Below are 72,089 nucleotides of genomic sequence, written 5' to 3'. Positions count from 1 at the left end.
GGGGGTGGGGGTGGTGGGAGACATGGGTGGGGGCCTGGTGGAGGGTGCCCCTGGTGGCGGGGGGTGTGGGGGTGATAGGGGACATGAGTGTGGGCCTGGTGGAGGCTGCCCCTGCACTGCTGGGAGGTGGGGGTGGTGGGTGACATGGGTGGGGGCCTGGTGGAGGATGCCCCTGGTGGCTGGGGGGTGGGGGTGGTGGGAGACATGAGTTGGGCATGAGTGGGGGCCTGGTGGAGGGTGCCCCTGGTGGCGGGGGGGTGGGGGTGATAGGGGACATGAGTGTGGGCCTGGTGGAGGCTGCCCCTGCACTGCTGGGGGGTGGGCGTGGTGGGTGACATGGGTGGGGGCCTGCTGGCAGGTGCCCCACAGTGCGTGGGGGTGGTGGGAGACATGGGTGGGGGCCTGGTGGAGGATGCCCCTGCACTGCTGGGGGGTGGGGGTGGTGGGAGACATGAGTCGGGCATGAGTGGGGGCCTGGTGGAGGGTGCCCCTGGTGGCTGGGGGGTGGGGGTGGTGGGAGACATGAGTGGGGGCCTGGTGGAGGCTGCCCCTGCACCGCTGGGGGGTGGGGGTGGTGGGTGACATGGGTGGGGGCCTGCTGGCAGGTGCCCCACAGTGCTGGGGGGTGGGGGTGGTGGGAGACATGAGTGGGGGCCTGGTGGAGGGTGCCCCTGGTGGCGGGGGGGTGGGGGTGATAGGGGACATGAGTGTGGGCCTGGTGGAGGCTGCCCCTGCACTGCTGGGGGGTGGGGGTGGTGGGAGACATGGGTGGGGGCCTGGTGGAGGATGCCCCTGCACTGCTGGGGGGTGGGGGTGGTGGGAGACATGAGTGGGGGCCTGGTGGAGGCTGCCCCTGGTGGCTGGGGGGTGGGGGTGGTGGGAGACATGAGTGGGGGCCTGGTGGAGGCTGCCACTGCACTGCTGGGGGGTGGGGGTGGTGGGAGACATGGGTGGGGGCCTGGTGGAGGATGCCCCTGCACTGCTGGGGGGTGGGGGTGGTGGGAGACATGGGTGGGGGCCTGGTGGAGGCTGCCCCTGCACTGCTGGGGGGTGGGGGTGGTGGGAGACATGGGTGGGGGCCTGGTGGAGGCTGCCCCTGCACTGCTGGGGGGTGGGGGTGCAGGGGGACATGAGCAGGTGTGCAGGGTAGTCCCCTGTTTTGTGGGCTGCCTGCAGGGGCCGTGGAGGGTGTACAGGGAACACCTGTGAGGACCCACCCAGCCTAATCGCGTGTGTAACTTCCCACGCACCCCTGTAATACACGTACCAAGCCAAATCGCATGTGAGAATTCCCGCGCACCCCTGAAATACACGTACCCTGCTGAAATCGCGTGTAAAACTTCCCGCGCACCCCTGAAATGCATGCACCCAGGCTATTCGCGTGTGGAACTTCCCGCGCACCCCTGAAATACACGCGCCCAGGCTATTCGCGTGTGGAACTTCCCGCAAACCCCTGAAATACACGTAGCACGCTGGGAGACATGGGTGGGGGCCTGGTGGAGGATGCCCCTGCACTGCTGGGGGGTGGGGGTGGTGGGAGACATGAGTGGGGGCCTGGTGGAGGCTGCCCCTGGTGGCTGGGGGGTGGGGGTGGTGGGAGACATGAGTGGGGGCCTGGTGGAGGCTGCCCCTGCACTGCTGGGGGTTGGGGGTGGTGGGTGACATGGGTGGGGGCTCGCTGGCAGGTGCCCCACAGTGCTGGGGGGTGGGGGTGGTGGGAGACATGGGTGGGGGCCTGGTGGAGGCTGCCCCTGGTGGCTGGGGGGTGGTGGTGGTGGGAGACATGAGTGGGGTCCTGGTGGAGGCTGCCCCTGCACTGCTGGGGGGTGGGGGTGGTGGGAGACATGGGTGGGGGCCTGGTGGAGGATGCCCCTGCACTGCTGGGGGGTGGGGGTGGTGGGAGACATGGGTGGGGGCCTGGTGGAGGCTGCCCCTGCACTGCTGGGGGGTGGGGGTGGTGGGAGACATGGGTGGGGGCCTGGTGGAGGCTGCCCCTGCACTGCTGGGGGGTGGGGGTGCAGGGGGACATGAGCAGGTGTGCAGGGTAGTCCCCTGTTTTGTGGGCTGCCTGCAGGGGCCATGGAGGGTGTACAGGGAACACCTGTGAGGACCCACCCAGCCTAATCGCGTGTGTAACTTCCCACGCACCCCTGTAATACACGTACCAAGCCAAATCGCGTGTGAGAATTCCCGCGCACCCCTGAAATACACGTACCCTGCTGAAATCGCGTGTAAAACTTCCCGCGCACCCCTGAAATGCATGCACCCAGGCTATTCGCGTGTGGAACTTCCCGCGCACCCCTGAAATACACGCGCCCAGGCTATTCGCGTGTGGAACTTCCCGCGCACCCCTGAAATACACGTAGCACGCTGGGAGACATGAGTGGGGGCCTGGTGGAGGGTGCCCCTGGTGGTGGGGGGGTGGGGGTGATAGGGGACATGAGTGTGGGCCTCGTGGAGGCTGCCCCTGCACTGCTGGGGGGTGGGGGTGGTGGGAGTCATGAGTGGGGGCCTGGTGGAGGCTACCCCTGCACTGCTGGGGGGTGGGGGTGGTGGGAGACATGGGTGGGGGCCTGGTGGAGGATGCCCCTGCACTGCTGGGGGGTGGGGGTGGTGGGAGACATGAGTGGGGGCCTTGTGGAGGCTGCCCCTGGTGGCTGGGGGGTGGGGGTGGTGGGAGACATGAGTGGGGGCCTGGTGGAGGCTGCCCCTGCACTGCTGGGGGGTGGGGGTGGTGGGTGACATGGGTGGGGGCCTGCTGGCAGGTGCCCCACAGTGCTGGGGGGTGGGGGTGGTGGGAGACATGGGTGGGGGCCTGGTGGAGGCTGCCCCTGGTGGCTGGGGGGTGGTGGTGGTGGGAGACATGAGTGGGGTCCTGGTGGAGGCTGCCCCTGCACTGCTGGGGGGTGGGGTGGTGGGAGACATGGGTGGGGGCCTGGTGGAGGATGCCCCTGCACTGCTGGGGGGTGGGGGTGGTGGGAGACATGGGTGGGGGCCTGGTGGAGGCTGCCCCTGCACTGCTGAGGGGTGGGGGTGGTGGGAGACATGGGTGGGGGCCTGGTGGAGGCTGCCCCTGCACTGCTGGGGGGTGGGGGTGCAGGGGGACATGAGCAGGTGTGCAGGGTAGTCCCCTGTTTTGTGGGCTGCCTGCAGGGGCCGTGGAGGGTGTACAGGGAACACCTGTGAGGACCCACCCAGCCTAATCGCGTGTGTAACTTCCCACGCACCCCTGTAATACACGTACCAAGCCAAATCGCGTGTGAGAATTCCCGCGCACCCCTGAAATACACGTACCCTGCTGAAATCGCGTGTAAAACTTCCCGCGCACCCCTGAAATGCATGCGCCCAGGCTATTCGCGTGTGGAACTTCCCGCGCACCCCTGAAATAAACGCGCCCAGGCTATTCGCGTGTGGAACTTCCCGCGCACCCCTGAAATACACGTAGCACGCTGGGAGACATGAGTGGGGGCCTGGTGGAGGGTGCCCCTGGTGGCGGGGGGGTGGGGGTGGTGGGAGACATGGGTGGGGGCCTGGTGGAGGGTGCCCCTGCACTGCTGGGGGGTGGGGGTGGTGGGAGACATGGGTGGGGGCCTGGTGGAGGATGCCCCTGCACTGCTGGGGGGTGGGGGTGGTGGGAGACATGGGTGGGGGCCTGGTGGAGGATGCCCCTGCACTGCTGGGGGGTGGGGGTGGTGGGAGACATGAGTGGGGGCCTGGTGGAGGCTGCCCCTGCACTGCTGGGGGGTGGGGGTGGTGGGAGACATGGGTGGGGGCCTGGTGGAGGATGCCCCTGCACTGCTGGGGGGTGTGGGTGGTGGGAGACATGGGTGGGGGCCTGGTGGAGGATGCCCCTGCACTGCTGGGGGGTGGGGGTGGTGGGAGACATGAGTGGGGGCCTGGTGGAGGCTGCCCCTGCACTGCTGGGGGGTGGGGGTGGTAGGAGACATGGGTGGGGGCCTGGTGGTGGGTGCCCCTGGTGGCTGGGGGGTGGGGGTGCAGGGGGACATGAGCAGGTGTGCAGGGTAGTCCCCTGTTTTGTGGGCTGCCTGCAGGGGCCGTGGAGGGTGTACAGGGAACACCTGTGAGGACCCACCCAGCCTAATCGCGTGTGATAATTCCCACGCACCCCTGTAATACACGTACCCAGCAAAATGGCGTGTGATAATTCCCACGCACCCCTGTAATTCACGTAACCTGCCAAATCGCGTGTGATAATTCCCGCGTACCCCTGTATTACACGTGCCCTGGCTAATCGCATGTAAGACTTCCCGCGTACCCCTGTAATACACGTTCCCTGGACAATCGCGTGTTGAACTTCCCGCGTACCCCTGTAATACACGTTCCCTGGACAATCGCATGTTGAACTTCCCGCGTACCCCTGTAATACACGTACCCTGGCTAATCGCGTGTAAAACTTCCCGCGTACTCCTGATATGAAGGTTGCCCGCTTTGCGTTCCTTGTTTGGCAGCCCTGTAAACTGATCCAGGGTTAGCGCAGCCCTTTGCGATGATTTAGCGATGTTGATGGCTTTTCCTTGCGCGAGGGCGTTCTTGGGGGCGTTACTGGCGCTGCTGCAGGGTCGCTGCGATTCTCTGCGCCACGGCTGGTTTGGGAGCATGGAATCCATGAATACGCTGTGCGCGGAAATCGGTTTTAGCGCACGTGCCTGGCGCACACAATCGCACGCGGACACTCTGCGCCAGCCGCTTGCGACACTTTTCTGCGAAATTCTATGAATTACCCTGCTAATGTACAAGCAGTTCTGAGAGGAGAACCCACACAATATTCTACTACCAGAGATGCCAGGTTACCCATATCCTACAAGGGCACAAATATGCTTCCGCAAGTGCTGGATAAAGTGTGCCACTTCCATCCCTTAAACAATTTCCTACTTATAAAATTTCCCAGTAGGAATTACACCTGTGTTAAATAACTGACAGAAGATCTCATAATGCACTTTTATTTTTTAAAACCTTTATTTATAGTTGCACACAGATAGGATTCATACACATTATGTATTAATTACGAAACATTTACATTACAATAAGCTGCAGTCCATATTATTCTGGGTCGTCGGCCTCAGTTTTGTCAGACAAGTATTGTTTGTATCTGGCCCATATATTTCTGGGTCTAGAGGTGGCCTGTGATGAGTCTATGTATAGTTCCTCAGTGTTGTTTGTCCATATCATATCTCTATTCCAGTCTCCCTTTGTTGGCGGAGTGTTGCTTTTCCACTTCAGCAGTATCACCCTCTTAGCTATCAGTAAACTCAAGTTTAGTACATGTCCACAGCATATGGAAGATGTCTGCATCTTCGGATTGACATCTTGGGCATGCACTTACTACTGTGGGGTATATGCGTTTCAGTTTGGCAGGAGTGTAATGTGTCCTGTGAACAATTTTATAATGAATTAGTTTATATCTGGCATTACATGATATGTGTTTGGTCAAAGTGCATATCTGTTGCCATTGGTTATCCTCTATTTGATTCCCAAGGTCTTGTTCCCACTTAATTTTGGTGTTATGTGGTTCTGGAGGGTGGATCTGAGTAATGGTCTTGTACAGTGTGGATGCCGAAATTTTCCCCTTCCCCGCAGTGAACATGTACCCCAGACCCAAGTCTATCACTGGCTCTTCTGGAAAGGCGGGCCATAGGTTTGCAATGGATGATTTTATGCGCATATAGTGCATCTTGTGTTTGACCATGTCGCCTACTATGTCTTTGAGGATTTCGCAGGTCACGAAGCATTTGTTTGGGAACAATTGGCCCCACTGGACGATACCCTTGGCGCCCCAATGTTTAGCTGCCTACTTATCCAAAGTAAGTGTATATGGGGGTCACACCAGATCGGCATGCTCGGGTGGTATAGCTTATCTGTGCCATATATATCAGCGATTCTGGCCCAAGCTGTGGCTGTGACCTGTGTGGGGTCGATGGTGTTATGACGTTAGGGGTGTGACATCGTCTTATTGTGAAGTAGTGTGGCGCGTTTTGATAGGTGGTGTTCATTCAATGTGCCCTTGGGATTGAGGAAGTCTGTAGCCCATTGGGCGGCATAGTGTGCTTGTGCGGTTAAGTAATAGAGTTCAAATTTAGGCACCGCTAAGCCTCCCTGTGGGTATGGGTCAGTTAGCACCCTCCAACTCAATCTGGAGTGCCCCCCCCCCCATGTGAATGTGGTACACGCACTTTTTATTTTTTCGAACAGTGCTCAACCTGGCCATACTGGGACTGTGCTAAATAGGTAGAAGAGTTTTAGAAGAATTATCATTTTGATAAGGGTGATTCTCCCCATCATTGAGATAGTAGGGCACTCCAGCGTGCCATTTTTGCATACAGGGTGTCGGCCAGGGTGTTGTAGTTCAGAGCACGGGATAATTGAGCAGTCCTAGCCACATATGCCCCCAGATATTGTATGTGTATCATGCTCCAAATGAGTCAGTGAAGGTCAGTCCATGCAATCGTTGCTTCTGTGATTGGAAACATTTTGGATTTTTTAGCATTGAGTCTTAGGCCGGAGAACTCGCCGAAAATCTTGACCTCTGATAGGACCTTCCTGAGCACGTGTTTAGATGTAATAAAATGTCATCAGCATGTAATGTGATGATTTCCATTTTGACTCCGAGCCACAGTCCATGCGCGCTGTAACGGCCCTAAGTATGTCCAATAGGGGTTCTATCACCAATGCGAATGGGAGGGGTGACAATGGGCAGCCTTGACGGGTGCCTCCTAATAATTCCACTATGTCAGTTAAGGAGCCATTGATAGTTATTCTGGCGTAGGGGCGTGTGTATAATATTTTGACTCATTTAATAAAGTTAGGACCGAACCCATAGTTCTGTAATACCCTGAATAAAAAGGGCCAGCATACTGTGTCAAATGGTTTTTGCATGTCCAGAAAGACCGCCACCCCCTGTGTTTCTTCTGGTATTGCCATTAAAATCTTGTGTTAACGTATAATATTTGTTGCAGTGGACCTACCCATGATGAATCCCGCTTGGTTTTCATGGACCATATAGGGCATTAGTGGGGTTAGCCGGGTGGCCAGTATTTTCACGAAGACTTTAGCGTCAATGTTTATTAATGATAGCGGTCTATAGGAGCCGCATTCTTCCGGCAGTTTTCCCGGCTTAAGCAGTAAGGTGATGACCAATTCTCTGGTGGTTTCGGCATTTCTCCTTTTTCTAAGGCCTCTGTCCATACGGCATATAGCCTGGGTACGAGGAGCTGGCTGAATTCCTTGTAGAATTCTGCCGCAAGGCCATCAGTGCCTGGTGCTTTCCTGTTGGGTAGAGTTTTTATAGCTTCAGATATCTCGGCATCTGTGATTGGGTTTTCAAAGGTTTCTCTGGTGGCATCTGCTAGTAATGTCATTGGTATGCAAAGAGATATTGGTCTATTTCCTCAGCAGCAGCGTTTCTCTGAGGGGAATATAGCTGCTTATAGAAATCATAAAATGCCCCCATAACCTTTTGTCTGTCCGTGGTCACATTATCGTCTATTTGTTTAATGCTTGGGATGGTAGTCGGACACCGTACGCCTCGCACCATTCTGGCCAGCAGTCTCCCAGGGCGATTGTGCTCCCCGTATCATTGTGCTGCTGCAGGCCTGTCAAAGTAGCGGTTCTCGCGATCGGCAGCGTCTTTAAATTCATCAAGTTTAGTTTTAATCTCCAGCCCTAGCTGTGGGGACAGTGATTGTGCATACTGGGTCTGTTTATTAGCAATATTTGTTTCACGGCACGCTAGGTCTCTGCGGATATCTTTGAGGACTCCGAATTCAGTGGACATTGCAGTGCCTCTGATACAGACTTTAAATGCTTGCCATGATACCGCTTGACTGGACACAGAGCCCTCATTAATGTCGAAGTATTCCCGTATATGCTGGTCTAATGTCGTCTTATAGACCAGATCTTGGGGGGCAGCTGGTTTAAACCTCCAGCGTGGTCTGTTTATTTTTATATCGAAGATTTCGTAATGTTAGCTGTATAGGTGAGAGGTCGGAGTATGTCCTGAGGTAAATATGAGCATCAGTAACCTAGCTTAATGATTCATTAGCGATTAGCCTTAAGTCTATTCTGGAATGCATATCATGCATAGAAGAGTAGAATGTGTACGCCCTTTTGGTGGTGTTTAAGGAACGCTATGCATCTCTCAAGTTCAAATCAGTCATATGGGTGAGTATCATTTGGGCAGATTTAGACAGTGCCCTCGGCTGACCCGACGTGCAGTCTAAATGTACGTCCAGGATGATGTTGATATCGCCATCGAATATTAGATGAGCCGTGGAACATTTTTGCAAGTTTCCTGAATCAAGTGGAATAGAAGCCAGGGTCATCTGTATATGGGCCATATATATTAAGTAGTACCGCCTCCCTGCCATGGAGGGTACCATGGACCAATACATATCTGCCCTCAAGATCACATTCTGAGTCAAGACATGCGAATGGTAAAGTTTTGTGTATAAGGATCGCTACCCCCCTCGCCGGCTGGAGTACGATGTATAGTATTGATGTGTTCCCCAACTCGGAGCGAGCTTGTTGGTGTAGTAAATGTGTTTCCTACAAGAAAACTATCTTGGGGCCCAATCTATTGATGTATGCTAAAATGTTCCTTCTCTTGATCTGGGATCCCAGCCCTCAGACATTCCAGCTTAACATTTAAATATCCTCGTTTCCTGGTTTAGCCATCTTCTCGGATATGTATGTAATTGTGGTTAGTATGTTCCATCTTTGGTATGATGGTGTCTGTGTTAGTGCTCAATACCTGTATGCTTTTTGTTATACTACCCTCTTCTCCCGAACTGTACCCCAACAAACTTGTCCCGTTTCCCTCCCCCACCCTCATAGTTCCCCAAACTTTAACTATACCCGCATATCCCTCCCTTTTCCCACCCATTAACACGTAGTGCACCTGCTACAGGGGGACTGTAGCAACATCCCAGGCTGCAGAGGCTTATGTTCTCTTTTGTCGCGGCCAGTTCCGCATGTTGTTGCTCTAACTCATTATGAACAGTAAAAGTTCTTACAACTCTAATATAGGTGGACTAAATTGGGTCTGCAATTTCTATGGAGCTTGCCCAAGGAGGGGAGCCCCGGTTTTCACGTCATTGTTCCTTCATCTTGTTTGTTTGCCGTCATAGGGTTTCATCACTTCAGGAGTCCTCTTCAGTTCTTGGTTGGTGAGTTGGTAATGGGATATGAGTCTCCACAAAGTCTGCCGCCTACTCAGGAAATGTGAAGTAGGTTTTGTTCTGGTACTGTAGCTTTAGCCTGGATGGGTATAGCATTGTATAGGGGACGTGCCGTTCACGCAGTAGTTTCTTGACCCTGGTAAATAGACGTCTTTCTTGTTGTACCACCAATGTGTAGTCTGGAAAAATGCGGATAGTATTGGCCTCCCATCTCACTTCTTGTTTTTTCTCTGGCAGTTTTCAACACTAAGTCTCTGTCTCTGTAGTTCATCATGCGCACTATGATGGGCCTCGGGTATGCTACAGGCTTGGGTCGTGGCGCCAGAGATCTGTGTGCGTGCTCCACAATGAACATAGGTGACCATCCGGGATCTCCCAGAAGATCGCGTAGGATTTTTTCCACCACTGGTTCCATGGGCCCTTTCAGGGCTTCCTCCAGCATACCAATTATACGGATGTTGTTCCATCGGGACCTAGCTTCTAAATCTTCGCACTTGATTTTGGCCGTTCCCATTTCCTTTGCCATTGTTGTCACTAGTTTTTAACGCCTCCAGTGCCTCCTTGGTGTTAGAGATTCGTGTCTCGGCTTCTGTGATTCGGGTTGTGGTCTTGTCCAGTTGCGTTTTAATGGAGGAGACATTGGCAGTTATCCCGTCTAATTTCTCAAGAGAGGTGAATCTTTGCTGCATAGCCAGAAAGACTGCCTGAGAGTCCATCGCTGGAGCAGTTGTAGCTGGCTGTGCTTGCTGTGGTATTTCCGTGGACATCGTGGCTTCCATGTCCCTCTTTGTCATTGTTATATATTTCTCTATAGCTCCTTTCCCTTTCTTGGGACCGAAGCCCTTGGGCATCGTATTTTGCTCCTTCGGGGCTGGTCCCTGTAGATGTTCTGCTTTTGGTTGGTTTGTTGCCCTGCACCAGGGTCGTGCCGCTTACATTAGATCTTGTAGCGTGCTTGTTGAGGAAGGATATTGGGGTAGGGGAGGTGGCTTTCCCCCCCATCCGACGTGTCTTACTATTGTCTGTTACGCTGTGAAGTCTGATGAGGCTGTTCTTCAACACTGTCTTTTTGTTGCCTTCAGCAGAGCTGTTAGTGCTTGCAGTGTATACCGGCCAAAGGGTGGGGGTTTATGGGTCTCGTGCAGATTTTGGTCCTCTTTTGTGTCCAGGATACACCCCCCTTTGGATCCCGGAGGGTGACATATGTCTCGATGATAGCGTGGGTCTGTAAAGACCCCGTGGCTTCAGGTGGAGGTGAACTGCGCCTCAGCGTGCTCTCTCTCTCCTCGGCCGTGATCTGTCCTGAGAATGTAACTATCCGCACCTGGGCGCGGGGCGCCTTAGGTTGGGCCAGCCCAGGGGGGCTTTATGTCCGTTTTGCTGTAGCTGCTTTTCTGTGATTTCCAGGCGGAACAGGCCTGTTCAGGCAATGCTGGTTACATTGTGGCCCAGGATGTCTCCAGAGCTCACATGGGAGCGACCATTTCTCTGCGTGCGCAACAGTGCCCCGATCTCATAATGCACTTGAATCTTCCTGGATTTCGTAGATGAAAATAATCAGAATTTGCTGCAACTCTTCAGGATACTACACAAAGTGTATTCAAGTGTTGCTAACATACTCAGTGAGTTGCTAATCGGATATGTAATGTGCCAATTGCCTTGGGTGCTGCTTAAATACACAAGAGTACTCCCAAATGTGTACACTTAATATGACAGCTTTGCTGTAAAAAGAAATTATATGATAGGCTATTTTTTTTTTTGGCATGCAGCTTTTTACATTGCCAAGCCAGTTTAAGCTTTACCAGTCTAGTGTCACCCTCCCCATTGTCTCTGAAGTTACGCCTCTCCCAACAATTGAATGGTCTGCCCCCCACCCCTCTGAAATTTAAGTTTTGTTGCCCCTGGTCATGGGCCCAAGAATTTGACAGCGACTTCCCAATGAGCCATCCCTATTTTGTGCAGTATGCCCTATGCAAGCAGTGGCGTAATGAGTGGGGGGCACAGGGAGGTCACCTTGCCCTACCACCGTGGCTCTTTTAAGAGCCAGATTGGGACATTTTTGCAGTGGTGCGCATCTCCCGTTCGGCACCTCAATCAGGTTGCCGAACAGGAAAAGTGTCCCGCTGGGAGGACAATGAGGGTGCTGAACATGAATGTTCCTGCTCCGCACCCTCATATTCCTGGCAGCAGGACACCTATCCCATTTGGCACCTTCATTGTCAATGAGGGTGTGGAATGGGAGAGGTGTTCCTCTAACAGGAAAATGTACCAGGTGCTCCAGGCAGAAGAGCGGCTCTCCGCGGACCTGACACATTGCTCTGTATCAACAGAGCATTAGATTGGGAGCCATTAGGCACTGATTGGAGGGACAGGGAAGGGCTTGTTCAAGTTCTGTCTGTCAACGTCTTTATTGGTATCCCATGGTTTTGGCAATGCTTGTTCCAATTTTCCTCAAATTGACTTTTCATATAAGGAGATTTGTACAATTTTAGCCTTCTAACTTCTTCAATAGTGTTTCTTGGCTTCTGGCAATACCTTTTCCAAGTTTCCCCAAATTGACATCTCATGTAAGGAGATTTCTATCACTTTTTCACTTTAATTCTACTTGGTCGACATTCAAAATAATTACCCAAGTGTTCATAAGATTGTTGGCACATCCCAGGGCCCCAACTTCTCTGGGTTGACTCACCAGTGTAATGTGCAGCTGCAGCAAAGGTTTATCGTTGGGCAGGCTTCCCCTGTCAGGCAGACTCTTGTTTGGTTCCCGCATCAAATTTCCATCTTTTCAGCGATGGAACCAAGGCAACCCCACTTCGGTATTGCGGTGGCTGTCTTTCTTCCAGTGGTTTGTCTAGGGCACCTGCTGTGGGTTTACCAGACTCCCGCTCCTCCGGCAAGGTACGCCTCCAGGCGGTTGCCTGTAAGCCTTTTGTCTCTTCCAACGCGGCTCATCTCAGTACATCTACTTCTGCCATTGGCACCGCTACCATCTTCATTTTCTCTGCAGCTCTCCTCTGCTATCACCCTTTGCAAGTGATCTTCAGGGTTAAATGTCCTGCACAGCTGATTGTGAACCTGACAACTAGACCACACTTTGAACTTGATGTCACTTTCCACATTGGCTCCTTACTCCACTTCTTCATCTCAGTACTTTAGGCTTTCTGGGACTTGGAGTTCAAAAAATAACAACCGTCATAAACAGTAGATATTATATGTGTATTCAGGGTGTTATGTACACATGTACACATGCAGAGTTAATGGTTTTCTGCCTGGAATGTTTCACAAAAGGGGGTTTCAGGGTTTTACCATTGAACGGTTCTGAATAATGACAACATGCCATCAGAAACATTGAAAAGAGGGTCTTCTTCACAGGACAGAGAAGAATACTCCGTCCCTCCTGTTGGAGTCACCACTTCTTCCTGACAGCTATCTCCTCCCACGTGATTCATCCTTAGAATAGCATCCCCAGGGTCCGGATCAGGTAGCGGCTGCCTTTCCCTGGACACATAGGAGGATACTTTAGGCTGAGGATCAGTGATGACTCCACAGGATTCATCACACTTCCCTCAGCCCATTTCTTCAAAGAGTCTCTCCTCCTCAATGCCTAGGCCATCAACTCACCCCAGCACCACCTGACTTGCTAGACACCATATGCCGCTCTCTTCCCTCCCACCCTGTACAGCTGTGCCCCTCTGTATCCTACCCCCACTATATATCTGTTCTGTCGTTTCCTCTGAAATGCACTCCCTTATGAATATGTACTGTTGTATACCCCTGAAAAGCGCTCTGTTGTGTATTTACATTGTTGAATACCTTTGCAGAGCGCTCCATTGCTTCTCGAAGCTTGGTCGGCGCAATAATAAATACCATAATAATAATTAACACAGAAGGTGATGGAGGCATATTTCTTAACTGTGCCTGTTTTACCTTTATGATTGCATTGGCTCTTGGTTTGTAGAAGCATGAGGGCTGAGAGGGCATTTTAGCCTCTACTCATCGCTGTACTCCTGCAGGGCAGAAGTCAATTTGTCACAGATAGGATATGTGTCCTCTGTCTGTGATGTCTTTCCTTTGCTCTCTCAGTGGTTCATGTTAGGTTAAGCCTTCATTCTAGTTTTGATAGTTCACCAAACAAGAGAAATTTGAGTTTTGTTATATAAAGATGCATTTGTTCATCTTGTGAGGTCAGTAATTCCATCGTATGATGAAAGCGCACCTGTGTAAATGCTGGGCTTTACCTTGATAGCAATTCAGTGTTTGTTGAAGTGCTAGCATGACGCCTCATGATGCAGATGTTCTGTTTACCACCAAATAGTCAAATGTTGGAGAAATACATCTCAGTGAAGTGTACAGATTGCATCACCCCACTGAGTAATCATAATGTTAATCTCTACATGGAACCATTATTGTTCACTTTGCTTGTGGTTTCATTTTACCTTTCAGACAGTGATTTAGTGGAAGTAAATGGAAATATGAGGAAAGCAATTATCTGCAAGGTAATTAGCCAATGGATGCATTTCCGTAAGATTCATCAGTGATATTTTAAAAAAGGTCTAACACTGTAACTGTATCCCAAGAGTGGACGCGAAAGGACTCCCAGAAGGGACTGAAACACATTTGAACGATCAATACGATAGTTACAATTTATTTATTTGTTTATTTTTTTATTTATATGGCGCACCGGACCAGAAGGTATGAGGGCGCAAGCATTACAAGTATATTCTCAACATAGTTACATTGCTGTGCATTATTTACATTACATTACATTACTACATTATTTACATTTCATTGCATTACATTATTATTTACATTATGCAAGGATGCAGTGAGGAAATGCAGTTACACAGGGACAGTGGAGTACAATTACGATAGAGTTATAGGTTGAAAAAAGAAAATTTGCAGTAGTTACAGAGGTGTCGGTTATTGGTCTTTGTTCTTTAGCCACTGGATGTAGTTACACCTAAATTGGTGCTAGGTTTGCAGTGCTCTAACTGAGGGTGGTAGTGTGTTCCAGTGTTGGGCTGCTTTCACCTGGAAGCTATTGCCGCCCATTTTCGTTCGCTTGAATCTGGGAACAGCGAGTAGGCTAGCATTGCTATTTCTGGTGTGTCTGTTGGGCATGTATTTAGTTATTCTGTCAGTTAAATAACAGGGAGCTGCATTGTTAAGGCATTTGTGAGTGAGGGATGATACCTTAAGCAGGATATTGTCAGATGTGGTGAGCCAGTTGTGAGTTCTCCTAATATTCGAGATGTGTTCTCTTTTAGGGAAGCTAAGCGCTGCTCTGAGAGCATTGTTCTGTAGGATCTGGATTTTGTTGGTAACCTGTTTGTTAGCACCTACCTAGAGGGAGTTACAATAGTCCAGTTTTGATAGCATGAGGGCTCTGGCTAGGGTAATGTAGCTTTGGGTGGAGAGGAAGGGTTTGGCCGAGCATATAAGCTTGCATGTGTAGGCTGTGGTGGATGCCAAGGAGCTGACCTGTTTATGGAAGGAGAGGGTTGAATCAAGGTAGATGCCGAGGGTTTTCACTTACTTGGCTACCTTTATAGAGTTGCCGTCTATGGTGAAGCTGGAGTAGTTGAGGTCCAGTTTGTTTAGGTTTGTGGCTGATCCCAAGATGATGAGTTTGGTCTTGTCATCATTCAGGCATAGACTATGGGAGGCCATCCATGCCTGGATGATGAGGTACACCTTGTTCACCAAGGCCAAATCCGTGTTGTAATCTCCCGTTAGCGGGATGAGGATCTGGGTATCATCAGCATAATTAGTGTAGATGATACCCAGACCATCAAGATCATCAAACAAGGGCTTAGTGAACATGTTGTACAGTGTGGGGGAGACCCATGACCCCGGAGGGACCCCACATGTGATGGAGATGGGGTCAGCGGAGGCCGAGGTCGAAAAGACGCGCATGGATCTATTGCTCAGGAATGATTTGATCCAGCCAATAGCTTTGTGGGAAAAGTGGGCGGCCGAGTCTAAGAGGCTACATAGGATTTTATGATCAACAAGATCAAAAGCTGCCGAGAGGTCTAGGAGGAGCAATAAGGCAGCATTCCCATTATCTCTGAGAGTGTCGGCCTTGAGGTCGATGAGTGCGGTTTCCGTGCCATGTTGGGGTCTAAATCCTGATTGCTGGACTCCTAGGAGGTGGTTTTGTTCAAGAAATTTTTGAATTTGTAAATAGGCTGTCTTGTCGAGGATTTTTAGTAGGAAGGGGATGGTGGTGATGGGTCTGTAGTTTGTGGGTATGGCTGGGTCGAGTGAGGGTTTTTTTAGTAGGGGGAGGACCCAGGATTCTTTGAGGTTGTTGGGGATAGTACCTGAAGTGAAGGAGGCGTTGATGAGTTTGGTAATGAATGGGGATAGGTCTCTGGCTGCGTCTTTGATGATTTGAGGTGGGCATAGGTCGCCTTGGCAGTTAGATGGTTTGAGGCTGAGTATGATTTTTTCCACTTCTATCGTGGAAACTTTGGAAAAGCTGAAGCGAGTGAGGGGGTTGGGGGGAGGGTGTTGAAGGCCGGTGCATGGGGTGGTGTTGTCAGGTTTGGAGTTGGATAAAGTCTCTTTCTTGTTGTTTATTTTGATTTGGAGGCCTGCAACTTTATTGGATAGGGCATTTTGGATGCTGGTGCACCATTGTTTGGCTTTCGTACAGGTGTCTGGGGCCGGGATGGGTGTCTCTAGCTCTTTTAATATGGTAAACAATTCTTTAGTGCTGGATTTGGCATTGAGTATTCTCAGGTTGTAAGATTCTTGTTTGGCGCGGAAGATTTTTTTTTTGTAAATTGAAACTATTTTGTTGAGGATCAGCTTGTTGCTATCTGTGGGAGCTTGTCTCCAAATTTGTTCTTTTTTGTGTTTCTCTAATCGAAGGGCTTTTAGGTGGGCCATGAACCAGTTATTCAAATGTTTTATCGGCTTGGGTTTTCTCAGCTTTAGCGGTGCGATGGCATCTAGGGCTAGGCGCATGCTATTGTCGGAGCTTTCAACAAGATGGTGGGGGTTGGAGTTGGCTGGGAGTTGGTTCAGTGTAGTTAGAATGAGGAGGATGAGTTTTTCCACAGTTATGTTTTTCTTGCTTCTAGTCGGGATGGCTGTGGCTAGGGGGTTGTTAGCGGTAGGGCTGGACGCTACTAGTGTGAAGGAGAGGAGGTGGTGGTCTGACCAAGGTTGTGGGGTGATGGCAGTGATGGAAATCACGCAGTTGTGATCTGCTATCCAGTCAAGGGTTCTCCCTTTGTTGTGTGTGGGGGTAGAAACTCTTTGGGTGAAGCCTAGTTCTGACAGTGAGTTATTAATGGCGGACGCTTGGGTGTCTTTAGGGTCATTGTAGCCAAGGTTAAAGTCTCCTAAGAGAAGGCATTGGGAGGTATTTTTTAGGTTGTTAGAGAGGATGGAGTTAAGGTCTTCCTCGAAGGAGCCTAGGGGTCCCGGGGGTCTGTATAGTAGCTGGATGGTGATGGTTTGGGAGATAGAGGTGGGGAGTTTGGCTGTGAGAAATTCAAATGATGAGTAGTGATCAGTGGTGTCAGGTTTAAGGTTGGAATCGGTTCTGTCTGCTCGGAGGATGGAGAAATTCTCAGGGTTGGCTAGCGCAAGGGCTGGGCCAGCTGCTGCATGAAGCCAGGTCTCAGAGATGGCTAAGAAGTCTAGTTCTTCCGTAAGGATGAGGTCTGCTATGTCTGTCGCGTGGGCTACTACAGATCTCGCATTGATTAAAGCACCTCTTATGGGTGTGATGGCCGGTTTACTAGCAGTAGGTGTAAAGGTTGATGATCGAGTCTTGTGTTTGGTCGTAGTATTGGTTTGGCTGGGCTTAGGTAGGTCTGTGCGGTTGTTGGAAGGGGTAGCCACGATATAGGGCTAGGGCCAATTAGCTGATTTGGTATGGGTAGTATCCCTAGCTCTGGGCTCATATATTTATGGGAGTCTGGCACGCAGTTTGTAATTTCTAGCAGAGAGGTTGCACGGTGTAGAAAGGTACATGGTGAATGAGGTGGTGACCATGCTCGTTAGGCTGGGGGGGGGGCTGAGGTGACTAGGTGCGTGAATAAGGTGGAGGATGACTCTCAGCAGTACTGAATATATACCCGGTAGGTACATTTTGGTGGAAGGCAGTGAGAACAGTGGGCGTGTTTAGTATCAGCTGGTTCCTGAGTTGCTAGGTTGCTAGGGGCTGGGCAGTAGACTTCAAAATCACAAGAGCGTCAAGAGTCACCTTCGATAGCATATATTGGTGGGGCAGGCTTCAAGTAAGTATGAGAGTCATAAAGTTTCTAGTGTCACACTAAATTGCATTGACTCAGTGGGGCAAAGATTCACCTAAATTCAAAAATCAAGTAGACAGCTGAAACACACTAAATTGCATTAACTCAGTGGGGCAAAGATTCACCTAAATTCAAAAATAAAGTAGACAGCTGAAACACACTAAATTGCATTGAGTCAGTGGGGCAAAGATTCACCTAAATTCAAAAATAAAGTAGACAGCTGAAACACACTAAATTGCATTGACTAGGTGTGGTAGCGTTTCGCTAGATACGATCCACACATGTGCAGCAAGGATCCAAAATTTTGCCCACTTGGGCATGAATACATCTAGATTTAAAATAACACATGGGCATTAATGCAGCTAGGTTCGAGAAGTGCACTTAAAGTGAAATGTTTAAGCTGAAATACATCTGCCGAATGTATTATAACATTTAAGCAACATTTAAACAACATTTATAACATATAAACATTTAGGCTAAAATTACACATGGGCATATATGCAGCTAGGTTTGAGAAGAGCACTTAAAGTGAAGCGTTTAAGCTGAAATACATCTGTCATAGCATTGAGTCATATGGGCTATGATACAGTAGGGCAGTTCTGCAATCAAGACGGGATAACAGCACCTAGAAGTAAGTAGTACATTAGGGCTAAGGGTTTAATGGGCTACCAGCGTATGACGCCGCTGACGCTAGAGACTTAAGCAGGGGAGAAGTTCAAATTCGTGAGTAGCAAACAACTCACTGGGCATGTAGAAGTCCCTTTGTAGGTATGGGTGATTTGCTGGGCGAGTGGCACTCGAGCCCCTCTTGGATCACCGTAATAGCGGTACTCCGGCCAGGTGGTAGTAGAGAGAATGGGGTAGAGGACTTTGGGCAGTATGGCTGCCGAGGGGCAGGAACAGACATGGACAGGGTAGGACAGGAAACACCGTCCTTTGTGTGTGATCCTTCGTGGGTGGGACGGCGATCGCCTGACGGCGATGGATTGGCCAGTAAAGGTGCTCCGTGGGCCAATCACTGTCAGAGGGCGGTAGGGCCAGGCAGAGTAGGTCAGGCAGGGGCACCTGGGAAGCCGTCAGCCATCTTGGAAGTGGCTTCCTCGTGTGTGTCGTCTACTGGCCGTAAGATAATAGCCAGGTATACTTGTAAGAGGCTTGAATTCTGTGCATGGATGAAGAGGCAGTGCATTCGTTGCATTGATGCAAATAATGGAATCAGAATTCGATGCTCTTGTCGGATGGATGCCGTTTACAGCGCAGCTGGAAAAAAGGATTCCCAAGCCCTAACTTGCAACGGGGCTCAGGGGAAGATGGGCAACTGCTCCTGCAGTGCGGGGCCCTCCAGCTCCTACAGATGGTGCGGCGAATGTGAGGGTAGGACAGGAAACACTATCCTTTGTGTGTGGTCCTTCGTGGGTGGGACGGCGATCGCATGACGGAGATGGATTGGCCAGTAAAGGCGCTCCGTGGGCCAAACACTGGCAGAGGGCGGTAGGGCCAGGCAAAGTAGGTCAGGCAGGGGCACCGGGGAAGCCATCGGCCATCTTGGAAGCGGCTTCCTCGTGTGTGTCGTCTACTGGCCGTAAGATAATACCCAGGTATACTTGTAAGAGGCTTGAATTCTGTGCACGGATGAAGAGGCAGTACATTTGTTGCATTGATGCAAATAATGGAATCAGAATTCGACGCTCTTGTCGGATGGATGCTGTTTGCAGGGCAGCTGGCAAAAAGGATTTCCTAGCCCTACCTTGCAACGGGGCTCAGGGGAAGAGGGGCAACTGCTCCTGCAGTGCGGGGCCCTCCAGCTCCTAGAGATGGTGCAGCGACAATAAAAACTGATCGCAGGAACTTCAAACATTGCCATCACATGTGTCATACTACAGATACGTATATTTACTTAGCACTATTGGACACTTTAAAGTTGCAAGAAAAATGGTTGAACTATTTTACCCAACATTATAAACATTGTACATTTTCAAATTCAAATGGAAAAGAAATCGCTCTACGGGGTCATTCAGTAGGGAACATCTCTTTCAGGGGGGGGCAGGGTTTGGTAAAAAACAGCCGTTACGCAATGCATATGTGAGTGATACGTAAGTCTTGTCATGATTTATCCGACACAATTGTCATCACAACTGATGCATTTTGCCAAGGGAATGGTGGTAGGTATATCTTGTTAGACTGAGTGTTGGTAGGGAATTTGTAGAGGACACTGTTGCCGAAGGCAGGGTTCTGCAACCTTTGGCTCTCCAGATGTTTTCATACTACGACTCTCATCAGGGCTAGCCAGCCTAGTCAATGGTGAGCGATCATGGGAGTCGTAGTCCAAAGACCCCTGGCCTAAGGGCATCAAAGAAAGCTACATGCATGTTTTGCTGATTTCCTTGTATTGCCTGGGTTGCACGCCCTATTTTAATGATATGCAATTTTTTGTTTCATAATATTTCGTGGTTTCTCCACGCGGTACAATGTGCTTTCATCGCCTCCCTGTTCATCCCCAGGCTTTTTAACGTGCACATTCCATCGAATGTGCTCATCAAATTTTTTAGGGGGGTTGGGAAAGGGCAGATAAGGATTCGGGCGGGTGGGCAATAGCAAAAAATTAGTGTCAGAGGAGAGTTTGGGGGGTATCGCCCCAAATAAACCAAAAAAACATGAGCACATTCGATGGAATGTGCACGTTAAAAAGCCTGGGGATCAACAGGCAGGCGATGAAATGACATGGAACCCTCGGCGCACCACCAGGATCCCACAGCATGCTGCAAAGCTGCCACATGAAACTACTTATCTAGCAGCATTTCCACAGAACGAGAGCATCCTAGTGCAGAGCTGGTGCTCTACCTCTTTCTCTCCTTCCTGCCCCCCCACTTCCTATAGCGCAAAGCAATTTAGGTATGATTTCAGATGGCAAAGTCCACTGATTCCAGGAGCAGGGATTGGACACCGAAACAGGCTAGTTGGCAGAATGTCATGCGGAATTAAAGTTCTTCCTGTCCTTGGGCTCTTCGGACATATTCACTACAGCAAAGTTATTTCTAGCACTAAATAGCAATGCATGGTTTTCATCTTCCTCTGGGGAACTAGATTTGTCTTTGTCAACAGCAATAGCATTCTTTTACGTGTGGTTTCGATCTAGCACCAAAACACACAACAAATATTACAGGTAGGGCTTATAGAGACTTTTGCTGCTTACAAGACTCTGTTCTACAAATGACTTGTTCCTATAGTGCTTCTGGATTTCATCTTTTATGCTCCTCAGACCCTGGCTTGCCCTTTGTATTAGGATCTGTAGTCTGGACAGTGTTGGTAATAGTTTGTTTCTGGGTGACTGCTTCGAAGTTATGGACTGACTTTTAGACAGTAAGCATGCCGGTGCTGTAGTTCCCGGACCGGCAAACTACGAGTTCTGCTCACGGGTGCCTTTCTGCCCGCCAGGTCAGACCTGGCGGGCAGAAAGGCACCCGCAATCACAGCATGTCAGATGCACCGCCACCGTTATAAACGGTGCCGGTGCATCCAACCTCCCCATTCCCATTCAGCCCTATGGGGCCAAATGGGAATGGGTAGCATCTTTTTTCCGGCACCTGCAATGAGCAATTACCGAATCCGGCAGGGCTGTAATGACTCAGTAATTGTCCATTCGCGGGTGCCAGAAATTTTTCGGAAGTTTGGTGGCAGCCTGCCGGTTTTACTGGCAAGGCGACTGCCAAACTTCTAACGAGGTCCATTCTCTCCTTGTTTTTCCCCTTCGTGATGTATCTGGTTCTCTTTGGCATATTTTTACCTCTGCCCTTTCTGTTTTGATCCCATGGTAATACTTGCTACTTGGTGCTGACTTCAGTAAAGCTATAGAGGGCTGTGTCTGTGGATTTGGGTATCATTGGATCGAGGGTATCTGACAGCTGTTATTAAGGATAAGTCAAATACCTACTGTGCCATATTAATAACAGGGTTATTTTGATCAGTTCCGTGCTTTGTTTGGGTTGCATGTTCTACTTAAATTTATTATTTAACAATGTTTTCGTTTTTCTTTAAGTTTGTTTACTTTAATTCCGTTTTGGCTTTCATTTCAGTGTATGCTCTTGACAAGAGTTTTCCTAATCTCAATTATTTTTAGTTAAACCTTTGTCTTTGTTAGGGCAGAATTGCCCTGAGGGGGGTTCTGTTGTCCCATTTTATCACATGCCTAAACATTTTGATTGTTTGCACTTTGGAGTATAGAATCTCTGCTTTATTTTTGTGGTCAGAGGGACTTTTACTGGCTCCTTAGACTGGGACTCCATTTTGGTTTAAGGCTGATGGTATCACCCAAAATTCGTTTTAGAGAGTAAGCTGTTTGCTTCCGTTTCATTTTCACTCACCAGGGGTGCAGTGTGTTAAACCACATGAATTGCTCCTGGACAATTTGCTTTGACGCCTTTCCTACAATTGTGGAAACCAAATAAAAACATGGTGAAAGGAGGGTAACTGGGGATTAATTAAACTCCATTTACAGCCTTCCTTCCTCCCTTGAGTTAAGCTGGACTGCTCTGCCATAGTTACCCCATTATAGAGATTAGTCTTTCCATTTGACCAGAAACACTATTTCACCTTTAGTCAAATGGTTTTCCATCCCCAAATAGCAATCTTCAAAACAATTGAACCATCATTCTGGTGATGCTACCATCATTATGCTCCTTCCAGGCCACTGTCTGCTTGGTCACAGGAAGATACATCATGTCTGGGCACTGATGTGTCAAGCACCATTGGGATTTGTAATGGGAACACAATCTGCACGTTTGTTGGTTCACCAATGTCAAGCCAGTCTGTGCTCATCAGTGGCCATGCTGCACTGGCAATGTACTACATAGTTAAGGGATTAAGATACTATAATACCCTGTGCAAAGGAAAACAAGCGAAATGGGGATTTATGCAACTGAATACAAAGATGTAGTTAGATTATTTGCACAGTAAGCACAAAAGTGGAGTCTGTGAATGATTAAGGCTCCCAGCGGAGGGATTAAGGACTTGTAATGTGATGATGTCATAAAGGCATAATGTAATGAGTAATCTCAATATGTGGGGAAATGACGATATGAGAGGAGAAGTCTGGGAAGATATCTGAATACCTGATTTGTCACTCACTTCAGATATGCCTGAGAGTTTATTATTTTTTTCTAGCGGACATTGGGTAGGGAAGTCACCATTTATTGGCTTGCTTGTCCTCGGGGGCTACCTAAAGGGATATGTGCTGTGGGACTGCTGAGGGAGCACTTTTTGAAGCTCTGAGAGTAACTGGGTGAAGGCCACCCAGACACCATCTGCAGACTAGTCCGGCCTGTACCGTTCAATACAGTAGATCCTTATCCTTTGCTGCAACCACCTCAGGAAGTGTGGCCCTTCCTGAGTAGGTGCACACCAGACATCATCGGACCAGAGCAACTGACCCGAAAGCAAATGATCACATGATGATGGGAGACAAAATGGAAACAGAAGACATACTCAGAAAATGTACAAGGCGTGCTATTGTTATGTTTTCGGGATGGGAGAGGCCCAACGGAAGTGAAATGTATTGGAAGGGGTGCGACCATTAGAAAATATAAGGGCAAGGCGAATTGGAGGTGGGTTGGCTTGGTTTGGGTGGTATGCTAAAGAAATGCTTTCAGTTTTTTGGCAAGTCTGAAATAAATGGAACATCCCCAATTTGTCAGTTCTCAATGTGGCTCCTTAGTCCTGTTATTGTGTTTTACTTTGATATATGGTGCTCGCAATTTGGATCTGTTGCGGAATGCTGCGAGCCACCAGATCCCGAGGACCTCCTTACGAGAGCTCAAGAGAATAAGTTAGGAGACCTACATTTAAAATCTCCATGGGGGCTTTCTGGAAGGGGGATATCGGGGCTGCTCAATGTTCATGCAGGGCTTCACAGGGAAACAAGGCTCCCATTTGGGATCAGGAAATGAAGAATTTGGTGTGGGGTGTTTTTAGTGGGTATGCTGAATAGGGTGGGAGATTTTGGGCTCGGTATGTAGCATTGGTTTTAACATTTGCCTGTTTTATAACAGTGATTCTTTTTGTTTTCTCTCTCTTTTACACATAAATTAACCTGACAAAGTATCAAGGTTAGGGACTGAGCTGGGTTACGAGGTGATACTAAATAGAATAAGAGGTCCCAGACAGTATGAACCGCCTTCGTACTGGTTAGAGTAACAATTTGGGAATATGGTGAAGGACAGAATTAAATGGGGAGAGATGAAGGATTGTATGGTGAGAGTTCTTACGTCTGTCATTCCCACTCCACTGTGTTTCTGGTTGTTAAAAGTGAACCCCTGCCCTCTCAAGACCGCAAGGGAGTAGAATCAAAGAACGCGTGGCACAGGGGAATTGTGGTAATGGGGCAAATGACTGATGTAAACATGGAAAGGAAAATGGCCAAACAGTAACCAAAACAGGTGCAGGAACCCCCAAAGGGGTCGCCAGCCCATTATGTGCTTAGGCAGTTCAGTAGTTTGTCTTGTGATTATTTGGATTCCTGCCACTATTTAACTTGATGTAATAGATTGACTCAATTTCGGATTTAGGAGACATTTCATTTGGATAAACTGGGGGCCCTTAGCAGGGCTTTGGAGTCAGAAGGTACAAAGGTAGCGGCAGCCACATGGATGGAAGAGGCGACAGCTCAGAGGTAAGACTGGAAAATTAGAGGACGTAGGGAGATTAATACTGAACTGAGAGTAGCAAAAGGAGGACGGACAGAGCCTGAATGTGCCCCAAATAATTCAAGTGGGGACTATGATCATTGCATATGGATGTGATGATCATAGGTAGTGCCATGCACCCTGCCTTAACCCAGGCATAGCTTTACTTTAAGAGTTTATCCTGTTATCATCATGGGGTACTTATGATCATCATAGTTTTAGTACAGGGGTTGGGACAAATTGCTGGATTCATTCGGAGGGAGCCCTTCTTTTTGAGGCTATAGAGGTGAACCCACTACACACTATTCTCCCATGGGGTGGTGTAAAGCAGAACCTCACAGGGAGAGACTCCCCCCTGTGGGACAAGTACTCCTGTTCTGCAGAGGAACTCCCAAAATCCCTCACTCTTCGACAAACAGTAACATCAAGACTTCCGAAAGACCCAGTACAGCAAGCCAAAGTTTGTTATTGTGCGATAGGATTCAAAATCCAACCTGAAGAAATACTTGGTAAGAATACTGTGATGAAGAAGAGTGAGCAAGTAATACTGATTGCTCCCTGGATGGAAACCAGCAATACTGTGTAAAAGGTGGAATAAGAGAGTGATAAGGGCTATAAATCTCCACTGTGGAGGGACCAGTAATGTATAATAAAAAGGGAAGAAGGACCATTATTAGGGAGAAATGAAACCCAGCAATTTCAAACCAGCGTTGTCGTGGAAGCTGATCGAAACTGGGACAGCCTCCATGTTGGGGAAGCAACCAGCTGGCAGAGGAAGCCATCCCCCAAGAAGAGAGACAGTCATGACTTGTGGCGTGACCCAAAGGAGGTGGACTGTGCATCTGGTAACTATGCCAAGACCACTGCAATGCTGGCACTGCAGAGCTGCGGACAAGAAGGAGAGAGAGTCCAAGAGAAAGTAGAAGGCATCCTGACCGAACAAAGACAAGTCCCTATCCTGCAAGCAGGTCCGGTGATGCCAACCCATGAACATGGAAGTCAGGGGACCCGGGAGGGAATGCAGGTACAATGAGTACCAGAATTGTCACAGTAGCCGTGATCTAAGAAAGGCAAGTGCAGAATATTATTGCCACAATCTTCTGGGAACCAAGAGAGTGAGAATCACCACAGTACTCAACCTGTTTGTCCCAGTGATACAAAAAAGAACCAAGAGAGTTAGAATCATTCTGGAACTTATTATCTTCCTCATCTCAGTAATACCAGAAATAACACAGAGAATGAGAAACATTACTGGAATGATCCAACTTGTCTCAGTAATACATAAAGTGGCCAAGAGAATAAGAATAAGAACAATTATTGGGTCTATCATTCTTGCCCCAGTGAGAGAATCAGTGAAGCAGAAAATTGGAATTCTGAATTGGATATCTTATTCAAGTGAAGTTAAACAACCATAGGAAGACGGAGAATTGGAACAACATAAAGACTGATCCATTTCCCTGGTAATACTAGAGAAAGAGAGACTTCCAGAGACATTTGAGAAAAGCACAATAACAAAAAACAAAGGCCAAGAAGGCCGAAACAAAGGACGTTACAAAGTCAAGAGAAAGGGGAACCAGGATGTTGGAAAACTCCTCAAAAGGAACTGAAAAGGTAGATACAACATTGCGAAAAGTTATCTAATAATTACATATTAAGGATTGGGCAGCCTTATCAGGAGAAGGGAGATTCATTCTCCACAGCTTTAATTGTTTTGCCTTAGTGGCAGGGTGGGTGCAGCTTAGTTTTGGACAGAAGACAGACTGTTTACTATGGGCTTCACAATCCACAATGATCACCGTAGTCAGTTTTGTTAGGCAGACAGATTACGGACAGGGAGGCCTTTTACTTTTTATGTTCAATAAAACCTTTGTATGAATGCAACAAACTGGTTTGTCTCCTCCTTCTGACCTACCACAAGGTGCATATCTTTATTGCAGCTTTGTGCTGCAGAGACTTGGCTGTCACTGCAGCTGTCAAGTGGGCAACTGTGACCTCTGAACTTGCTCTGTGCCACTGGTTTAACAGGTTCTGCAAGGATGCTGATGCAGCAGGACACAGATACACGCTGTGTTTTTGGCATGGAGCTTATGAAAAGGGAATCTGATCATCAGGTTGCCCTTTCAGAAATGAATTACCTGAATCATTTTATTAATTAATACAAATCAAAAAAGCCATGGCGTTCACATTCTTGCCAGATGGCAATTCATCATTCTTGTAATACCCCATGGAAACTCAATTTGTCTCATCCTATTCTTCATTGAGTACCTCAATCGTTTTTTTTCCAACACCTTCTAACCAATATCCTAACCTCCCTTTACCAGCTCCCGGAAGAACACTTACAATGTAATTACTGCAAGTATATGCTATAGGGACCATAATGTCATGCTGAAGTATACTGAATAATTGACATCACAAGGATATTAAAAGTAATTGAGTAGTTATGTGGCATATAACGCCCAACGATACAGGCCGAATACTATATAGAAGCACAGAACACCTTGGCCATTATCAATATACTTTCTATTAACTCTTTGCAGAAATGCTCTTCTTTATAATCCTAAAATAAAGGCACATTTCAGCTGTACTTATTTAAAATAGCAATTTGAAGACATGAAGTGGAATTGAAATTCGATGAAAAGCATTACATGAACATGTTTGGGCCTTTGTGGGTTGCAGGGATTGGCCTGAGGGTGGGGGATAGTTGTTGGATGATGAGTTTGGGTGTGGCTGGGACTCAAGTGCTGATGGACAAGGGAGGGCATGGGCTCAGGGAATTATTAGAGTTGGTCCTGGGGTAAAGTCTGTGGTTAGTAATAGTGAGAGAATTCCACTAACAATGATGTGTGAAACTTTGAGGGAAAACTGATTCAAACATTCAGTGATGTCACAAAGTTGTGGGTCACTTTAAGTGGTGTAAACTACCTCCCTCATTGCTGTGTGGGGTGCAATATCCCCGGGTTTGGAGAAATAAATACCAGGTCTGCATAGAAATTAGGTCCGACATAAGGCCTTGTGACGTCAATTTAGAAGGGAAGAAACTGTGGTAAATGGCAAAATATGGAGCGATGCGAACTGCCTTTCATGAAGGAAGCGAAAGACATGTCAAAATAACAGTTGGACAAATCCATGGAAAGCTGCTCTGATATCTCAAGAAAACTGCAGTGCACAGTATTTTAAATGAAATACCAGAATGGTGTGTTCAAGCAGCTGCAGTGAAACAGAGTTCATTTCATCTGCAAATTAAATAAAATGTAATTTTGTTTTTTCATCTAGATTAATAAATAATGTGTGCAGAAAGATGCTCAACAGACTTTCAAAAAGTAAATAGGGTTTCTGCCGAGCACAAGCTCACAAAATAGACAATGTTAAAGCAACTTGCCTAGTTTTGAAACTGTTTATTTCATAAAATGTCATTTTAAAGGCCTTTAGGTACGAGCTACAGGCTGTTTGTTGCAAGGGCCGGGATGTTGATTTCTTCAAAATGTGAAACCCAGCTCCCCTCCCTGTTGCCTGGGAGAGAGAGGACTGGCTGCTTTAATTGTCAATGCTATTCCTTAAAAATACAAGAAATAAAATGCTCTTAGATGGGAGACATGGAGTGGACCAGATAAGACTGGGTCTGTTCTCCGGCCCTGTTGACCCTAGGTCACAAACCTCAATAAAAAGTGGATTAGCTTAGTCATTAGCCCTTAGAATGGGTAGGCTAATCTAAGCACAGACACCTCTGCATGTGTCATATGCTGGAACAGAATAGTGATACATTAAAAAGGTGGGGGTCTAGGCAAAGGAGTAAGGAGGCTGCACATTGAGTAAAATGGTAGAAATGCTTTTTATCATGTAAAATTGACAATATACATCACAGAGCAGTCATTCTAGGATTTTTGGAAAGATGACAGTATACTCTTTCTGACCATGCCAACGCGATTTTTGTGAGGTAAACACAACTAAAGCTATTCATGACAATGTGATGTGGCCCTCCTTGTGTTTACCAGCGATATGAAAAATTGATGAAGCATGCCAGGTATGATTTATATAATGCCCATAAAGGGCCATGTTTCTCACCAATATAGTTCTGGGTAAATGGAGAAAAACTGTATCTCTGCATAGAAATGATGGGCAGACACCTGACTAGTCTTATGTGATTCATGTCAAATGTAGTTGTACAAAATGTATTCCTATATGTCAGAACATCTAGATTAAATGCATGTATAATGTGATGAGATTGTCAAGCCCCGAAGCAGACCAAGCCCCCTATCGAAGTGAGATGACAAATATCTCTCCTCCCCTAGTGTCACAAAGTGCTCGCACATTCCCTTGTCCTATCAGCACACAGGGGGGAGTGGGGTAGTGAGCATTTAGCAATCCCTTCTGCAGGAATTATGAAAAGTTATTGATGTCATTTGCACTATAACTAAGTCAGCTGGCTACAGAGCTGGACTTTTTCCCACTAATTCCATGAGGTGATCTGCTACAGAAATCCGGCATGAACATCCCAGCAGAGAGAAGCCTAACCATGCACAGGAGCCAGGAGACACACAGACTGGCTGGGACCCTTGGAAGAAAGAGAGGAGACCTTTGACTAACCCCCTTTGTCTGTCCCCAGCAGTGTGCCCTGACACTCTTAAATGCCCAGTCCAGACCTCTCCTGTAAGTAGAAATACCCCAAGCCATAGATTAAATAAGCCCTGTGTTATTTCAGCATTGTCCTTAGATATTTCCCCATTGCAAAATCCCCTGTTTTTCTTTGTATCTTAGTTCTTTCTCCATTGAAAAATCCCCTATTTGCCTGTGTAGAGTCTTAGCCTATTTATCAAAGTAAATCAATTAATTCCCCCATTTAATTCATGGGATCTGTATTGTTGGCTTTCAAAACCTAAAGATTTGCCAATAGAATTAACTTCAAAAAGCCCTGTTTCCGTGTGTGTACCATTGTAAGGTGCAAAATGAAATTGGCCCTATTTTCCCAGTGTAAAGTAAAAAACAAATCCCATTTGCATTTTCTTTCCCACATTGAAATTGTGGCAAACATCATTAACATCAATTTCTTCTTTCTGTTCTGGTAATAACCCTAAAGCCCTTTGTGTTATTCTCAGGTGTAGCAAAACACATTTGTCCCATTGCATTTCTGTCTCCTCTATTGCTTCTGTGATCAAGTCTTCCAAAATCAGATTTTCCCATTGTGTGCTGACTCATCTTCCCCAAAGCTCTGCCTGTCCTTTTACTCGTAAGAAAAACAAATTCCCCATTTCTGTCCATTCCTCCCCATAGCAGTTATGCTAAACCATTCAAACCGATTTTACCGTTGTGCTCAGGAAAACACATGTTCCCATTGTCTTTCTGTTCCCCTGTTAAGGATTTCAATCAGGCAATACACCCGGGTCTCAGCCTAGCATGCAATGCACAAATGAAATACTTCTTTATTGTGTCTATAAGTTCAATATTCTGAGTGATATACCACTCATATCACACACCTTCTCAATATACCCCCAGGTCACAATGGACCAGGAATCAGGCTGGTTGGTAAAGGTAATATTTATTTATTTATTTAAACTTCAAATCAAACATATGTTTTATTATATAGGGCTGCAATCACCAATGTGGTGACAATACAAATAAGAAAGTAGATAATGCAGTTGAATTCCCTTCTAGCAACACATAATCAGGGTAATTCATAGAATTTCGCACAAATGTGGCGCACGCGGCTGGCGCACAGTGGGCCTCATTACGACCCTGGCGGAAAGTGACTGACCGGACCGCAACAGCGTAAATAGCGTTTCCGCCATTGCACGAAGGAGCAAAGTGCGGCTAATCACGACCCATCGGGCACGAGCATTACGCCATGGCGGAATCCGAAAGGCTGCGATGGCGGAAATGACCCCAAAACGGCCCTTACCGCCGCCGTACGCTGCACCAGGTGCAATACCGCCACCCATCTTAGCGGTCACCGTAATGAGCGGTCACCGTAACGAGCGGGCACCGCAAATTACGGCCACCGTAAATATACGGAAACGGAAGTAAAAGCATGTGGCCGGAACGGGAAACAGCACGCCGCACAACTATAAAATCCGAATCCCAACACAACCATTAAAAATCCGACCCTGACACACATCCCAACCCGTTAGCAACCCCAGTTAAAAAAATAAATATGGGAAAGGTAGCCAAGAAAGCGTGTGACCGCAAGCGGCAGGTACACTTCTCCCGAGAGGAACTGACCGTGCTCACCGAGACCCTCCAGGAAAATGCCGCCGTCGTCTTCTCCAGTCAAATGACCAGGACGGCCCTTGCCAACAAGAAGGCCATATGGGCCCTGGTGGCACAGCGCGTAAGTGCGGTGGGGACAACACCCCGCACGCCACAGCAATGTCGCAAGCGGTGGGACGACCTGCGGATCCGCGTACGCAGCATACTTTCTGCGAACAGGAACATCGCCACAGCTACCGGGGGGGGTTCAGAGTCGCCCATCAAGTTGACCCCCTGGGAGGATATCTGCGCCTCCACCATAGGAATGGAGAGCATAGAGGGAGTCGGAGGGATGGAGAAAGGAGTGCCGACATCCGGAGAATCAGGTAGGTTGGCCAAGAGAAACAATGCGAAATCCACAAACCACGAACATGTGCAGTACCATGTGACCCCATAGTGCAATACATACTTTGCCCTGACAGCGCCCTCAAAAAGTCAGAATGAATAAACAAATCAATCAAGATGCCATAAACAACCCCTACATGTGCAGCATGCACCCCCTAACTGCAGGCAGCCAAATGAATGCATCCTCAATCCACACGAAAATGAGACCACCTCCAAGGCCCAGTCCCAAATCAGCCTCATGTACCACCCCAATGCATCTGATACGTTGCCATTCTAAATCCGACAGACCCATAACTAACGCTCGCCCCTCTTTACTCCACCACAGGGTCCGATACCAACGACGAGCTGCAGGACACCCCTACCAGCACGCCTGCAAAGAGGGCCAGGACCAACGTCCCAAGAGCCTCCACCTCAGGTGCAAGGATCAAGACACGGCAGCAGCAGGAATCAAGTGGCAGCACACTGGAGGGGACTGCAACAGGCACCCCAGCAGCCAGCAAGTCCACAACCCCAGCACCACAGGTCCCCCCAAAGAACGTATCTGATGGCACTGCCTCTGGTGGTAGCAGCACCATAGGTGACACAGCTGTCATGCCAGCATGCTCCGACACGGAAAACAGTGCTGGCGACGTAGGTACCATCCATGACCTTTCCCAATCCCCCTGCATGTTCCATCCCCTACACCATGACGAAACCACGCAGGGGCACCCTGAAGACGACGACTGGCCAACCCCCACAAGTCCTGTGCCAAGGCAACATGTGTTGAGCAGCCCCCCTGTCACACCACCGCAAATGTCCATGGCCCAGCAGAGGCAACAGTCCCTCGACCTGCTGATCGAGCAACAGCAGGAAGTGTCCACGCTACTCAAGGACCATGCAAATGAATGCGGGGGTTCCAGGGCAGCCATGGAAACATCCACCGAGACACTCAGGGCACAAATAGAGAAAAGTAGTGAGAGCCTCAGGGGAGAAATGGAGAGAAGCACCGAGAGCCTGAGAGCACAAATGGAGAAAAGCACCGAGAGCCTGAGAGCACAAATGGAGAAAAGCACCGAGAGCCTGAGGGGGGAACTGCATGCGACGTCCAAAGACGTTTGTGCTGAACTTGCTGCTGTGCGCCGTGTGCTCTCGGAGCTCTCACAAACCCTCAGAGACATGCATGGACGCGAGCAGGCAGAGACATCATCCGTGGCAAGTTCCGTCCAGGGCAGCCCCCAACGCAGATCTGGCAGGAACCTGCGCTCCACGGGCAGGGGTGCCCCTGATACCCGTAGAGGGGGCTTGCAATAGCGTCCAACCACGGACAGCATGCATATTTGGACACTGGTGTTGGGGGGGGAGGTAGTAGGGTGGAGGGGGTGTGTTGGGCTTCACTGGGTGGCGGGTCCATAGGGTGTATAAATCAAATCACATTAACAATACAGCATCTCATAATCATCCAATGACATGTGTGGACATTGATATTTGCGTACGAGGCCTTCATAGGCGTACAGTCCACAATGTGCCTGTACTACACACACACAGTGCCACAGGTCCCCTTTCCGTGTAATAGGCACCATGCGTGGTTGCTAGAAGCATGCATCTATGATGCTCTGTCGGATTGCACGTGCATCCTGTGCCTCATGGACTCCTTGAGGTGCCTCCACATCCCCACCCTCATCATCATCATCATCTTCAGGTGCATGCAGTACAGCGTCAGGGGGCATGGGCACATTCCTACGTATGCACATGTTGTGCAGCATGACACATGCCATGACCATCTTAGAAACCTTCTCATGGCTGTACATGAGTGCCCCGCCAGACCTGCTGAGGCTGCGGAAACGAGCCTTCAGTAGGCCGAATGCCTGTTCAATGACCACACGGGTACGTGAGTGGGCATGGTTGTAGTCCTCCTCATGCTCGTTCTGTGGGTTCCGGATTGGTGTAAGGAGCCATCTCTTCAGTGGATACCCGGCATCACCTGTATGAGACGAATAAAGGGTGTCAGTGGAATGATAGTGCTAAGTAGCCCCCCCCCCCCCCCTGCAAGGTCATTGACGCATCAAATGGGCCACGATGTAATGCATGGAATGAGACTCACCGAGTAGCCAGGATCTGTGCCCTGCGTGTCGCTCCATGTAGCGTGGTATTCTTGTGTTCCTCAGGACCATAGAATCATGGGTAGATCCTGGAAATCTGGCACAACAATGCGTAAATATCTTGTTGGAGTCACACACCATTTGCACATTGATTGAATGAAATTGTTTCCGGTTGCGGTACTGGACCTCCATGGCATGTGGGACAACCAATTCAACATGGGTGCAGTCGATGGCACCAATGCAACCCGGGATGCCGCCAAGTGCATGGAATCCCACTTTAGCGTTGGTAATCTCCTGTTACGTGCGTGGTAGTGTGATGTGGTCGTCGGCGTGCTTCAGGAGGGCATCGTGCACTTGGAAGAGTGTCCGTGAGAACAGTGGCTGTGAAATGCCATGCAACTGTCCCACTGTGTGCTGGTAGGTGCCTGTGGCCAGGAAGTGGAGTGCAGACACCACCTTCAGTAGGGGTGGGATGGCGGTTGGGCTATCTATCATGCTCACGAGGTCAGCATGTGTCATGTCCACAATGGCGATTATGGTGTCCCGGTCCAAACGGTAGAGGGTGTGGATCTGCTCAGCAGTGAGGTTGAACGGATCGGCTCGGAGGCGTGGGATTGCGGGCCGCCTGCGTGGTGGTAGTGGCAGTGCTTGTGGGCCTTGCTGACCCTGCCTTGCCCTCCTCCTCCTCCTCCGTCTCCCCTGTGCGCCCGGTTGTTGTACCTGTTGTTGTTCGTCGTCTTCTTGTAGTTGTAGCACTTGCAGTGCTATCTGGTCCCCCAGGCCCAACATCGCTAGTCCTGCCGGTAGCATTTTGGAGTGGGAGTGGTTGTGGGAGGGGTTTGGGTCTGCTATATATGTGCTGTCGGCCTGTATGGCCTCCACCTGTGCTGATTGAATGAATCTGTGGCAGATGCTATCCCTTCTGGCCGAGCACGTCCCGCACGTAAGGCTGCATTTGGCCGCATGGCATCTTGGGATTGGAATCATGTATCTAATCCCGATGGCAGTGTGATGTACTTTGACTGATCTTCATGGTATGCTCCCATTGTTACACATGCTATGATTGCAGCCGCTTACATACCTGTGAAGAGTCAGTGGTATGTAGGGCTCGATCGATGGCCGACCCTCATGCAGCACAGTAACGTACTTCACCGACGGGCGTGGCGTCCCATTTGTGATTGCAGCCAGTTAGCATCATGACACACAGCCGCACTACATTGATGTAATTGTGAATGCAAGCGTTCACAGAAGCCTTTTCGACGTAATGTTGCAAGTGAGGAATTCGAAGGCCAGCATTTTGGGCTTTGAAGTAGCGGCGAGGATACGCCCACAGGTCTGGCTGGAAATGTAACGTTCTATTGTAGAATGTCCTTGGGACATGGCCCATAACGAGCAGGCAATGAATGATATGAATTGAATGGGATGCGCAATAGCGTAGTGGACGATAAGGCAGGACGTTCCCAAATCCATCTTGCTTCACAACACTACAGATCCGGCCAGGGGCACAGTGGTTTTTGCGGACTGCATTACGCACAGACGCGATGGAAGTTTCACATATTATGTGAGTGAATATTCATGCGTTTTCATTGCGGGATGAGGGAATGATGAATGGATGCATGGACTGATGATTCCGTTTAGGGTCTGCCATGTACATGGGTTTTTTGATTCACTCCCCTTCCCCTGCGTTATGTGATGCAAGGCTGCCATAGTGGGACATACGTCTATCTGCCCTTGTCGGATCCTCCCTGTCTCGACGCGCCTTCATACACTTGTGTCTAGGCACGTTACTAATCCCATGTCATGGGTTCTATCTTGACGGACGCATGCACAGTAACCGACGTTGCCAATGGTGTATTTAGCTCGATTGGTTTCGTTATGATTCGATACTGATTTAGGGGTGTGTATATTCCTTTGGAGTGGGCTAGCATGCATATGGGTGTGGATTTGGTGTGTTGAATGAAGATTGTAATGCATCATGAGTCCCGTAATGCAATCGGTTAATTTGTGTTTGTTTTGGGTGACAGGTATCTCCTGCCCTATTGCAGATGCCATCTCTACGCCACTCCTCCAGATGGTTTTTACTCTCGACTCCTGCAGCTTCGGGTGAATCAGTGGAGCACCATTTCGATCTTATGGGACGATCGCCAATGGGCCACATGCCCTTACGCTGTACTGGTGGCTAGGTGCAACATTTCGGCCTTTCAGCTCGACTAGTGCCTGCCTCATGGGACGGACCTGCGGTTCTTGCCGCTTCCATGTTGCCTTTTGGAACGTTGATGTAGGCCCTGTGTGCCATGATGGTACAGGGCGTCACACAAGTGGAAGCCGGTCAATTATTGCAGATGCAGCCCTCGGTGATGATGGTTGTTTTGGTGTTATTTTGCAAATTGCTGTGGGGCCTTTGTCATTTGGATGTGCATTTAAATTGTATTCCGATATTTGTCGTGTTGCGTTGTTCTTTGCAGGTGATGTGGCGATTTTCGATTTGTGGCGGTATGTATTGCGAGATGATCTGCATTGTGTTCCGCCTTCTGAGTTGAGTTGTGTGGTACAGTACTGGCCGCGTTTGCCTACGTAGCACAGTATGGTCACGGATAGGGGCTGCCATTGTGTCTGTTTACATGATGTGCTGTTCAGGGGCGGGGGATTGGCTTTTGGCCGACTGGTGCCTGTCAGCCAGGTCGATTGGTGGAATGATGGGTTGTTCAGAATGTGGCTGGTCACAGGTGACTGTGTTTGCGTGCGTTTGTTGGAGGGGGACTGGGGTCATGTCCATTGGAATAGCTTCTGTATTGATGCCATCTGTGCCCTGCAGCTCCCATCGGCCCCTCTTGGGATGAGCCTGGCTGCTCAGTCACTCTGCCAACTTGTGTGGTACATGCTTCTGCTGATGGTTGGTTTGTTTACTGGCATGAGTACAGGGCTGGTGCAATCCCCCTCAGGATGCTGTTTTGGATGTTGCCTTGCGCTGGTGGCAAGCGATGGGGGACTACTGTTGTTTTGTGTCATGTGTTCTTGATTTTCATTTTGATGTATTGTACCTTCACATGCCTGTGCTGCGTCAGTACGGCTATGGTGACATGCCGTACATGGATGCCCACTCACGGGGCGCTTTGAGCCCCTGCATGCTTTTCTACGTTGGCATGCATGGGTGAATTGTGGATTTCACTGGTTGCATAGTGTGAGTACATTGCGCCTGCCAGGAGTTGTGCAATGAGGCCAGGGAGTGGAGTACAGGCACTCAGTGGGCCATTTACGGTTGGTTCACGTTGCCGTATTTCTCGCCATGGCGGAATGGTACTTTACGACGTGCTTGATGGCGTTCAGTACATGTCCGCTAGGGTCAGAATTCGCGTACCGTTGCGCCATGGCGGTGATTCCGGTTTTGCAAGGCGCGCGTGCGCGTACTTGGTGCAGTTAGCGTTGCCGTTCACTGCGGTGTCGCTAATGGCATCGTACTTTACGGTGACGGGTCATGATCGCAACGAGCGGTGTTCGATGGCGGTATTGCATTTCCGCCATCATTTTTCCATTTCCGCCAGGGTCGTAATGAGGCCCAGTGTCTCCGTGCGATACACTGCGCCAGCTGAGTGCGATAAAATCCATTTCATCGCACAGCGTATTCATGGATTCCAGCCTCCAAAACCAGCCGTGTCGCAGAGTGGCGCAGCGACCCTGCAGCAGCACCAGTTACGCCCCCAAGAACACCCTCGCACAAGGAAAACCCTTCAAAATTCCCAATTCATTGGAAAGGGGTGCGCTAACCCTGGACCAGTTCACAGGGCTGCCAAACAGCAAACGCCAAACGGGGAACGTGTATTTCAGTGGTTCGCGGGAAGTATCACACGCGATTGTCCTAGGTACGTGTACATCAGGGGTGCGCGTGAAGTAACACACGCGATTCCATCAGGGCACGTGTATTCCAGGGGTGCGCGGGAAGTATCACACGCAAAATCAGCAGGGTACGTGTATTTCAGGGGTGCGTGGGAAGTATCACACGCGATTCCATCAGGGTACGTGTATTCCAGGGGTGCGCGGGAAGTATCACGCGCGATTCCATCAGGCCACGTGTATTCCAGAGGTGCGCAGGAACTATCATACGCGATTCCATCAGGGCACGTGTATTCCAGGGGTGCGAGGGAAGTATCACACGCAAAATCAGCAGGGTACGTGTATCTCAGGGGTGCGCGGGAAGTATCACACGCGATTCGATCAGGGTACGTGTATTCCAGGGGTGCGCGGGAAGTATCACACGCAAAATCAGCAGGGTACGTGTATCTCAGGGGTGCGCGGGAAGAATCACACGCGATTCCATCAGGGTACGTGTATTCCAGGGGTGCGTGGGAAGTATCACACGCGATTCCATCAGGGCACGTGTTTTTCAGGGGTGCGCGGGGAGCACTACACGTAAATTGGCCATGTGGGTCCTCCCAGCTGTTCCCTCTACACCCTCCATGGCCCCTGCAGCCAGCCCACACCACAGGGGGCCACCCTGCACCCCTGCCCATGTCCCGCAGGCAGCCCATCCACCATGGCCATGCCCCCCAGCCAAGCCACATGTCACCTTGCACTACTGATCAACAATGCATGTCTCCCAGCGCCCTCATCCCCCAGCACTGTGGGGCACCTGCCAGCAGGCCCCCACACATGTCCAAATCATGTCCGCCTGCACCCCCACCTCCCAGCACTGTGGGGCACCCTCCACCAGGCCCACACTCATGTCTCCCTGCACCCCCACCCCCCCAGTCAGGGGCACCCTCCACCAGGCCCCCACTCATGTCCAACTCATGTCTCCCTGCACCCCCACCCCCCAGCATCCAGGGGCACCCTCCACCAGGCCCCCACTCATGTCTCCCAGCACCCCCACCCCCTGCATCCAGGGGCACCCTCCACCAGGCCCCCACTCATGTCTCCCTGCACTCCCACCCCCCAGTACTGTGGGGCACCCTGCACTAGGCCCCCACTCATGTCCCCCTGCACCCCCACCCCCTGCATCCAGGGGCACCCTCCACCAGGCCCCCACTCATGTCTCCCAGCACCCCTACCCCCCTGCATCAGGGGGCACCCTCCACCAGGCCCCCACTCATGTCTCCCAGCACCCCCACCCCCTGCATCCAGGGGCACCCTCCACCAGGTCCCCACTCATGTCTCCCTGCACCCCCACCCCCCACCAGTCAGGGGCACCCTCCACCAGGCCCCCACTCATGTCTTCCCGCACCCCCAACCCCCTGCATCCAGGGGCACCCTCCACCAGGCCCACACTCATGTCTTCCTGCACCTACAACACCCAGCACTGTGGGGCACCCTCCACCAGGCCCCCACTCATGTCTCCCAGCACCCCCACCCCCCTGCATCCAGGGGCACCCTCCACCAGGCCCCCACTCATGTCTCCCTGCACCCCGACCCCCCACCAGTCAGGGGCACCCTCCACCAGGACCCCACTCATGTCCAACTCATGTCTCCCTGCACTCCCAACCCCCTGCATCCAGGGGCACCCTCCACCAGGCCCCCACTCATGTCTCCCAGCACCCCCACCCCCCTGCAACCAGGGGCACCCTCCACCAGGCCCCCACTCATGTCTCCCTGCACCCCCACACCCTAGCACTGTGGGGCACCCTCCACCAGGCACCCACTCATGTCCCCCTGCACCCCCACCCCCCTGCATCCAGGGGCACCCTCCACCAGGCCTCCACTCATGTCTCCCAGCACCCCCACCCCCTGCATCCAGGGGCACCCTCCACCAGGCCCCCACTCATGTCTCCCAGGACCCCCACCCCCCTGCATCCAGGGGCACCCTCCACCAGGCCCCCACTCATGTCTCCCTGCACCCCACCCCCCAGCAGTGTGGGGCACCCTCCACCAGGCCCCCACTCATGTCCCCCTGCACCCCCACCCCCCTGCATCCAGGGGCACCCTCCAATTGGCCCCCACACATGTCTCCCAGCACCCCCACCCCCCTGCATCCAGGGGTACCCTCCACCAGGCCCCCACTCATGTCTCCCAGCACGCCCACCCCCCTGCATCCAGGGGCACCCTCCACCAGGCCCCCACTCATGTCTCCCAGCACCCCCACCCCCCTGCATCCAGGGGCACCCTCCACCAGGCCCCCACTCATGTCTCCCTGCACCCCCACCCCCACCAGTCGGGGCGCCCTCCACCAGGCCCCCACTCATGTCCAAATCACGTCTCCCTGCACCCACACCCCCCTGCATCCAGGGGCACCCTCCACCAGACCCCCACTCATGTCTCCCAGCACCCCCACCCCCTGCATCCAGGGGCACCCTCCACCAGGCCCCCACTCATGTCTCCCTGCACCCCCACCCCCCAGCACTGTGGGGCCCCCTCCACCAGGCCCCCACTCATGTCCCCCTGCACCCCCACCCCCCTGCATCCAGGGGCACCCTCCACCAGGCCCCCACTCATGTCTCCCAGCACCCCCACCCCCCTGCATCCAGGGGCACCCTCCACCAGGAACCCACTCATGTCTCCCAGCACCCCAACCCCCCTGCATCCAGGGGCACCCTCCACCAGGCCCCCACTCATGTCTCCCTACACCCCAACCCCCCACCAGTCAGGGGCACCCTCCACCAGGCCCCCACTCATGTCCCCCTGCACCCCCACCCCTCTGCATCCAGGGGCACCCTCCACCAGGCCCCACTCATGTCGCCCAGCACCCCCACCCCCTGCATCCAGGGGCACCCTCCACCAGGCCCCCACTCATGTCTCCGAGCACCCCCACCCCCCAGCATCCAGGGGCACCCTCTACCAGGCCCCCACTCCTTCCTACCACTCCCCCACCCCCCAGCAGTGCGATTCACCTGTGTACATGTATATCAGGGTTGTGCCTGTAGTCTGACACGTGATATCAGCAGGGTACGTGTATTTCGGGGTTCGCAGGAAGTTCCACATGCGATTTCAGCAGGGTACGTGTATTCCTAGGTGCGCGGGAGGTTCCACACGCAATTTCAGCAGGGTACGTGTATTCCAAGGTGCACGGGAAGTTCCACACGCGATTTCAGCAGGGTACGTGTATTCCAAGGTGCAAGTGAAATACCACACGCAAATCCAGCAACCTACGTGGATTCCAGGGGTGCCGGACAGTCCTACACGTGAATCCGCCGTGTGGGTCCTCCCAGCTGTTCAACCGACACCCTCCACGGCCCCTGCAGGCGGCCCACACCACAGGGGACTACCCTGCACATGTCCCGCAGGCAGCCCATCCACCATGCCCATGCCCCCCAGCCAACCCACATGTCACCTTGCACTACTGCCCACCAACGCATGTCTCCCAGCACCCCCACCCCCAGCACTGTGGGGCACCTGCCAGCAGGCCCCCACACATGTCCAACTCATGTCCCCCTGAACCCCCACCCCCCCAGCACTGTGGGGCACCCTCCACCAGGCCCACACTCATGTCTCCCAGCACCCCCACCCCCCTGCATCCAGGGGCACCCTCCACCAGGCCCCCACTCATGTCTCCCTGCACCCCCACCACCCAGCATCCAGGGGCACCCTCCACCAGGCCACCACTCATGTCCCCCTGCACCCCCACCCCCCTGTATCCAGGGGCACCCTCCACCAGGCCCCCACTCATGTCTCCCAGCACCCCCACCCCCCTGCATCCAGGGGCACCCTCCACCAGGCCCCCACTCATGTCTCCCTGCACCCCCACCCCCCAGCACTGTGGGGCACCCTCCACCAGGCCCCCACTCATGTCTCCCTGCACCCCCACCACCCAGCATCCAGGGGCACCCTCCACCAGGCCACCACTCATGTCCCCCTGCACCCCCACCCCCCTGTATCCAGGGGCACCCTCCACCAGGCCCCCACTCATGTCTCCCTGCACCCACACCCCCCACCAGTCAGGGGCACCCTCCACCAGGGCCCCACTCATGTCTCCCAGCACCCCCACCCCCCAGCACTGTGGGGCACCCTCCACCAGGCCCCCACTCATGTCCCCTTGCACCCCCACCCCCCTGCATCCAGGGGCACCCTCCACCAGGGCCCCACTCATGTCCCCCTGCACCCCCACCCCCCTGCATCCAGGGGCACCCTCCACCAGGGCCACACTCATGTCCCCCTGCACCTCCACCCCCCTGCATCCAGGGGCACCCTCCACCAGGACCCCACTCATGTCTCCCAGCACCCCCATCCCCCAGCATCCAGGGGCACCCTCCACCAGGCCCCCACTCATGTCCCCATGCACCCCCACCCCCCAGCACTGTGGGGCACCCTCCACCAGGCCCCCACTCATGTCCCACTGCACCCCCACCCCCCAGCACTGTGGGGCACCCTCCACCAGGCCCCCACTCATGTCTCCCTGCACCCCCACCCCCCAGCATCCAGGGGCACCCTCCACCAGGCCCCCACTCATGTCTCCCAGCACTCCCACCCCCCGTCAGTCAGGGGCACCCTCTACCAGGCCCCCACTCATGTCTCCCAGCACCCCCACCCCCCAGCATCCAGCGGCACTCTCCACCAGGCCCCCACTCATGTCTCCCTGCGCCCCCACCCCCCACCAGTCAGGGGCACCCTCCACCAGGCCCCCAATCATGTCTCCCAGCACCCCCACCCCCCTGCATCCAGGGGCACCCTCCACCAGGCCCCACTCATGTCTCCCTGCACCCCCACCCCCCTGCATCCAGGGGCACCCTCCACCAGGCCCCCACTCATGTCTCCCAGCACCCCCAACCCCCTGCATCCAGGGGCACCCTCCACAAGGCCCCCACTCATGTCTCCCAGCACTCCCACCCCCCTGCATCCAGGGGCACCCTCCACCAGGCCCCCACTCATGTCCCCCTGCACCCCCACCCCCCTGCATCCAGGGGCACCCTCCACCAGGCCTCCACTCATGTCTCCCTGCACTCCCACCCCCCACCAGTCAGGGGCATCCTCCACCAGGCCCCCACTCATGTCTCCCAGCACCCCCACCCCCCTGCACCCAGGGGCACCCTCCACCAGGCCCCCACTCATGTATCCCTGCACCCCCACCACCTAGCACTGTGGGGCACCCTCCACCAGGCCCCCACTCATGTCTCCCTGCACCCCCACCCCCCACCAGTCAGGGGCACCCTCCACCAGGCCCCCACTCATGTCCAACTCATGTCTCCCAGCACCCCCACCACCCTGCATCCAGGGGCACCCTCCACCAGGCCCCCACTCATGTCTCCCTGCACCCCCACCCCCAGCACTGTGGGGCACCCTCCACCAGGCCCCCACTCATGTCCCCCTGCACCCACACCCCCCAGCATCCAGGGGCGCCCTCCACCAGGCCCCACTCATGTCTCCCAGCATCCCCACCCCCCTGCATCCAGGGGCACCCTCCACCAGGCCCCCACTCATGTCTCCCAGCACCCCCACCCCTCTGCATTCAGGGGCACCCTCCAACAGGCCCCCACTCATGTCTCCCTGCACCCCCACCCCCCACCAGTCAGGGGCACCCTCCACCAGGCCCCCACTCATGTCTCCCAGCACCCCCACCCCCCTGCATCCAGGGGCACCCTTCACCAGGCCCCCACTCATGTCTCCCTGCACCCCCTCCCCCAGCACTTTGGGGCACCCTCCACCAGGCCCCCACTCATGTCCCCCTGCACCCCCACCCCCCTGCATCCAGGGGCACCCTCCACCAGGCCCCCACTCATGTCTCCCAGCACTCCCACCCCCCAGCATCCAGGGGCACCCTCCACCAGGCCCCCACTCATGCCGCCCTGCACCCCCACCCCCCACCAGTCAGGGGCACCCTCCACCAGGCCCCCACTCATGCCCAACTCATGTCTCCCAGCACCCCCACCCCCCTGCATACAGGGGCACCCTCCAGCAGGCCCCCACTCATGTCTCCCAGCACCCCCACCCCCCTGCATCCAGGGGCACCCTCCACCAGGCCCCCACTCATGTATCCCTGCACCCCCACCACCCAGCACTGTGGGGCACCCTCCACCAGGCCCCCACTGATGTCTCCCAGCACCCCCACCCCCCAGCATCCAGGGGCACCCTCCACCAGGCCCCCACTCATGCCTCCCTGCACCCGCACCCCCCACCAGTCAGCGGCACCCTCCACCAGGCCCCCACTCATGTCCAACTCATGTCTGCCTGCACCCCCACACCCCTGCATCCAGGGGCACCCTCCACCAGGCCCCCACTCATGTCTCCCATCACCCCCACCCCCCTGCATCCAGGGGCACCCTCCACCAGGCCACCACTCATGTCTCCCTGCACCCCCACCCCCCAGCACTGTGGGGTACCCTCCACCAGGCCCCCACTCATGTCCCCCTGCACCCCCACCCCCCTGCATCCAGGGGCACCCTCCACCAGGCCCCCACTCATGTCTCCCAGCACCCCCAACCCCCTGCATCCAGGGGCACCCTCCACAAGGCCCCCACTCATGTCTCCCAGCACCCCCACCCCCCTGCATCCAGGGGCACCCTCCACCAGGCCCCCACTCATGTCTCCCTGTACCCCAACCCCCCACCAGTCAGGGGCACCCTCCACCAGGCCCCCACTCATGTCTCCGAGCACTCCCACCCCCCTGCATCCAGGGGCACCCTCCACCAGGCCCCCACTCATGTCTCCCTGCACTCCCACCCCCCACCAGTCAGGGGCATCCTCCACCAGGCCCCCACTCATGTCTCCCATCACCCCCACCCCCCTGCACCCAGGGGCACCCTCCACCAGGCCCCCACTCATGTATCCCTGCACCCCACCACCCAGCACTGTGGGGCACCCTCCACCAGGCCCCCACTCATGTCTCCCTGCACCCCCACCCCCCACCAGTCAGGGGCACCCTCCACCAGGCCCCCACTCATGTCCAACTCATGTCTCCGTGCACCCCCACCCCCCTGCATCCAGGGGCACCCTCCACCAGGCCCCCACTCATGTCTCCCAGCACCCCCACCACCCTGCATCCAGGGGCACCCTCCACCAGGCCCCCACTCATGTCTCCCTGCACCCCCACCCCCAGCACTGTGGGGCACCCTCCATCAGGCCCCCACTCATGTCCCCCTGCACCCCCACCCCCCTGCATCCAGGGGCACGCTCCACCAGGTCCCCACTCATGTCTCCCAGCACACCCACCCCCCTGCATCCAGGGGCATCCTCCACCAGGCCCCCACACATGTCTCCAAGCACCCCCACCCCCCAGCATCCAGGGGCACCCTCCACCAGGCCGCCACTCCTTCCTACCACCCCCCCACCCCCCAGCAGTGCGATTCTCCTGTGTACGTGTATATCACGGTTGCGCGTGTAGTCTGACACGCAATATCAGCAGGGTACGTGTATTTCGGGGTTCGCGGGAAGTTCCACATGCGATTTCAGCAGGGTACGTGTATTCCAAGGTGCGCGGGAAGTTCCACACGTGATTTCAGCAGGGTACGTGTATTCCAAGGTGCGCGGGAAGTTCCATACACGATTTCAGCAGGGTACGTGTATTCCAAGGTGCAAGTGAAATTCCACACGTGAATCCAGCAGGCTACGTGGATTCCGGGGGTGCCGGCCAGTCCTACACGTGAATCCGCCGTGTGGGTCCTCCCAGCTGTTCAAACGACACCCTCCACGGCCCTTGCAGGTGGCCCACACCACAAGGGACTACCCTGCACATGTCCCACAAGCAGCCCATCCACCATGCCCATGCCCCCCAGCCAACCCACATGTCACCTTGCACTACTGCCCACCAACGCATGTCTCCCAGCACCCCCACCCCCCAGCACTGTGGGGCACCTGCCAGCAGGCCCCCACACATGTCCAACTCATGTCCCCCTGCACCCCCACCCCCCAGCACTGTGGGGCACCCTCCACCAGGCCCACACTCATGTCTCCCAGCACCCCCAACCCCCTGCATCCAGGGGCACCCTCCACCAGGCCCCCACTCATGTCTCCCTGCACCCCCACTCCCCAGCACTGTGGGGCACCCTCCACCAGGCCCCCACTCATGTCTCCCTGCACCCCCACCCCCCAGCATCCAGGGGCACCCTCCACCAGGCCACCACTCATGTCTCCCTGCACCCCCACCCCCCAGCACTGTGGGGCACCCTCCACCAGGCCCCCACTCATGTCCCCCTGAACCCCCACCCCCCTGCATCCAGGGGCACCCTCCACCAGGCCCCCACTCATGTCCCCCTGCACCCCCCACCAGTCAGGGACACCCTCCACCAGGCCCCCACTCATGTCCAACTCATGTCTCCCTGCACCCCCACCCCCCTGCATCCAGGGGCACCCTCCACCAGGCCCCCACTCATGTCCCCCTGCACCCCCACCCCCCTGCATCCAGGGGCACCCTCCACCAGGCCCCACTCATGTCGCCCAGCACCCCCACCCCCTGCATCCAGGGGCACCCTCCACCAGGCCCCCACTCATGTCTCCGAGCACCCCCACCCCCCAGCATCCAGGGGCACCCTCTACCAGGCCCCCACTCCTTCCTACCACTCCCCCACCCCCCAGCAGTGCGATTCACCTGTGTACATGTATATCAGGGTTGTGCCTGTAGTCTGACACGTGATATCAGCAGGGTACGTGTATTTCGGGGTTCGCAGGAAGTTCCACATGCGATTTCAGCAGGGTACGTGTATTCCTAGGTGCGCGGGAGGTTCCACACGCAATTTCAGCAGGGTACGTGTATTCCAAGGTGCACGGGAAGTTCCACACGCGATTTCAGCAGGGTACGTGTATTCCAAGGTGCAAGTGAAATACCACACGCGAATCCAGCAACCTACGTGGAATCCAGGGGTGCCGGACAGTCCTACACGTGAATCCGCCGTGTGGGTCCTCCCAGCTGTTCAACCGACACCCTCCACGGCCCCTGCAGGCGCCCACACCACAGGGGACTACCCTGCACATGTCCCGCAGGCAGCCCATCCACCATGCCCATGCCCCCCAGCCAACCCACATGTCACCTTGCACTACTGCCCACCAACGCATGTCTCCCAGCACCCCCACCCCCAGCACTGTGGGGCACCTGCCAGCAGGCCCCCACACATGTCCAACTCATGTCCCCCTGAACCCCCACCCCCCCAGCACTGTGGGGCACCCTCCACCAGGCCCACACTCATGTCTCCCAGCACCCCCACCCCCCTGCATCCAGGGGCACCCTCCACCAGGCCCCCACTCATGTCTCCCTGCACCCCCACCCCCCAGCACTGTGGGGCACCCTCCACCAGGCCCCCACTCATGTCTCCCTGCACCCCCACCACCCAGCATCCAGGGGCACCCTCCACCAGGCCACCACTCATGTCCCCATGCACCCCCACCCCCCAGCACTGTGGGGCACCCTCCACCAGGCCCCCACTCATGTCCCACTGCACCCCCACCCCCCAGCACTGTGGGGCACCCTCCACCAGGCCCCCACTCATGTCTCCCTGCACCCCCACCCCCCAGCATCCAGGGGCACCCTCCACCAGGCCCCCACTCATGTCTCCCAGCACTCCCACCCCCCGTCAGTCAGGGGCACCCTCTACCAGGCCCCCACTCATGTCTCCCAGCACCCCCACCCCCCAGCATCCAGCGGCACCCTCCACCAGGCCCCCACTCATGTCTCCCTGCGCCCCCACCCCCCACCAGTCAGGGGCACCCTCCACCAGGCCCCCAATCATGTCTCCCAGCACCCCCACCCCCCTGCATCCAGGGGCACCCTCCACCAGGCCCCCACTCATGTCTCCCTGCACCCCCACCCCCCAGCACTGTGGGGCACCCTCCACCAGGCCCCCACACATGTCCCCCATCAAACATGTCATCACAATCTATATCCCTGACCCTTATGATCAGCCTCCAAATGCCAAACACCCACCAGAGTATTGCATCCACCCACTTAGAAATGGAAATAACATGATAGAACCCCAATTGCAAGTTTGGAAATGAACACATGTCCCTCACATTCACACAATGGGTGTCAGTGAATGTCAAAACCCATATCATGATAAGCATGAAACCAATGAGATGATGTTAGGGAGAATTCTCTGTTTAGGCTGAATTTCCTAACCTAGTGAGTCCCCCAGCAGCTTTGCTGGATTTTTGGGTTTATTTTTTTTCTCCTGCCAAGAGTGAGACTCTTTTACCCTCACTCTTGGACATGATTTGAGTGTGTTTCTTTGAATCTAGATGTGTTTTGATGGGCTATGGGGTCTTTTACTCCATAGGGTTTCATGTGTTTTTGTGATATGTGTTACACAGCACCCTCAGTGCAGTGACACAGGGGTGTCTTAGTGACCCCCCAGTATAGACTCCATACCCTGGGATTGACTACTGTCTGCCAGGGCATGTAAAGTCACCATTGACTTTACTAGTCTTAAATTCTGAACAGAACCAGTACAAACCATCATATTGTGGACGTACTGGCTGGGGCAATTCGATTGCCCCAGGGTCTGTTAGTCAAGGGGGCACGTCTCCGTCCCCCCTGATCGAGTTTTGGCTGGTGGCAGTGGATACTACTTTTTATATTCAACCGCAAATATTTTCCTATGGGATTTCCCATTGTTTTAGGCTACTATCTTTATTTAATTATTTACGGTAGCCTCGAACATACCGCCGGTTTATTTAATTAATATTAATTCTCCGGTTGGTATTTTTTGCCAAAACTTGATTCTAAAATGGTGTTTGTGTTCTCTTCTGTGACTCCAACCCAAGTCGAGCCCTTTGTTCCACTTTTTGGCGGGCTTCTCCACAGAAGCCCTCCAAAGTGAAGTGATGCCACTCTGTCTGGGGTACTTAGGAGGGGTGGAGGGGAATTTAGGCACCCTGGACTGAGTTGCCTAGGCAACTCAAGTCACACTCCATCCTGATTGGCCCAAGTGGTTAGCCAGCTGGCTCACCACTTAGCATGTTTGAGTGACAGCTAGGCTGAGTGAATGGGGGTTTGCTGCATAAAAGCAGGGCTTTGGGGACTGGAACTTCAGAAGTCGCCACAGGACCTAAGAATCCGACGAGGTAGAAGCTGAGCCGACCTGCCACGACACCACCACCGGTGGAGCCCTGCTGGACTGCCTCACCACTTTTCCCAACGACAGAGGAGATCTCCCGCCAGAGAGTCTTCTTCCTTTGACTGGTGGGGATAACCAGTTTCACCGTCTTTTCGCTTTCCCGACTTATCTCATGGCCGTCTTGCCCGTGCCAAGCACCCCGGCAACCGGGATACCACGTTTTACCACGACCGTGAAACAAAGGTACCACCTTTAACCGGAAAACTCTGCGGCGGGTTTCTTCCCTGGTAGTGCAACGACCTTCATCTTACCTCCAAGTCGAGATCTTCTCTTCCCCTGGATGACAACGCAACTTGCACCCACTACCAGGAACAACTGCCACCGCTGGAGGATCCTTCCCACTTAAGGTACCGTGTCCCGCCTGGCTTCCCTTGCTACCGACTGTACAGGGTAGATTTAGCCCCCGGCTTTCCAACCTGGGTTAGCCTGGGACACCCTGGCTAAACTTTCCTAAGCCTCTCTAAACTCTTTTTGAACCCTCTGCAAGACTTTCTAAGCCTAGTGTAACTGTGTGATCTTGGGCGCATTTGTGCTCTGCGCTCACTAAGAGTGGGCCCAGCCTTTGGACTTTGGCTCGCCAGTGACTTTTTGCTCTCTGCCTTGCTAACAGTGTTCCTGAATCTTAGAGTTGTGTACCTCTTCATATTCTGTCTTTTTCCCTCCCTTTCTCACAATCTTATTAGAGTGCAATCTAGTTAAGCGCTCACCTCTGTATGAAAATAAGTGGTGCTTTACTGTGATTTATCTGATAGGGAAAAAGTAACTGTGTTTAGAATATTTTACAATAAGAGTGCTGGAGTGTTTCAACTGTGTGTTTTTAAATAAATAATTATATACTTTGATACCAAAGCTCTGGTCAGTGTTTGCTTGTATTATTGTATCTGAGTGCCTATTGAGTATACTTTGCATACTGCCTAACTCTTCTTGAGGGAAGTCTGACTGCTCAGCCACAGCTACCAGGTAAATCTGGGTGGTACGGACTGCTACCAAGTGGGTTTACTGCCAACACCTGTAGTCTTAAATCTTTTGCAGTGGCCCCTAAGGGAACTGCACAGGTTTCTGCCTAACAGATGATACTACACATTGAAGTTTGAAGAAAAAATATGTATTAAAAGCAACATAAATTGAATCAAAAATAAACAAACAAAAATGGCAATTTAAAAAAAAAAACAGCATGTCCGTGAAATAATGCAAAACCACAAATCATAATCCAAAGGAAAGGTGTCCAAAGTCACAGTCCACAAAAGTAAATCCAATGGAAAATTAAAATCGAAAACCATTGCTCCATGGGTAAATCATTAAAAAAAAATGAAAATCCAACAGTCAACTATATACAGATAAACAATCCAGGGTCCATGATCCCAACAGAAGAAATGAAACCTATCTAATAACACTACCTAATGAAAAAACTATATACAAAAATGTGGCCCATTGTCCAAAATGTAAAAAAAAAAAGCAAAACCAAAGGAAACCTAACACTAACTACAGAACTATTTACAAGGGCAGCGGGCTAGTCCGACGGCTCACTTCGGGATGTTCCGGGCCAGGGCATCATCGAACTCCTGCTCAATGTCCCGGAGGCGGTCCTCCTCCATGTCCCCGAGGGTCTGCAGGGCCGTCGACATGTTCACCTCCAACTCCCTGCGGATTGCCTTGAGGCAATCGGCCCGCCTCAGGGCCCTCCGCCTGGAGTTCTCCACCCTGTCCATCGTGAGCCGTGCCTCGTACGCCCGCTGCCGCTGCGCATCTATGGCGTGGCCCAACCGCTGCCACATGGAAGACACTTCCCGTCCTGGGTCCTCCTGCCCTCTGGCCGATGCCTGCCCCTCCGATGTCGAAGGCCCCGATCCATCATGGCGCCCACCTCGTTGCTGCTGCTGTGCCTCTGCCCGTGCCCTGCCTCCTGCTGCCTGCACATCCTCCACTGGCTGGGGTGCAGTCGTTGATGTGGCCACCCCTGCTGGACGTCCGACTCCCGACTGTGGCAGGGATGCCTCCTCCACCAGCCTGGCCGCACCGTCAAAGACAGCTCCACAGCTCACCCAGGTGACTAATGGGTGGGAAGATGGCACGGAGGATGACTGGCGCATAGGGGGTTCAGTTGAGGAGGGGGTCTGAGCAAGCCCCATCAAACGGAGGAATCCGGCCTGGGTGACCTGTCCCAGTAGGCCGACGCGGTCAACGAGCCTTTCGAGATGACGTGCAGTCTCCTCATGAAAAGACTGCAGGTCACCTCTCATGGCCCGTTGACGCAACGCCACACCAGTCAGGACAGGCTCAACCCGGACCCGGATAGCCACGTCTGCAGGCAGAGGAAGGCCAGTTGTTGTGAGCTCATCCCCTGCCTGAAAACGGGTCTGGACGTAGACATCCCTGCTGGTGCAAGATGATGCAGTGACAGGATCAGGGACAGGATTGCACACAGGCACCTCCACGGCGGCCTGTGCTGCCTCCTGTCCCTGGTCCTGCACTGCACCACTAGCACCAGTGGAATCCCCACCTCCAGACCCCGTCTCTGTTGCTTGCACAGCCTCCTCCTCCACCAAACCCCCCACCAACCTGGATGACTCCGTGCCATCTTCCCCCGTTGGGCCCTGTGGGGTCCCAGCTGCCCCTTCTGCTTCCGAGGAGTCCAACTCCGACCTCCGCCTCTTGGACCTCCCCCTGGCAGCTGTGGCCTGGGACGCGGCACCGGACTCCTCACTCCCCGACGAGATCACAACCTGGGAGGGGAGCCAGGCCTTGCGTCTCCGGCTGGCGGTGCGATCCCCGCCGCTGTGCTCCACAGCACCTTCTCCTTCTCAGTTGACGCTGCAGACAGGGAGAAATAAAACACAGGCATCAGGGCACTGTACAATGGACACATACACACATGATAGTTGTACATGAGTGGCATTGGCAAACCTCAGACATGGCATCACAGTCGCCAACACACATGTCATTTCAACTTGCACACATGAGCCATACCACAGCCATATCGCAAATGCCAGCACGATCCATACACATACAACAGCATGAGCAGGCAAAGGTGAGCCAGACATCACATGCAACACAGGGAGTGCACTACACATGCACACACACCACCACACTTGCATGCATGTGTACACCTCTGCCAACTGTCGCAGTGTTCAGATGGGCATCCATGTCACATCTGCCAATCAGGCTTCCACATCCCGCGGTCACATGCATCCATGTTGCATCACTGTTGCACCCTTGTCAAATACACACACATGCACATGTACACAGTGCTGATACATGCAGCTGAAAACAACATCCATGTGTGACATCACGAACATGCCTACTTACATACACATTCATCCAAACATGTGTGCCCACACAACTGCATTTGGCATGCAAGCCTACACACACAAGCACCATCCATGTCTCACACATGACAGCCCTCGCATGTGTTAGCCTCACGGCCGTGTACACCCCCACCCATACTCGGCCCCATACAAACAGATGTGCAACCTGCACACTACTGGCACATCACCACACTCACAGTTTACAATGATGATGCATGTACACTTACCGCTCGACTCCAGACGGGTCTGCCTCCCAAGGACCTGGACGTGGTGCGCTGGGGATATGCGCTCCAGGACCCTCATCTGATCGTCCGACAAGTGGCCCCGGCACCCCTTAGCATACGCTGCCTTCAAGAGGAGCCGGGCCTTGTTGAGGGTCCTGGACCTGAAGTCCTCCCAGCGCTTCTTGACATGTTGGAAGCCGCGGACTGCCACCCCCTCCGCGTTGATGGCAGTCACAATGTCCATCCAGATCCGAGTCCGTCCTTCCTTGTCGGCGCGCAAACTTCCGAAGAGGGCATCATACTGCCCCAGGACTTGCTCCACCAGGACACCAACTTCGGTAGCAGTAAAGCTGGTGCCCCTCTGCCTCTCTGGCTGGGGTTTGTCAGTGGTTCCAGATGTTGCAGTGCCCGACATGACAACCCCAGAGGCAGGAGTGGGTGGGCAACTGGGTCACGGGGCTGGGCTGTGGAGCGATGGAATCCCAGTCGGGAGTCTTCGGTTCCAGCAGGGGTGGTCACAGCAACAGCACCCCTGGCTGATGTGCAGGCAGCAAATGGCAGGGCACGTGGGCAGCAGGCAATCAGGCAGCAGCAGATGGCAGGTCGGAGCATGCTCGGGGCTCTGGGGGGCAGTAATTCAGCCTTCTGGGCAGGAGCGTGGTCTTCCGTGTGCTTACGCATGGCCAGCTTGATACGGAGTGATTTGGCACATGAAAATCCAGCACGTCTGCGTGTAATTTGAGGAAAGGGCCTTAGCGCGTAAGCGCGTCAGCACACGTATGCGAATTCATTGGCCCAAAGGCCAACAGCGCATATGCGCGTCTGTGACGTGCGTGCGCGGGCGTTTCCCTGTACACGGTGCATGTTACACGTCCAATGACTGCACATCAGAGTGTCAGCTCGTGTAATTGGAGGATGGGGCCTTAGCGCGTACACGCGGAAGTGAAGCTGGACGTGTGGGCATGTTTAAAAGGTATGTGTAGAACGACATTTCCTTGTACGTGCTTTTCGTGGAGAGCGAGTGGGTGAAATCTGTACTTCTTGTCGGTTCACACGCGATTTACTTCACGGCGTTCCAAGTTCGTACTCCCTGTTACCTCTGACAGCTTTTTCTCTTCTTGTTTTTTTCCTGGGCCTGTTTCCTCAAACAGTCTTCACTTCTCCTGTTGTCCTGTCTCCTCAGATAGCGTACAATTCTTCTTTTGGCGGGGGTGTTGCCAACGCGCACACGCACGTATTTTACATGCAATTTTTCCAGGCAGACGGTGAGTTGCGCAAGTATTTGACATCTGTGCTTGCCCCGTGTGTTGCCTACCCCTTCAGAGGTCAGCCTAGGCTGCGGGTGACACGCATACGTTCATTTTTGTGTTTCTGGGTGCCACAGCGTAGTGCATGTTTTTTTTTTCCACGCACGTGGTCTAGGAGGGGTAACGTGCACATTATCTCCCTTTTTCGGGGTGCCTGTGAGTTGCGTGACCCGTCATCTTCCCCCAGGGGTCACATACAGCCTTGCTAGAGCACTAGGGTACGAATTCCATCTAGTACCCTACGCCTTTGACCCCCAATTGCCCAGGACAATAGTTTACTGCAACTCCCATACACACAACAACATCAGTGCCAGGGTTGGGAGGCGAGCACGCGCTAAGGGTGGCAAAGGTGGGCGAGCCACAAGAGGTGGCCGTGGTGGATGCGGTAGGGGATGTGGCCGGGACTTGCAGGGACTTGCAGGGTGCCCCTAGCCCCCCATGTGTGGGTGACCAGTCAGGGACACCCATGCCCCCCCCCTGGTTGAGGGTAACGTGGCTGACACCATCCCTGCTCAGCCCTTGTTGGACCAGCCCATTGTGGCACCAGACCTGGCACTGGGTGACTCCATGGCTGACTTCCAGGTCAGCAGGTCTAGGCCACGTGTGGCGGTGCACGTTGGTGTCACCAGCCCACGTGGATCAGGGGCAGCTATGTCATCTGCTGCCCTGAGTAGGCAGGGTGGGGAGGCTGCAGGGGCAGCTGCGGCTCCATCCACCCCAGCTCTGAGTGTCACAGCCAGGACAGTGTCGGTCCTAGTCCATCCTGCTGACGTTCCCCTGACCACATCACACTCCTGCCCCTAGTGTCCAGAGCGGCGTAGGACACTCAGTATCACCACCACCTTCCAAGCGCAAGAGGAAGAGTGCTCGTCCAGTACAGGCTGATGCCCCAGACACGGCTACACAGTCCGGCCCAGCAAGGAAGCCCTGCTTCAATCGGGTCGAACTTAATGCACTTGTGGAGTATGTGTCCGCACATGACAGCGAAATGGTGATTACTGCAGGATGCAAGGCCACACCTGCACAACGTCAGGCACACTGGCAGACCATTGCGGAACTCATAAGTGTCCTTGGATTCGTGAGGTTCACAGCTAATGATTGCTACAAGCGCTGGAATGACCTTAAGCGCAGGGCAAAGAAAAAGCTGGCCTCAAGTCATGCCGCAACTCTAGTGACTGGAGGTGGGTCTCCGGCAGAGGACATAGAACTCACTCCACATGAGTATGCTGCTGGGACCTACGTCACGGAGGAACAGATCCAAGGCGTGGGAGACCTACCAGATTACGATGCATTGTCCGGTGAGTGCACATGCATGTGTGTGTCATCCATGTGCATGGCGTGTGTGTGAGTGCTTCTGATTGAGTGCCAGGTGAAGGGGTGTGTGCCTGAGTGGTTTGGGTCACCCATGTGCATCATCCATAACATTCTGCGCACCAGGATTTGGGTGTTGCAGTATCCCTTCTGGCAACAGTAGACATTCATCCCAACCTCACGCCAGTTGCCCGTGAATTGTCATCTTGCCACAACATAGTTGCATGTTATTCTGTGTTCATTCAGGCTGATTGTCTGCATTCCACCACTTTCACTAGGCATTTCTCAGTCCTATTGTCACATGTGTGACATGGCTAGGGTAAATACCATCTGTGTGATGGCATGTGTCATGTATGTGTATTGGACATGCCAATCATAGGCCAATGTGTTATGGCACTGCTAGGCAGCATGCAGCAAATTTTTTGGTCTTCCATCTGTTAGGCGGAAACCTGTGCAGTTCCCTCTGGGACCACTGCAAAAGATTTAGGACTATAGGTGTTTGGCAGTAAACCCACTTGGTAGCAGTCTGTACCACACAGATTCACTTGGTAGCTGTGGCTGAGCAGTCAGACTTCCCTCAAGAAGAGTTAAGCAGTATGTGGAGTATACAATATAGAGCAATCTACACAGTAAAACAAGCAAACACGCAACAAGGCTTCACTGTAAAGATATAAAGGTATTTATTTATAACGACACATCTATAGAAAACACTCTGGCACTATTACGGCAAACACTTCAATTACAATTACTCTACGAAGAAAAAGATCAATCCCCCTAACAATAGTTCGACAAGTCTAGGTTTTACTAGCATCACTTATTTGCAGACAGAGGTGTATGCTTCAACCTAGATGGCACTCTAGTATTCGTTAGGATGGGAGAAAAATAAGCAGGTTACGAAATCAACACGGTTCCAATACTTAACGGACAAATGCAAGGCAAGAAGACAAGAACCACGATAGATCATAAAGTTCAGAAGCCAGGCCCACTCGGAGAGAGGCGAGGCGATATGTCCCAAAAAGTATCTTAGTGGAAATGCGTTCTAGTCTTTGTAGCAAATTGTTATCGACAGATTGGACCAGTTCAGAACAACACGCTAGAGAAAGCTTGGAGGCGACCCTATGGAGAGGCGAGGATTAAGACACCTCACTCTATCCGGCAACAAGGTAAGCCAGGCGGACACAGTACCTTGATTGTGGAGAGACAGCTCCGGCGGGGGCAGTTGTTCCTGGTGGTGGGTGCACGTCCGGTCTTTGCCAAGAGAAGAGAGGATCTCGTCGTTGAAGGAAAGTTGAAGATCGTTGCACCGCCAGGGAAGAGACCAGCCGCGGAGTGCTCCGTCACAAGGCACCACCTTTTGGTCGCGGTACAGGGGTAGCGGCTATCTGGTTGCCGAGGTGCTCTGCACGGGCAATTCGACCACTGCGTCCTGAGGCAAAGAAAAATCAAAGGGGACTGGTTGTTCCCACCAGTCAGGGGAAGAGACTCTCTGGCAGGGAGATCTCCTCTGTCGTCGGGAAGTGGTGAGTCGGTTCAGCAGGGCTCCACCGGAGGTGTCGTCGTTGCAGGTCGGCTCAGCTTTACCCTCATCGGATTCTTAGGTCCTGTGGCGACTTCTGAAGATCCAGTCCCAAAAGCCCTGCTTTTATGCAGAAAACCCCCATTCATTCAGCCTAGCTGTCAATCAGCATACGCTAAGTGGTGAGCGGGGAGGCTTGGGCCAATCACACCAGAGTGCGACCGGAGTTGGCAAGGCAACTCGGTCCACGGTGCCTAAACCCCCTCCCACACCCCTGTGGTAACCTAGACAGAATGGCACCACTTTGGAGGGTCTCTGTACAGAAGCCCGCCAAAAGTGGAACAAAGGGCTCGACCTTTGGTTTAGGAGTCACAGAGACGAACACAGACACCATTTTAAAAAAAAAGAGTTCTGGCAGAAAATGCCAACCAATAGACTTATTTAAGATAAGTAGACCGGTGGTATGTTAGAGACTAACGAGAAAAAGTATCAATCTCTAACAATAGGAAGAATCCCATAGGGTTATATTCGGGGTCGAACATAACAAGTAGTTTCCACTGCCACCAGCCAAAACTCGACGAGGGGGGACGGGACAGTGCCCCCTCGAATAACAGACCCAGGAGTAATCAAATTACCCCTACTAGTACGTCCACAATAGGATGGTTTCTACTAGTTCTGTTAGTAAATTTAGGTCTAGTAAAGCCAATGGTGACTTTACATGCCCGGGGAGACAGTAGTCAGTCCCCGGGTATGGAGTCTATGATGGAGGTCCGCTAGGACGCCCCAGTGTTACGGCACGTAGGGTGCGGTGTAACACACATAGCAAAACATATGAGACCCTATGGAGTAAAGGACCCCATAGCGCATAGAACACATTGACATTCAAAGGAATTACGCCCATAGAACACATTGACATTCAAAGGAATTACACACATTCATGTCCAAGAGTGGGAGAAAAAGAGTCTCACTCCTGGCAGGATGGAAAAAACAAACTCCAGAAATCCAGCAAAGCTGCTGGGGGACTCACTAGGTTAGGAAATTCAGCCTAAACAGAGAATTCTCCAAAGAGAAGGCATGGCAGTAGAAGGTCCCACTTACTCTTAAGGGGTTCTTCTAAAGCACCTATCATGCTCTTCATGGTTCGGTTGAACCGTTCTACCAACCCATTGGTTTGCGGATGGTAAGCTGTTGAGAACTTGTAAGTAACTCCACAGGTTTTCCACATGGCTTTCATGTAGTGGGACATAAAGTTTGACCCCCTGTCAGAGATTACTTCCTTAGGAAACCTGACCCTAGTAAAAATACCAAGGAGGGCCTTAGCCACAGAGAGCTGTAACAGTCCTCATAGGAATTGCCTCAGGATACCTAGTAGCATGGTCTACTACAACAAGTATAAACCTGTTGCCTGAGGAGGTTGGAGGATCAAGGGGACCAACAATGTCAATCCCTACTCTCTCAAATGGGACTCCCACAACTGGGAGAGGCACTAAAGGTGCCACATTCTTGGCGCCAACATTACCAGAGGTCTGGCAGGTGTGGCAGCTCCTGTAGTGTTTTTCCAATTCGGCCCCCATCTTCGGCCAATAGAAGTAGAGAGAGAGCCTTTCCTTAGTCTTCTTGAAACTCAAGTGACCAGCCAAAGGAATCTCGTGGGCTAACTGCAAGAACTGTGGTCTGTTCTCTTGGGGTACTACAAGTCGTTTGTCGTCTCCAGGTGCAGACTAAGTCGGTTCACTGTAGAAGAGGCCATCTTCCCAGTGCAACCGGTATTTCCCAGGCTCTTGCCCTTCAGCCTGAGCTTCAACCTGGTGGCGAAGACCTTCCAGAATTGGACATTCTCTCTGTCCCTTACTGAAGTCTGCCCTGCTGGGTCCACCTTCTGCCAGTAAAGACTGCAGCTCAGGATGGTCAACAGGATCCAGATCTCCAATGAGATCCTGGCCTTCCATTAGCTCTTCCTCGGAGTCTAATTCTACCACACAGGGTTGTACCTCCCTCTCAGCCTCAGCTGGAGGTGGAGTTACGGGTGTAACTTTGGACAACCGCGGGGAAGTCCGTGTTGGCTGCACTGAAATGCTGGCCACTGGTTTCGGGGTAGAAGTCTTAGGTTTCCCTTTTGCTTCTGATTTCTTCGAGACAGCTGCCGACAATTCCAGTGGAGCAGGAGTGATTTCTTTCTTCATCATCTCCTGGAGAGTACCGCGCATGGTCCTCTCTCTTGCGGGTCTGGTTAGCTCCTGTAACCGTTTACTAGGAGGTCTGGGAGTATGCGATACAACTCCGAGAGTTTTCAAATCGTTACCCAACAGTACGCGTCCTGGTACCTCACTCTGTATGCTGACAGGTATCTTCACAGTCATGTCGTTACACTGGATGAGAACGGTTAATTGGGGAAGCATCTGCACAGGCCCTCCAGCTAACTTGGTGAGGAATTGGGTGCTTTAGCAACATCCTCAGCCTGAAAAAATGATTTATCCACCACAGTTATGCTGGCCCCAGTGTCACTAATGGCAGGAGTCTCCTGACCATTCACCTGGACACTGTCCTTATAATACTCTTTAGTATTATCGGGGATAGAATTATAGACATCTAAATTCTGTTGTTCCCACAACCCCAGAGATACTAAAGAAACGCTGGCTGAGACTCCAATGGGTTCGTCAGCTAGCAGTAGAAAGTTTCCACTTGCCATTTGGACTTCCTCCTCTGGAGCGAAGGCTAAGGAGACAAGCTGGACCCCTGAAGGTTTACCCTTACATCTGGGATCTCCTTTCACGTGGTCAGTCGAGCCACAAACAAAGCATTTACTGAATGCTTTCTGGAATGGTGGCTTGTTCTAGCCTCCTTCCGGTTTGGCACCAGAAGACACACTATTCTGCTTTGGTTTTCCCGGTGGCTTACCCTTCTGGTTTTGTTTGGGGCCCTCTTTGGAATTTGGGTTATTTGAATTCTCTTTTGAGTCTTTTTTAGGCTGTTTTCCCTCATCCTTCTTCTGAGTTGCCCCAGAGTCCTTACGAGTAGCCCTGTTGGCAACCCATAAGTCAGCAGCCTTAGCTAGCTTCTGGGAATCCAATTCCTTCGAATTAGCCAAGTGCTGTCTGAGCTCGGGAGAACAGGCATCATAAATCGACTCCAACATAAAAAGAGTCTTCATACCCTCATAAGTGTTCACTTTGTAACCCTTAATCCATCCCTCTAAGTTTTTCAACCCTTCACTCACCCAGGTAGCCCAAGGGGTACCATCATGCTTTTTGAGGGTTCTAAACCTCTTAAGATACTGGGAAGGGGTCTTCCAAAATCTAGCTATCAAAGCTAGTTTCACACTTTCGTAATCCGTTTTATCCGCCTCCCACAATTCCATTACCACATCAGTCGCAACAGGAGGGAGCCTAGAGAACAACCAGGGAAGTAAATCGTTCCCGGTGATGTCCTGGAGCCCATGATTGTATTCAAACAGTTTTAACCAAACCAACACATCCAATCTCGGTTCATACATATCCACTAATTCCTTCGGCATCCGGGGTCTTTTGGGACTGGAGCTCCTAGAGGAACCAGAGGAGAGAGAAGCATTTTCCATAGACAACTTTTTCATCTCTAACTCGTGATTAAGTTCTATTTCCCTGAGTCTTAACTCAGCTTGCTTCTGCTCACCCTGGGCATTCATCCGTCTGAGCTTGAGCTCTTGGTTTCATTCAGATTGAGCCAAGAACCGTTTGTATTCTAATTCGTGCTTCATTTTTTCGAGTTGAAAATAAGCGGAGTTACATGTGGGACCTGGAATGGGCCCCGTAGGTACAGCTGGTAAGGCAGGTAGAGGAGCAGGGCAGACAGTTTTGTTACCCTCTCCTTCCTCTTCAGCCTCTTCATCACTATCATCAGAATTATGATTTAGATCAACACCATCTCTGTTATCTACATTTGCTGGAGAAATTGGTTCCTCTGAACCAGTACCCAGACTTTGGTTCGCCAGCAATCTCTCTATTAGTTCTAACTTCTTGCCTCTTACAGAAAGATTCTCTTGCCTACAGAGAGCTCGCAAACTCTCAGTATTTTCACCTGACAAGGACTCTTGACTGTAAGTTTCCATCGTAGACATGTTTTTTAAAGTTGCTTTTTAGTGCTAAGCTTTGTGGTTAGTTATCCTAAAGTGTCGAAAAGCACTCTAAACTGTATACTCGATACAAATCCCACCGCTGTACACCAGTGTTAGGCGGAAACCTGTGCAGTTCCCTCTGGGACCACTGCAAAAGATTTAGGACTACAGGTGTTTGGCAGTAAACCCACTTGGTAGCAGTCTGTACCACACAGATTCACTTGGTAGCTGTGGCTGAGCAGTCAGACTTCCCTCAAGAAGAGTTAGGCAGTATGTTGAGTATACAAAATAGGGCAATCTACACAGTAAGACAGGCAAACACGCAACAAGGCTTCAGTGTAAAGATATAAAGGTATTTATTTATAACGACACATCTATAGAAAACACTCTGGCACTATTACGGCAAACCCTTCAATTACAATTACTCTACGAAGAAAAAGATCAATCCCCCTAACAATAGTTCGACAAGTCTAGGTTTTACCAGCATCACTTATTTGCAGACAGAGGTGTATGCCTCAACCTAGATGGCACTCTAGTATTCGTTAGGACGGGAGAGAAAAATAAGCAGGTTACGAAATCAACACGGTTCCAATACTTAACGGACAAATGCAAGGCAAGAAGACAAAAACCACGGCAGATCATAAAGTTCAGAGGCCAGGCCCACTCGGAGAGAGGAGAGGCGATATGTCCCAAAAAGTACCTTAGTGGAAATGTGTTTGAGTCTTTGTAGCAAATTGTTATTGGCAGATTGGACCAGTTCAGAACAACACGCTAGAGAAAGCTTGGAGGCAACCCTATGGAGAGGCGAGGATGAAGACACCTCACTCAACAAGGGAAGCCAGGCGGACACAGTACCTTGATTGTGGAGAGACAGCTCCGGCAGTTGTTCCTGGTGGTTGGTACACGTCCGGTCTTTGCCAAGAGAAGAGAGGATCTCGTCGTCGAAGGAAAGTTGAAGATCGTTGCACCATCAGGGAAGAGACCAGCCGCGGAGTGCTCCGTCACAAGGCACCACCTTTTGGTCGCGGTACAGGGGTAGTGGCTATCTGGTTGCCGAGGTGCTCTGCACGGGCAATTTGACCACTGCGTCCTGAGGCGAAGAAAAAGCAAAGGGGACTGGTTGTTCCCACCAGTCAGGGGAAGAGACTCTCCGGCAGGGAGATCTCCTCTGTCGTCGGGAAGTGGTGAGTCGGTTCAGCAGGGCTCCACCGGAGGTGTCGTCGTTGCAGGTCGGCTCAGCTTTACCCTCGTCGGATTCATAGGTCCTGTGGCGACTTCTGAAGATCCAGTCCCAAAAGCCCTGCTTTTATGCAGAAAACCCCCATTCATTCAGCCTAGCTGTCAATCAACACACGCTAAGTGGTGAGCGGGGAGGCTCACCACTTGGGCCAATCACACCAGAGTGCGACCGGAGTTGGCAAGGCAACTCGGTCCATGTTGCCTAAACCACCTCCCACACCCCTGTGGTAACCAAGACAGAATGGCACCACTTTGGAGGGTCTCTGTACAGAAGTCCGCCAAAAGTGGAACAAAGGGCTCAACCTTTGGTTTAGGAGTCACAGAGACGAACACAGACGCCATTTTAAAAAAACCGAGTTCTGGCAGAAAATACCAACCGATAGACTTATTTAAGATAAGTAGACCGGTGGTATGTTAGAGACTAACGAGAAAAAGTATCAATCTCTAACAATGGGAAGAATCCCATAGGGTTATATTCGGGGTCGAACATAACGAGTAGTTTCCACTGCCACCAGCCAAAACTCGACGAGGGGGGACGGGACAGTGCCCCCTCGAATAACAGACCCAGGAGTAATCGACTTACCCCTACTAGTACGTCCACAATAGGATGGTTTGTACTAGTTCTGTTAGTAAATGTAGGTCTAGTAAAGCCAATGGTGACTTTACATGCCCGGGGAGACAGTAGTCAGTCCCCGGGTATGGAGTCTATGATGGCGGTCCGCTAGGACGCCCCAGTGTTACGGCACATAGGGTGCGGTGTAACACACATAGCAAAACATATGAGACCCTTTGGAGTAAAGGACCCCATAGCCCATAGAACACATTGACATTCAAAGGAATTACACACATTCATGTCCAAGAGTGGGAGAAAAAGAGTCTCACTCTTGGCAGGATGGAAAAAACAAACTCCAGAAATCCAGCAAAGCTGCTGGGGGACTCACTAGGTTAGGAAATTCAGCCTAAAAAGAGAATTCTCCCTAACACCATCTTGGTGTCATCAATGTGTGCCATTTGCCTCCCCTTCATATGCAGTGACAGTGCATGCATGGGAGGGTTATAGTCATGTGGGACATGTGTCAATGAAGTACTGTTTCTGTTGCTTCTCAGTCCTAATTGTGTTCCATGTTGCTAATGCCTGTTCCCATTTCTTTTCTTTCATGTCTTTGCAGGGGATGACGCACTTGATACTCCTGGGGTTGTGGAGATGGTGCAGACCCAGGAGGGCTCTCAGGCCCGACCGGGCACCAGTGAGGGACGTGGTGTGGTGGTGGGTGAGAACCCACACTTGTTGCAGGCCGTCATCTCAAGGGGTATCTCTGGGTGCACCTTCCCCCGAGCTCTATTCAGGTGTCGATTCGGATGATGAGACCTATGTGCCGTCGCAGGTAAGTGTCTCTGGGAGGGATTCTGTACTGTCCAACCCACCTGCACCAGGGGTAGAACCCTCAATGGGGATGTCAGTGTTGGTAGGTCAGCCTTTGGTGGTTACGGATGCAGGGTCACACTCGCTACATCTGATCCTGTTCCTGGGCCAGCAGATCAGAGGGGGAATGCAGTCCTGCAGCCTCAGGCAGTGCCGGCACAGCAAGGCGCAGTTCGCCTTGCCCCACACAGGTGTGGTGCCCGCCAACACGGTGGCCGTAAGCCACCTGGCAATAACGCATGGGAGCGATCCATATACTGTATGGCAAACCAACAAGCAGCAGCAACTGAGATGATGGCTCAGGCCATGGATAGGGTGGCCACCTCCATTGTCCCCAAGAAAGGCTAATTGAACAACTACAGCAGGCAACAGACACCATTAGCCAGTCACACATGGAGGGCATGTTGGTGCCCAACAGGGACAGGCGGGCGGCACTGGAGACTCTGCGGGAAGCCATTTCCATTGAGTCCCAGGGCCACAGGGAAGCCCTGAGGGTGGAACTCCGTCAGCTCAGGGCAACTCTGGTTGAGCTTGAGGCTTCAGCTAACACAAGGACAGAACAGCAGCTGGAGCGGCTCACACATACGCTCTCAGCTGAGATGCAGGCAACTAGGGCGGAGGACCGGGCATCCCGTGAATTGTTGCATGCGGACCTCTGCACAATTATCCTCCAGAACCAGACCTTCCACACCCGCATGCTTGCTGCCATGGAGGACCAGACTAGGGCTTTGTGTGGGCTGCCTCCCATAGTGCCACCACCTCCTGATGCAGCTGCAGATGGACAGGAGAGCGACAGCAGCGATTCTCCCACAATAGGGTAGCCGTGCAGGCCATGAGCCCATGGAGGTGTTTTTTTTTCGCAAGATCCACACAGGTGGGTTTTGGTGTGCACCCTGTCCTCGGACCTCCTGGGTGGCCTCCCGCAACCCCCGCCGGGCCCATTAATGGCCATTTTTTATTTTTTTATTTTTTTTTATTTTTATTTTTGATTTTTTGGACAGTGTGTTGCCTTGTGTGGCTCCCGTGGGCATACGCTGTATTGTGGCTGGGCACATGCAGGCTTGTCCTGAATTTGGGTCAGATGCTTGGGTTTGTGTGACACACACCCCTCCTGCTTCCCATTTCCATGGGCTTGCAAAGGGTGTGCCCAAGTGTCATTGACTTACACGGTGACGTAGGACTCCCATTTGATGTGTGGGCAGTCTGTAGTCAATACTGTGCATACATTCATAGTGCATATTGTTGTTGTATTGTACACTGCATGGTGTATTGATATGTGCCTCTGCATCCATCTAATCCTCCTAATTTACAGGTCCATTTCTCATGTCTTCACAAGGCGGTCTACTTTGGGACTGGAGTCCATGTTGTAAACAGTGCACATACACTCTTGCGTTGCGCTAACACTGTATACTTGGAAGTGTTCGAAGTGCTGCCATTATCAGGTAGTGAGGCTACCAATTTTTTAAGTCCGTACTGTCATGTTTATGGTAGGTTGGAGGTTGTGTAGGTAGTGTTGTTGGTCCTGCATTACTGTGAGCATTTCATGTGTGGCCAGTTTCCATTAGGGACACTGTAATTGGTGACACTTGGGGCATGTTGTGGGGATTAATTTGTTTGTTCGCACATTGCATGACATGCCATGGTGTGTTGTGTGGTGGTGCCGGGGAGGGGTTGGGTGACATGGCACTGTTCTCATGTTGTATTTTGCAAGTGGGTATTCATTTTTGCTGCATGGAAGTGTGTCTTTTGATGACACTGCATTGGTGGTGTTTGTGTAGGTAGGGATGCACACATTGTGACACTTCCAGATGAACTATCTCAGGCTGCTATGGTTCTGACAGTTGACTGTCCCTTTGTTCATCATAATTGTCAGATTGAGTCATCATTGATTGTCAGATGGTATGTGCCAGGGCTGTGTGCACTCCACAGGGGTGTGCTTTATATTTGAAGTAATTAGCCACCAGCTGCGTACGGGCTGCCTCACCCTGTGCCCTTTCCCCTCCCATGCGCACCGCCATGTCCACAGCCAGGCCCCTGCGTGTTGCAACATTGTGCAGGACACATGCTGCCACTATGATCCTGCACACTACTGGGGGAGCGAATAACAGCTGCCCGCCAGAACGGTCAAAGGAGCGAAAGCGTGACTTTAGCACTCCGAATGTGCGCTCCACTATGCCCCGTGTTGCAATATGGGCTGTGTTGTATCGTACCTCGGGAGGCGTGATGGGGTTCCGAATTGGCATCATCATGTGTGTGCTCAGAGGGTAGGCACTGTCCCCTGGGGAGGTGGTGATGGGGATCATTATTGGGGTATTGGCATTACTCTGTATCTGTCATGCATGCGTGTGCTGTGGCATTTCTACTCACCAAGCAGCCATGCATCGCCATGCCGCCCAGCTTCCATGTCCCGGTTTAGGGTTGACATCCTGTAAATGAAGCTGTCGTGGGTGGACCCTGGATAGTTGGCATATACTGAGGTGATGATTCCCTTGGCATCACATACTACCTGGACGTTGATGGAATGCCAGTGCTTGCGGTTTCTATAGATGTGCTCAGATGCCCTGGGGGGACGTAGAGCCACATGGGTGCAATCAATGGCAGCTAGCACTTTGGGGAATTGTGCCACCCTGTAAAAATCCTGGCTGACAGCCTGCCTTTCTGCAGGTGTTCTGGGCAGGTATATGTGCCTGCGGACTGATGGGCGTGCAGTGATGATGGACAACACCTGGTGTAGGCACCGTGACTGCGTGGCCTGTGACCCCCCCCACTATGGCACTTGTCCGCTGAAATGATCCGGAAGCCAAGAAGTGCAGTACATTGAGGACCTTCTCCAGGGGGCTGAGTGCTTGGGAGCACAGGGTGGGTGATGTGAGGTCATCCTCCCACCCACTGACCAGGTCGAGTATTATGTGTGGTGGAAACCTGTACCTCCGATACACCTGGTCATCTGGCATACCAAATAGGCTGGTTCTGAGTGTGAAGATTCTGGCCCTGACTATCCTTCTCCTCCTCCTGTGGTATCCCACGGCCACTGCTGCTAGGAACGGTATATTCATCCTGGCGTCTGAACTTGTTTGTTGTTTGCGCACTCTTTTATGCTGTGCGGGACGTGCTCCTGCTTCATGCTGGCGTACGTGTTTCAGGATTGGTCCTTTTATTTTTTGGCGCGTTGTAGGCGAGTGTGTTAATCTTCCTGCCCACCCCAGGAATACACGTAACACGCTCTCCCAGGCCCAGTCGCGAGTAAATAATCCTGCCCACCCCTGGAATACACGTACCCCACTCTCACAGGCACAGTCGCGTGTGTAACTTCACGCGCACACACCGAAATACACGTACCCTGCTGAAATCGCGTGTGGAACTTCCCGCGAACCCCTTAATAGACGTACCCTGCTGATTTCGTGTGTCAGACTACACGCGCAACCCTGATATACACGTACAGAGGCGAATCGCACTGCTGGGGGGTGCGGGGGTGGTAGGAAGGAGTAGGGGACTGGTGGAGGGTGCCCCTGGATGCAGGGGGGTGGGGGTGCTGGGAGACATGAGTGGGGGCCTGGTGGAGGGTGCCCCTGACTGGTGGGGGCTGGGGGTGCTGGCAGACATGAGTGGGGCCTGGTGGAGGGTGCCCCTGGATGCTGGGGGGTGGGGGGTGCAAGGAGACATGAGTTGGACATGAGTGGGGGCCTGGTGGAGGGTGCCCCTGACTGGTGGGGGGTGGTGGTGCAAGGAGACATGAGTAGGACATGAGTGTGGGCCTGGTGGAGGGTGCCCCTGACTGGTGGGGGGTGGGGGTGCAGGGAGACATGAGTGGGGGCCTGGTGGAGGGTGCCCCTGGATGCAGGGGGGTGGGGGTGCAGGGAGACATGAGTGGGGGCCTGGTGGAGGGTGGCCCTGGATGCAGGGGGGTGGGGGTGCAGGGAGACATGAGTTGGACATGAGTGGGGGCCTGGTGGAGGGTGCCCCTGACTGGTGGGGGGTGGGGGTGCAGGGAGACATGAGTGGGGGCCTGATAGAGGGTGCCCCTGGATGCAGGGGGGTGGGGGTGCTGAGAGACATGAGTGGTGGCCTGGTGGAGGGTGCCCCACAGTACTGGGGGGTGGGGGTGCAGGGAGACATGAGTGGGGGCCTGGTGGAGGGTGCCCCTGGATGCAGGGGGGTGGGGGTGCTGGGAGACATGAGTTGGGGCCTGGTGGAGGGTGTCCCTGACTGGTGGGGGGTGGGGGTGCTGGGAGACATGAGTGGGGGCCTGGTGGAGGGTGCCCGGGACTGGTGGGGGGTGGGGGTGCAGGGAGACATGAGTGAGGGCCTGGTGGAGGGTGCCCCTGGATGCAGGGGGGTGGGGGTGCAGGGAAACATGAGTTGGACATGAGTGGGGGCCTGGTGGAGGGTGCCCCACAATGCTGGGGGGTGGGGGTGCAGGGAGACATGAGTGGGGGCCTGGTGGAGGGTGCCCGTGGATGCAGGGGGGTGGGGGTGCTGGGAGACATGAGCGGGGGCCTGGTGGAGGGAGCCCCTGACTGGTGGGGGGTGGGGGTGCAGGGAGACATGAGTGGGGGCCTGGTGGAGGGTGCCCCTGACTGGTGGGGAGTGGGGGTGCAGGAAGACATGAGTGGGGGCCTGGTGGAGGGTGCCCCTGGATGCAGGGGGGTGGGGGTGCTGGGAGACATGAGTGGGGGCCTGGTGGAGGGTGCCCCTGACTGGTGGGGGGTGGGGGTGCAGGGAGACATGAGTGGGGGCCTGGTGGAGGGTGCCCCACAGTGCTGGGGGGTGGGGTGCAGGGGGACATGAGTGGGGGCCTAGTGGAGGGTGCCCCTGGATGCAGGGGGGTGGGGGTGCAAGGAGACATGAGTTGGACATGAGTGGGGGCCTGGTGGAGGGTGCCCCTGACTGGTGGGGGGTGGGGGTGCAAGGAGACATGAGTTGGACATGAGTGGGGGCCTGGTTGTAACGCTCACCTGATTCCCACGGAGGCGCGGGTCTTGGCAGGAAGGTGTCCGTAACACGAAACGTGATGTGCAGGATTCGGTTGGCTTCTGGGGTCGAACCTCTCCGCACTGTGTGTCGAACTCGAAGGGTGAGGTTTCTGCAGGTGAAATAATATGGGGATTAAAGGTCTGGGTGGTCGAATGTCCCTATCTCTCTCCTCCCAGCTTGTCTGTTGAACCCCCCTCCCAGGTCAACTTGCTCACCTCAGAAAGGTGAATGCTGGGCTCTCCATCTGCGTCTAGTGCAGGGTGCCGTTGCCAGTTCCTTCACTGGTGAAACGTTAGCCTCTTGACTTCAGAGGATGAGTACCGTCGTTGTCTGCACGACCGGTAAGTTTCTGGACACCTTTAGTCTGTAAGTATGGCAAGCGCTCTTACTGTCTCTTTCTTTGTCTTTGCAGGCGACGATGCAGAAAGAAGAAATCCGGAAATCGCCACGTGCCGGTGAGTGTAACCCTGCTGCTGTCTATGCAGGTGAAGATGCAGCGTGAAGAATCCGAAATGCACAGCGTGCTGGTAAGTAGAATAATGCTGTTTATCTTTGTGCAGATGCAGCGTGAAGAATCCGGAATGCACGGCGTGCCGGTAAGTAAAATAATGCTGTTTGTCTTTGCAGGCGAAGGTGCAGCGTGAGACACGGCCGCTGCCGAGGGATCAGGTAAGCAAACACTGCGTGTGAAAGTTCGTTCTGCTAACCTGTTGTTTCTGATCTTTTGCAGGTGCTGATGTTGCGCGGGTACCGGAATGGTGAGTATAATTCTTGCAGGTTCAGGATCCAAAGAAGAAAAGCTGGAGCAGACTCGGTGAGCGTTCTGCTGCAGATGCAGAATAACGCGAAGCACGTTTCATCAATCGGGTGTGGTTTAAATAGCCTTGGAGTGATGAGGCGTCTCCTTCCACGGCCCCGCCTAGGCAAGAAAAGAGTTCCTGCTTCCAGAAGAGTTCCAGTGGAGTGGAGCTGCCCCACCCAGGTAAGAAAAGTAGTCCCAGTTCACCGAGGACTTTTAAGAGTCTGGCAAGTCAGCAGCATGGTCTGCCGCAGGTAAGTCCACCCAAGCATCATCACACCTATGATGAGCCCGGCGCTTCCAGTGCCGGGACCAAGGCTTCTGATGAGCCTGGTGCCACCGGCGCCAGGACAAGGTCCAAAAGGTCCCTGTGGGGACCGGCTGGTGCCTAGGATCATGGTTAGGGGCCTGCTTCCAAGGACGTTGGACTGATCCTGACTCCTTGGAAGCAGTGATCATGACAGTATCCCCCCTCAAGGCCTCTCCTAAGTGTGTCTTCTCCGGGGGCTTTGGCTTGTCGGGGTGATTCAGGTGGAATCTCTTGACCAGACGAGGTGCGTGGACGTGCTCTGAAGGTTCCCAAGACCTTTCCTGGGGACCGTATCCTTTCCAATCAACCAGATAGTATAATTTAGACCTGGAAATTTTGGAGTCTAGGATGTTTTTCACTTCAAATTCGAGTTCTCCGTCTACCAAAACGGGTTCCGGGAGTTCAGTCAATCGGGTTTCTGGTTGTACTGGTTTTAATAAGGAGACATGGAATACTGGATGTATTTTCATATGCGTAGGCAATTCCAATTTGGCAGCCACCGGATTAATTATGGCAGATATGAGGTAGGGCCCCAGGTATCTCGGGATGAAAGTGCGGGGTCCTTTTAAAGGCAGGTGCTTAGTGGATAACCAGACTTGATCTCCAACAGCGTAGTGAGGGGCCTCTTTACGTTGCCGATCGGCTGCCTTTTTGAATTGAGCTTTAGCTCTTTGCAGATGGGCAGTGGCTTCCTTAAAAGCACAGGTGATCTCCGAATGCAAGTGATCCACAGCAGGTGCTTCAATTTCTTGGGGAGGGTCCAGGTTGGAGGTTCTAGGATGGTGTCCATATAACAAGAAAAAAGGAGTCTTCCCGGTTCCAGAATGAGTCGAATTGTTATACGCGTATTCAGCGATCCAAAGAATGTCCTTCCAGGGGTTTTCTGTTTGTTGGAGCATGCAGCCTAGATATTGTTCTAGTGTCTGGTTTGTCCTTTCGGTTTGTCCGTCAGTTTGGGGATGGTGACTGGTCGAAAGTCTTACATCAACTTGGGCTAGACGACAGCAACTGCGCCAGAAGTGGGAGATGAATTGACTTCCCCTATCGGAGACTAAAACCGAAGGAAAACCGTGTAAGCGAACAATGTTTGCCAAGAATTCCCGGGCCAATACTGAGGCTGAAGGCAGACCCTTCAAGGGTATGAAGTGAGCCATTTTCGAGAATAGATCCACGACTACTAAGATGGTAGTATATCCCAAGCATGGAGGTAGGTCCGTGATAAAATCCATGGACAGGGTATGCCATGGACATGGAGGGATGTCAAGTGGCTGTAATAGGCCGGCTGGTCTTTGCTTTTGACTTTTATTCTGGGCACACACACCGCAGGAGATTACAAAGTCTCTAATATCCCTTTTCCACGATGGCCACCAGAAATGTCTTTTAATCTTTTCCATGGTTTTGGTAATACCAGGGTGCCCCTCCATTAGAGAGTCATGATAACCGGAGATTACTTGTTTTTGTAGTTTCTCACAGGGCAAGTGCAATCGTCCTCGGAAATATGGTAGGTCTTGATCTACTGAGAAATCTTTTCCCTTTAATTGCCAGTCCTGCAAATCGGTCGGAGTTAGGAGCGATTTCACCGTGGTCTTGATGTCTTCAAAAGATTGAGTGCTGACCAAACCCAAAATCCTTTGTTCTGGGATTATGGGTATTGGATCTGGATTGATCAAATGTTCATCTACTCCCATCCGGGAGAGGGCATCCGCTTTTCCGTTCTTACTGCCTGGTCGATAAGTAATTATAAAGTCAAATTCTGCTAGAAACAGAGCCCAACGAAGTTGTCTGGAAGACTGAGCTTTGGCTGTCTTTAGGTATTGTAAATTGCGGTGATCAGTCATTACGGTGACTGTGTGTCTGGCTCCTAGAAGATAATGCCGCCAAGCTTTAAAGGCCGATCTGATGGCCAAAAGTTCCTTGTCTGTAATTGAATAGTTGATCTCAGGAGGCGAAAACTTGCGGGACCAAAAGGCAACCGGATGTAGTTGGTTTGTGACCGAATCCCTTTGTGATAACACTGCACCCATAGCAAGACTAGAAGCATCCGTTTCCATGATGTAAGGTAGTTCTGGGCGAGGGTGTTTTAAAACAGGTGCAGAGATGAATTTAGCTTTTAAGTCTTGAAAAGCTTGTTCCGCTTCAGAAGACCACTCAAAACGCTTGTTCTTTTTCAACAGAGCGGTGATGGGCTGGACTATCCGGGAAAATTCAGGAATGAATCTGCGGTAAAAGTTAGCGAATCCTAACATGCTTTGAACTCCTTTTACAGAGGTTGGTGATGGCCACTTGATAATTGCATCAACTTTCTTTGAATCCATATGGACTCCGTTAGGTGACAGTATGAATCCCAGGAACTCGACTTCCGTTGCGTTGAAGACGCATTTCTCAAGCTTAGCAAAAAGACTATGTTGACGCAATCGCTCGAGAACCTTTTTAACATGTCTTTGATGTTCTTCTTCAGATGATGAATAGACGAGGATGTCGTCAATGTAGACAACTACACATACGTCAATGAGTTCTCTGAGGACATCGTTCATAAAATATTGGAAAGCAGCAGGAGCATTACACAGTCCAAAGGGCATCACTTGATATTCGAATAGCCCGTACTTGGTGCGGAAGGCCGTTTTCCATTCATCGCCCTCTTTGATCCGTACCAAGTGGTAGGCTCCTCTGAGATCCAGCTTTGTGTATATACAGGCATCTTTGACTTGGTCCAGGAGTTCAGGGATCAAAGGTAACGGGTATCTGTTTTTAATAGTAATCTGATTCAGGGAGCGGTAATCTATGCAAGTCCTAAGGTCTCCTTCCTTTTTCGGAACGAAGAACAAAGCCGATGAAGCTGGAGATTTTGAAGGACGGATGAACCCGTTAGCTAGGTATTGGTCCAGGTACTGTCTGAGGTGAACGTTCTCTGGCTCGGTGAGGGCATAGATCCTGCTGCAAGGAGGGGTTGTTCCAGGTATCAGATCTATTTGACAGTCGTAAGACCTATGAGGAGGTAGGGTGTTAGCTTGATCCTTCTGGAAGACGTCTTGGAACTCCTGGTATTCGGGAGGCAATTTGAGAATCTCCTCAGAAGAGATCGTCGCCAGTGAAACATCAGGTCGAGGATAACAAGTGGTAGAACACTCTGGAAACTGAACCGTTTTTGCTCGCCAATCAATCTGAGGGTTGTGCTTCTCTAACCAAGGGATTCCCAGAATGATCTGGAACTGAGGGGCCTTGATTACATCGAACACTATTCTCTCCCGATGTCCGTTATGACTCAACAGCGTCACTTCTTGGGTGGCATGCGTTACTGGTCCGGAGGCTATCTCCGTGCCATCCACAGTAGTGATGACGTCTTTTATTGCCTTAGGGACAAGGGGTAGATTCATCCTTGATACCATTTCACGGTCCACATAGTTACTGATTGCTCCGCTGTCAATGTAAGCTTCAATTGCATGCAAACGATCCGGACGTTCAGGACTAATGAGGACCATGGGTATCACGAAATGCGAGGTCACGGGACAGATCTTAACGCTCGGCAAGAGGACCTCTACTCTTGTCGGGCGAGGTCGTTTCCCTGCTCAGGACTTGTGGTACAGGTATCAGCTGCTCCTACAGTCTTCTTAGCTGGTTTCACGGGACAGTCCCGAAGAAAGTGTCCTGAATTACCACAATAGAGGCATAATTGCAGCTGCCTTATTCTTTCCCGCTCTTTCTGGGTTAAAGGTCCTCTCATGCCCCCTATTTGCATGGGTTCCACAGTATCAGCTCCCTTATTCGAGGTCTGTGGTTTGGTAAACACTCGGGTATCAAATCTGGAACGATCTGCCTTCCTG

This window comes from Ambystoma mexicanum, chromosome 4q (assembly GCF_040938575.1).
Source record: "Ambystoma mexicanum isolate Mex_15411 chromosome 4q, UKY_AmexF1_1, whole genome shotgun sequence".
Lineage (NCBI taxonomy): Eukaryota > Metazoa > Chordata > Amphibia > Caudata > Ambystomatidae > Ambystoma > Ambystoma mexicanum.
This window is presented reverse-complemented; position numbering follows the sequence as displayed.